Genomic DNA, 72,089 nt, shown 5'->3' on the forward strand with positions numbered 1-72,089 from the left:
TGATTCATTTAATGCTTGAATCTGACTTCTTAAAGCATCAACTTCCTCAAAATGTAATTGTTGACTTGAGGTTGAAATAAACATTCTACCCACAGATCCAAGACCAAATACCCTTCCCTTTTTCTTACCAACTGAGTCAATCCATATATCCTAATCAGATGGATTTTCGTGAATGGATTGTTCACCATCATTAGCATTCTCCATATTGCTTTGAGATGTTAACTCACTTTTTCTTTGTTCAAATTTGTCCTGCAAATGAAAAGTACTTAATGAAAACAAAGAGATTAAGAACTCAATAAAAACAATTTGTTCATTGGATAAGCAAAAATTGGCTTTAGGCTTCATACATTTTCCATTAGGATTTGTTTTCAACAATAACTCCTTCCTATGACAATACATTGCCAAGTCCAATCGTGCATTTTCATTGTCTTTAGTTTTCTCTTTGTTGTCCAAAATAGTGTGGATCACATTTTCAAATACATTCTTTTCTATATGCATAACATCTAAATTGTGTCTCAAAAGATTGTTTTTCCAATATGGAAAATCCCAAAATATGCTTCTCTTTGTCCAATTATGGGAATGTCCATGGCCAATAACATTGCATATCCTCACTTCAGTTGACTTAGCAATGCTAGAAACCATCTCATATACTTGTTCACCATTTAACCTCTGAGGAGGATAATCATTCTCAATTCTATTTTTGTAAAAGGCTTCCTTATTTCTCCTAAAAACATGATTACAAGGTAAAAATTGACGATGACAATCAAACCAAGTCATTTTTCTTCCATTCTTGAGTGAGAAAGCTTTCAATTTATTCGTACATATTGGACATGCAAATTTTCCAGCAGTACTCCATCTAGACAACATTCCATAGGCAAGAAAATCATTTATTGTCCACATCAAGGCAACTTTTAATCGAAAATTTTGCTTTTTAGATGCATCATATCTTATGACACCATCATTCCATAATTGTAACAATTCATCAACGAACGGTTGCAAATACACATCAATTTTAGCTTTTGGATTGTGTGGGCCTAGAATGATCAAAGTCAAGAATATATAAGGAGTCATCATACATAGTTCCGGGGGGAGTGTCAACACCCAATTTCGTCCGGATAAATGCATTTGTTTTGTTAATATATATATATATATATATATATATATATATATATATATAATAAAATAAAAAAATATGTTTTTGATTGATGGTAGATTTTTTTAACTTTAATTCTACCATGGAAAAAAAGAGAATGGAGAATCTAATTTGTTCATAATTATCACACCCTTTTCATGGACCTAAATGTTTTATACATATTTTCACCCCCAATGTTTGTTATTTACACTCCTCACATAACATGTTAGAAAATGACATTTTATAATCTCTATTTTTAGAGGAGGGTATAATATTAGAAACAATATTCTTCATAATAATTAGAATAAATATCTTGAATTTATACTTATGAGATGTGTCTCATTGTTTTTTCAGTCAAAGAAGAAATTATTTTAATAATTAGAAGCAAATATTCCCGATCATAATGTTTTTTAGAGAATGGTAAGATTTTAATAATTAGAAGAAAATATTCCTGGTAATAATTAGAGTCAATTATACGAATAATATGTTATGATTTGATCAAAATATTCATGTACCGGAAAATATATGATTCTATTAATTACAAACAATATTTTGTTAATAATTATAATCAATGCCTTGGATATTATGCAACGATTTAATTTCTATAATATGTTTCATCGAGACCAATTCCTTCCTCATATCTTTTATTATAATTAAAGACTAGGATTTCAGTGGTATCCCAAGGTGTCTATATAAGCACAAAACCTCTCCAATGCAAGACACAAAAAAAAAAATTCGAAAAACCTCTCTTTTTTGTTATTACCAGAGCACACACACAAAAGGGGTCCCTTTACTATCCTTTCAGTCAATTTTTGCTCTATATGGGACAACCCTGAAAGGTAAATTCTCTTTGCTCCTAATGTTATTCATGTACTGCTTAGACTCTCTTATAATATCAAATATATGATCGATTAACTTATTGTCTGGCTAAATGTGTTTGGGGTTCAAACGCTAGGTGATTTTTGGGTTTGGGTTCGTCATTGATATGCTTAACCCTTCTCTATCCTTTTATTTTGGATGCCATTATCTTGGTAATTAGAAAGGTTTTTCGTAGGCTTTAATTCTCTTATAAAAAAAATAATAAATAATAAAAAATAAAAAATAATGTTATTTCTTTTATATAAGTATTGAATACTATGCCAAGTCTCCGACTTGCTTAATAATCAAAACACTCCTTCATAGGTTTTTAATTCTTTTTTAAACAAAAAAAATTAATAATAATAAAAAATATATAATTTTTTTTAATATAATGTCAAGTTTGTGATTTGTTTGATAACTCAATATTTTATCATGTAGAATCTCAGGTTCTCTTGATATTAATGAAATATATATATATATATATATATATATATATATATATATAATTTAAAAAAAAATAATAATATCAAACAACAAATATTTGTATAAAAAACTACATTATCCCTGATTTTCCAGATGGAAATACGTAGGAGCGATGTACAATCCTCGTCAGGCCAAAAAAATAAAAAACAATTTTGTTTTTAATCTTTATTATTTTTGTATGTTTTTTTTATTTTGTTTGATTTTTTGGGAAACAACGAATATTTTAAACATTAAATTCTATCTTGCACACTTAACTAAAGAGGGTATCGTCTTAAGACGGGCGTTGTGGGGTGTTAATACCTTCCCCATACGTAACTGACTTCCGAACCCAAATTTGGTTTCAACGACCATTCTTTTTTAAGATTTTTCTGTAGTTTTCCATAATAAATTATGGTGGTGACTCCTCTGTACCTTTTAAATTATTTTCGTCACCCCGTCGCGATCTTGGTTGCGACAGATTTATAATTAAAATTAAAAAAAAAACTACCATCAATTAAAAACATATTTTTTATTTTATATCCAATTTCGTCTCGGGGCCCTCGGATGTAATGCTCGCGATCTCGGATTTGTGTCAAAATTAAAAACACTTTTTTAATTTTTATTAAGGGCCAGTAATATTTTTCGGGACTAATTGCATTGCGAGCGGTCGTAAACGATGTTGTTTTGATTGTACCAGCAGAGACTTTGAACAGCAGAGAAACCGAGCTCGGGAACTTCCTATAAAATCACATAGTCGTTTCATTTACCATGTCTCGTCTCATTTCTATTGTTATGCATTCTCTCGTTCTGCACTGTCTCGTTCTGCACTTTCGCCTTCTTCACTCTTTCGTTCTTCACTTTTCTCTGAGGATGAATAAGATAAAAGATCTCGAACGATCGGCCAAACTAATCCTCGCTGGATACTTGTTGGGCAATAGAGTTGTGCTAATGCTAGTGCTAGTGTCCGTACGTAGTATGTCGACGTTGACATTAAGCTTCAATCCAAGGAGGCTCCATTGATGACGAAACCTCCACTGGTGGCAGAAGTCTCTCCACCGATGATGGCGATGGAAGGCTCTTCTCGTACTCCTCCGCTCGAGAAAAAGGAAGTCAATAACAAGAAGAAATGGCGATATTGATTTTTGGATTGTAGTTTTGTTTCAGTTTTGATGTCAGTTTTGGTGTACATAGACTTGAAACGGTTATACTTTTGAAACTCTTATTGTTTCATGTCAAAATTAGGTGTGCAATATTGTTTTGACACTGTGATTGTTCTGACACTATGATTGTTTCGTGTACTTAAATTTTTATGATATAATGAAAATAGAAGGGTTTACTATTGAATAAAAAAAGTTGTCAACACCCAAATTCGTCCAGGTGAATGCATTTATTTTGTTAAGAAAATAATAATAAATAAATAAGTAAATAAAAAATAAAATAAAATATGTTAGGTTTTTAACTTTAATTCTAAAATGAAAAAAAAAGAAGAAAAAAACGAAAAAAAGAAGAAGGAAGAATCTAATTTGTTTTTAATTATCACACCTTCTTCATTTCATGAGCTCAAATGTTTTATACATATTTTCACCCCAATGTTTGCTATTTACACTCTTCACATGACATGTCAGAAAATGACATTTTATAATTTCTGTTTTTAGAGAAGGATATAATATTAAGAGCAATATTTTTGGGTTTGGGTTTGACATTGATATGCTCAATCCTTCTCTCTACTTTTATTTGGAATGTCATTAACTTGGTAATTAAAAAGGTTTTTTTTTCGTAGGCTTTAATTCTCTCTAAAAGAAAATAATAAATAAATAATTATATTATTTCTTTGATATAAGTATTGCATACCATGTCAAGTCTCAGACTTGCTTGGTAATCAAAACACTCCTCATAGACTTTTAATTCTTTTTTCTTAAAAAAATCTAATACTAATAAAAAATAAAAAATAAAAAATTATTTTTAATATCATGTCAAGTATGGGATTTGTTTGATAACTAAATATTTTATCATGTAGAATCTCGGGTTCTCTTGATATTAATGAAATATATATATATATATATATATATATATATATATATATATATATATCTAAAATTAAAAAAAAAATATCAAACAACAAATATTTGTATAAAAAACTACGTTATCCCTGATTTTCCAAATGGAAATACGTAGGAGCGATGTACAATCCTCGTCGGGCAAAAAAAAAACAATTTTGTTTTTAATCTTTATTATTTTTGTATGTGTTTTTTATTTGGTTTGATTTTTTGAGAAACAACGAATATTTTAAACATTAAATTCTATCTTGCACACTTAACTAAAGAGGGTATCGTCTTAAGATGGGCGTTGTGGGGTGTTAATACCTTCCCCATAAATAACTGACTTCTGAACCCAAATTTGGTTTCAACGACCATTCTTTTTTAAGATTTTTCTATAGTTTTCCATAATAAACTATGGTGGCGATGCATCTATTTTTTTAAATTATTTTCGTCGTCTCACCATGTTTTCGGTTGTGACAAAGAATAGTCTTTGAAACCAAATTTGGGTTCGAGAGTCGATTACGTGTGGGGAAGGTTTTAGCACCCCACAACGCCCGTTTTAGGACAGTCTCTCTTTAATTAAGTGTGCAAGATAGAATTTGATGTTTTAAAATATTTTTTGTTCCCCAAAAATCAAACAAAATGAAAACACATACAAAATAATAAAGATTAAAAACAAAACTATTTTTTATTTTTCGGACCCGACGAGGATTATACCTCGCTCCTACGTATTTCCATTGGAAAATTAGGGATAACGTAGTTCTTTATAAGAAATGTTGTTTGATATTATTATTATTTTCTGAATTTTAGATTTATATATATATATATATAAATATATATATATATATATATATATATATATATATATATATATTATTAATGTCAACAGAATCCGAGATTCCACATGATAAAAGATTTAGTTATCAAGCAAATCCAAGACTTGACATGATATTAAAGAAAAATTATAATTTTTATTTTTTATTATAATTTTTTTTAAAAGAATTAAAAGCTTATGAATGAGTGTTCAATACTTATATAAAAGAAATAATAATTTTTATTTTTATTTATTTATTATTTTTTTTAAAGAGAATTAAAGCTTATGAAAAAAAAACTTTCTAATTACCAAGATAATTGCATCCCAAATGAATGGGAAGAGAAAGGTTTAGCATATCAATGACGAACTCAAACCCAAAATCACCTAACGTTCAAACCCAAAACACATTTAATCATACAACCAACAGGTCAATCGATCATACATTTGATATGATATTATAAAAGAGTCTGAGCAGTAGATGAATAACATTAGGAGCAAAGAGAATTTACCTTTTAAGGTCACGAATAGAGCAAAACTGACTTAAAGGATAGTAACGTGACCCCCTTTTTACGTGTGTGTGCTCTGGTAATAAAAAAGAATAGAGGTTTTTCAAATTTTTTTCTTTGTCTTGCATTGGAGAAGTTTTGTGCTTATATAGGCACCTTGGGGTACCATTGAAATCCTAGTCTTTAATTATAATAAAATATATGAGGAAGGAATTGGTCATGATGAAACATATTATAGAACTTAAATCAGCGCATAATATACAATGTATTGATTATAATTATTAACAAAATATTACCTGTAATTACTATAATCATATATTTTTAGGTACATGAAGATCCTAATCAAATCATAACATATTATTAATATAATTGATTCTAATCATTGCCAAGAATATTTTCTTCTAATTATTAAAATTGCACCCTTCTCTACAAAATATTATTATCGGGAATATTTGATTTTAATTATTAAATAATACCTTCTCTGAATGAGACACATCCCATAAGCACAAATTCAAGATATTTATTCGAATTATTATGAAGAAAAAAGCTCCTAATATTATACCCTTCTCTAAAAAATAGAGATTATAAAATGTCATTTTCTAACATGTCATGTATGGAGTGTAAATAGCAAACAGTGGGGTGAAAGTATGTACAAAACATTTGGGTTCATGAAAAGATGTGATAACAAATTAGATTCTTCCTTTTTTTTTCATGGTATAATTAAAATTAAAAAAAAACTACCATCAATTAAAAACATATTTTTTGTTTTATTTTATTTTATTTTATATATATATATATGTTATTATTATTATTATTATTTTAACAAAACAAATGCATTTACCCGGACGAAATTGAGTATTGACAGTTGCCCTTCTTTACTTAGATTTGACTAGATAATAAGAAAGTGAAATTTTCATATTATCATAGTAAAAGATAAGTAAATATAAAATCCTAATTTGTTCGGGTTTCAAATATGAAATATAAAAGAACAAAAGAGAAAAATAGTCAAACATACTTAAAGATAGACATGACCACTCCCAAAGATAGGGTAATATATCTGAAAGAGAGGAACTCAATGACCATTACCATGTAGAGGGTCCCGATGTGATATAAGAAATCAATGACCATTGTCTCGCAGAGGGTCTTGATTTAAAGAGATTGATGACCATTTCCTCGCAAAAGGTCTCAATGTACCAAAAGAAAATCTGAACTCGACCATTGCCTCGTGGAAGACCGATATATCAAAAGAAAACCTAAACTCGACCATTGCCTCGTAGAGGGCCAATATGCCAAAAGAAAACCTAAACTTGACCATTGCCTCACAACGGACCGATATACCAAAAGAAAACCTGAACTCGACCATTGCCTCGTAGAGGACCGATGTACCAAAAGAAAACCTGAACTCGACCATTGCCTCGTAGAGGACCGATGTACCAAAAGAAAACCTAAACTCGACCATTGCCTCGCAGAGGGCCGATATACCAAAAAAAAACCTGAACTCGACCATTGCCTCGTACATGGCCGATATACCAAAAGAAAACCTGAACTTGACCATTGTCTTGCAGAGGGCCGATGTACCAAAAGAAAACCTGAACTCAACCATTGCCTTGCAGAGGACCGATGTACCAAAAGAAAACTTGAACTCGACCATTGCCTCGTAGAGAGCCGATATACCAAAAGAAAACTTGAACTCAACCATTGCCTCGTAGAGGGCCGATATACCAAAAGAAAACATGAACTCGACCATTGCCTCGTAGAGGGCCGATATACCAAAAGAAAACCTGAACCCGACCATTGCCTCGCAGAGGGCCGATGTACCAAAAGAAAACATGAACTCGACCATTGCCTCGCAGAGGGCCGATATTGAAATGAAAGTTTGTAACCATTCGATAAAGAAGGTCCTAATATGAAATTTATATGTGAAAGTCAAATTGAATTTTGTGAATGCATGAAAGAAAGAGATTCATATTTGTTCTTGACAAATCATGTGATAAGTGTATAATATGAAACCCAAAAAGTTGCCCAGGTTATATACATGAAGCAAAATAGATGACTCAGATGAATTGGTGTGGGAACCTTGTTTAACGTAAAATAAAAGTGTAAAAAACGATGGCAGTGTGTGAAAACTTTGACTAACATAGAAACAATGTGTAGAAACATTGGCAAGGTGTGGAAAGCTTGACTGACTTAGAAACAAGGTGTAGAAACCTTGACTAACGTAGCTACAAGATGTGGGAACCTTGGCAAGGTGTGGAAACCTTGACTTACATAGAAACAAGGTGTGGGAACTTTGGCAAGGTGTGGAAACCTCGACTTATATAGAAACAAGGTGTAGGAACCTTGGCAAGGTGTGGAAACCTAGACTCACATAGAAACAAGGTGTGGAAACTTTGGCAAGCTGTGGAAACCTTGACTCATATAAAAACAAGGGGTAGAAACCTTGGTAAGGTGTAGAAACCTTGACTTACATAGAAGCAAGGTGTGGAAACCTTGGCAAGGTGTGGAAACCTTGACTGACACAGGAGAACCATGATGATTATAATTAGATATATTATTATTTTTTCATTTTTTTTGAAAAAAAAGATTCGACAACCACTCATATGAATGAAGATGGTTTTGATTCGCAAAAGTGACAAAAAAAATCATTTCATAAAAAAGAACTATGATGCATGATTATTAAGACATATGTTATGGGTTTTTCTTTTTGAGCATTTATATGATTGTGCATGCATGAATATGCTAACATAATATGATATGTGCATGAATATGCTAATATGATATGTGCATAAATATGTTGATATGATATATACATGAATATGCTAATATGATTTATGCATAAATAGGTTGGCATGTATGTGACTTTTTTCCTTTTTTAACCAAATACTATAAAGAACCTAATTTTTCTAACACATGTTTGAATAGTTTTTGTTTGACAATTGATGTCATGTGTATGAATGCATGCAGATGCTAACACCTTGTATGAATTTTCTTTTTTATGAATGCATGAGTATGTTGATGCTTATTATGACTTCTTTTTTAACATTTACATTATATGTGCATAAAAATGCTGACACATGTATTATTTTTTTTAACATTGATTATGATGTGTGATATTGCTGTTATGTTTATTTCGAGCATGCATGGTGAATGATAATGTTGGCATGACTTATGGATTTTCTTTTTGAACACTTACAGTATTAGTGTATGATGCACATGTTATGATTTTTTTTTTACATGAACAAAGTTGAAACTTTGATGTATGAATTAATGTATGAATGCATGATGAAAGTATGTATGAGTTAATTTTTTCTTTTCACAAAAATGAGTGATGTATGTATGATTAGCTATGAATCTATGCATGAAGCATTGATGAAGGCATGACCACCTCCTTAGAAGCTCCATCAAGAAGGATCACTAGAAGCATGTCTAGAGGGGAGTCTTCTATTCCATCACCTTTATCTTTGTTTTGCATTACTTTAGTTTGAATTCCCTAAGTTGGTTTCTAGTTGATTTATTTTGGTTGACTTGTTGACTTTGATCCAAAGTTGACCTTTGACCAAGATTAGATTAACTTAAACCAACATGCTAATCCTTGTTTGTCTTGTTTTGTAGGTAATTAAGAGAAAGTAGAGCATGGCTAGGTGGCACTTGGTGATTGGAGCACTTGGATGAAGTGGAAGAGAGAGGAAAGCAAAAAGCATAAAGCAAAAGCAAAAGTAGACATGTACCTTGTCTCCTTTTGCCTTTGTGGTTTATGCCTTAGAAGGTCACTTGGTCTCCTTCCTCTTTTGGCCTAGAATCCTCATGGGAATGCCTCCACCAATCATCTCCCTTCACTTGGCCAAGACTCACTCTCACATTAGGTTTAGGGTTTGCTAGTTAATCCTTTTTCATGTTTTTGTATTTGCTAAATGACCCCTATGAACTCCTATTTAAAGGGTGCTACTTGTCTTGTAAAAGGGTTGATCATTTTGTTTCTAAACTATTGTGTTTCAACCATTAAATTTTCGTGAGCTCTCCTTCCTAGAAGTGAACTCATCTTTGCCTTATCTTGCTTGCAAGTGGCGGCACCATCACTCATCTCTAGGGCTTGGTTGGCTTAGATCCCCCCTATGAGTGGCGTGCTTCTTCCATGCTTCATCTTCTATGCTTTCCATTTTTATTGTTTCTTCTTTCATTTTGCTCTTTAGTGTTGTTATTGCCGTGTGTGTTTAAACTTGAATTCAACTCTCTTCTTCCTTTCATGAGCTTGAGAAATGAACCTTCACATCTAGATAGCATGCTATCTTAATGTCCAGTGGAAATTTTCAAAACGCTTTCTTAAACAACTTCACCATATTCATAACTCTAAAAGGAAACAAGATAATCCTTCATCAAGCATGCCCTCATGTATTTTTTTTCACCTTTTACATTGTATGAAACTTATTTCAATTGATCCCCGATTTGTTGTTATTTTTAGATTCCTTGCATGGACATCATATTTTTCCTTCACTCAAATTTGGTTGTCGACAAGCAAAAGACATAAACTCTTCAAAGCCACTTAAAAACTCATTTGTGTATGCCTCTCAACCAGGAAGAAGCCTGTTATACATCCATTCTCGATCTGTAGACATTTCCATTCTTAGCTTGACAAAAGTCTATATGTGATGAGTGATTTTTTGGTAGTGTATAGAGCCTAAGCATGTCTAAAGAAAAAATATGAAATTGAGAACTACAAGCTAACATCAAATGTAACAAGATATTTGAAAGCACATCCAAGGAGCAGTTAAATATAAAATTAATAGATTTGACAAGACATTTGGCAAGTTAATAAATTTTAAGAAAGAAAAACTCGTTTAACTAGCAAGAAAAACACTATGTTGTTATTTGCATCAACAAACTGCTGAATTAGCATCACTACTTAAATCATTAGAAGCTTTATTTTAATTTATGTAATAGTGGATTGGAACATTTAAGTGTCTGCACTACAGTAGAGTGGGACATGGTAGACTTACAATAATATTCGAAGAAAACAACCAACCTATGAGAATTCCAAGAGGTTTCCAGCCAAGCAGTAACTGCCAATATTTATATATGCTACCATTGTTGCTTGACGCCCAAATCCTATTGTAAACCCTGAAAATCAATAGATACAAGCAAAAGTCACAGTGTCAAGCAACTCTAACTATACCGAAGAGGAGAAAAATAGATAGAAAATAACCCTAAAGTACTATAAACTAAACATACAATTCAGAGAAACAGAGACCTTTGTCTGGTGCTCCAGTGATAACAGGACACACAAATATTTTGTGCTTTGTTCAAAAGAAACTAGATCCACATAGCATCCTGTTTAGCACCAGAAAATAGAATAGAAGTTTACTTTGCTGACTCATAAGAATAGAAATTATGATCGATACCTTAAGCCTATCGTTGATGGCGAGGTGAATGTTGACCTGAGACTCTTCGGCAGCAGCGGAGTTGCCAGATTCGGTACAATTCAATAAATAGGAATCAAAGAAGCTGCAAGTCAAAATGTCAAATGACAAGAAAGAAAGAAAAAAAATGATAGCTATAGAGTTTAATTAGCAAGATTAATTTGGAAGAAACAATTGAGATGACAATTACTAAACTGAAATCAGGACAAGAGTAAATATTAACAAGTGTCTAATAAAGCAGCTAAGGAAAAAAATGACACTCGTTATAACTTAACTTTTCAACCTTATATTACATAGTTTAAATATTATTAGATTGTTTCAGTTTCACCAATTGTTCACGTCTTTCAGTTTCAGTTTCAGTTTATGACTCAAAAGGCGTGTTCTTTGATGACTCGTCGTAGCGATAACTCCTAGTGAGCCCGAACGACTCGTCCCCGCACTCCATGAGCGTGTGAAACTCGTCCTCGAGGCGAAACATAGAGTGTTGGAACATCCGATGAGAGATTTAGATTAGAAATATTTCAAATGAAAATGAAAATGGAAAGGATTGTGTGCGAGAGGGTTAAAAATTGTAAACCAAAAATGTAAACCGACCATTCCACCGGGAGAGGGAAACTGAAATTAGAAGTTTATAAAACCCTAACCTAAACAAGATAGGGAGGTCGTCGCTGCCACCGGTGCTAGAGGCATATATGGCGATGAAGGTGGAAAATTGGTGGTTGGAGACTAGGGATGTCAAAAAAATCCGTACCCACGGGTATCCGCAGATAAAACCCGCAAAGGGTAGGAAATGTATATTAAAAATGGATACCCGCTACCCGTGGGTACGGGTATTTTTGATACCCGCATGTTAACGGGGCGGGTACGGGTATCATAGTATTCGTACCCGTGGATATCCGTACCCGCTAAACTTTAATTCACAAAAATACCCTCATATATATATATATATATATATATATATATATATATATATATAAGTAAAAAACATTTTGAGTCATCATTTAGTAATGGTGGTCGGATTCTTGTCCCACATCAGAGTATATTACTTCCAAATACTGTGGAGGCATTGATGTGTCTCCAAGACTGATTATGGACCAACATGGAAGGTAATGAAATTACCACTTTTACTTAAATATTTTAATTAAGTAATTGTTAGATATTTTTAATGAACTTCTTATGTTTTAAGGCTCTTCCAAATTAAAATTGGACAACATGAAACTTTATACAATGTTGCAAGATGTGGACATTGATGAAGTTAGTAATTTCTTTAATATTTCATTCAAAAATAAACTACAATATAACTTGTTAGTGATTTTTTATTTGTTTGTTTTTTAGGAATCAATTGGAGAAAATAAGCTTGTTGATCCAAGCACTAATTATAGTTAAATATTTGTTTTTTTTATATTTTTATAAATATTTGTGGGTACTCGTGGATACTCGTGGATATGAACACAATAGGCGGGTACCCGCATAATGGATACCCGACAGATATGGATACGGGTACGGGGGCGAATATTTATTCAACGGGTAGGGTACGAGGGAACTACTACCCGTACCCTACCCGCCTCGTTGACATCCCCATTGGAGACGATGTTGTTGAAGATGTTGTGACAAGGAAACGACAATGGCTAGTATGCGGTGGTCAAGCCAGAGGAGATTGTGAAATTGCGAACCACGAAAATGGCAATGCGAGAAATTTTGAGTGGAAGAACAATATCCTACAAATTATGAGGAGGAAAATAGCGTATATCAATTCTTAAAAGGAAAATGGAACCCTTGAATAAGAAAGAATAAAATAGAATGATTTCGAATAGATAAATTACACAAAAAATTTGATTTTAATTGAGAGAAGAAAAATTAAATAATAAGAATAGAAAACGATTATAGCTGTTTTTTTTTTTAATTCGACAACATTTTCAAAATAATTTACTAAAATAAATTTGTTGATTATTTTTACAAGAAAATTTACATAATTTATAAAGAATAAAAAAATCAAATAAAAAATAAAATTATAGTAAAATTGGGAAGAACTTCATGCCAAAACAATTGGTAAAAATATTGACAAATGTTTTTTTTACAAATTATGATTCATAAATAAATTTACAAATAATCAATAAATTTGTGGTAAATTTAGCAGGAATTTTATGCTTAAAAAAATTGGTAAAAAAGTTGACAAAAATTTCTTACAAATAAATTTGCAAGTGTTTTCTTTAATAAAAAACCTAAAAGAAGTGGTAGGAAATACAAATTTTTCTAACAATAATGTTGCTGCAGAATCTTTTTTGTAAGAAAAAATATATCATAAACATACACGTAAGTAATTGGCAAGTAATTACAATATATTTTTTTCGGATAATTTTCATAAGAAAATTTGCATGTAGTTCATGCGAAAAAAATTTTTGTCATAAAATCTGTAAATATTTTCATGCTAATTATATTCTGTATGAAAAGTCAAATGAATTTCCTGCCAAAAAGTTTTCTAAACAAAATATGCATCAATTTCCTACCAAAAAAAATTTATAAAAAAAATATGCAAGTATAGAGCGTTTTTCTAGTAGTGTATATAACAACTTAAAACACTTCTTACAAACCAAAATGGGCATACAAACTTAGGAATGTTTGTAAGTGTTAGAATCCATTATAAACATCAGTATTTGTTTTTGTAGTGCATTTCTAAAATCTTCATAAAAGAGTATCAATCTCAATTTTTTGTAAAAAGTTTTGCAATCACACAAATTATACAAAACGCTTTCTGAGATCAAAATATAATCATCAAGTGCTCTCAAACATTTAAAGAATTCCAAAAGGTTGTGTTGTATTGTGACAAGAGTTCAAAGTGTTTCTAATATGGTAACTATTTTTTATTTGTGTTTTCTGGAATTGTTTCTAGGTTATTGGTTGTCTTATAAACTACTGATTGTTTAATCAATGTGTTTGGGTTGTTAGTTATAGTTTTGATAAGGTTAGACATCTTGAATAGCTAAAGAGTGGAGAAGTCCAAAATCCTCTTGAGATGAGTCAAGAGTGGATAGAACAAAGATCCTTTTCGATATTCAGTGTAAGAGTGAGACTAATATCCTCTAAAGTCTTGTAATTGTTGTATTGTTTTGTAGAAATCCTTGTGTTGATATTGAAACAAGTTTTTCTTAAGAAAAAATTGAGGGTGGATGTAGGATCACTAGTTATCTGATATAAATTTATGTGTGTTTTCCTCTATTTCTATCTTTGTTTATTGCTCTTATAATTCTTATATTAATTAGATTTCAAGAAAAATGCATTTTGGGTTTTTGAAATCAAAGAAAATTTTTTGAAATGGTTAACCTTATTTTAGAAAAGTTTCAAAACCAATCCCCCATCTTGGTTTAACAAAGCCTACCTCTTTTTCTAATAATATGCCTCATAGTTGGTTTTTGAAAGTTATTTATGTCAACACTCAATTTCGTCCAGACAAATAAATTTGTTCTAAAAAAAAATGTTATAATCAATGATAGAAAAAAAAAAGAGAAAAGGAAATAAAAAGGAAAAAAATGTGTAATAATTATTATTTAGATTTTCAAACTTTAGATTTTAGTAAATAATAATAATAATAATAATAATAAAAGAACAGAGAGTCCATCTTATTTTTATTCTTTCACAACTTTTTTCATAAGCACAAAGACCCAAAACTTTTATACATATCTTCACCCCACTCTTTGATTTTTACACCCCATAGGACATGTCGCGAAAAGATATTTTTGAAATCTTTGTTTTTACAGAAATGTAAGATTTTAATAATTAGAAGCAAATATTCCCGATAATAATATTTGTAGAGAAGGGTACAATTTTAATAATTAGAAACAAATATTCTTGGTAATTGTAACATCCCATTTAATAGAGAATAAATCCTATAAACGAAACATCACATATAATATAATATGAAAGAGCAACATCAAGAAGTATATATGTACCAACCATTACAGTTATCCATGAATATACTAGAAGAAAAGACTAGGCACACCACGATGCCATGAACAAAGTTAAAAGTTCAACAGTTGCCCAAAAGCTTGCTCATAGAGCAAGAGATTACAAAACAACAAAGTTTCTTCAAAACGTGAGCTCAACAATGAGCCCAAATTCCACTCAGGATCAACTAAGTTGCAACGTTCCCATCGTCACTATGATCACCAGGGGTTCCCACATCTGCTTACAGCAAGGAATTGGTGATCATTGTAAAAAGGAAAAACCATACAAGAAGACATACATAAGTAGAGAGGGTAAGCTAGAATAAAAAGATCTTTATCATACAATTAAGCATGCAATTTAAAACCAAGAACACGTCCAATCATGTGATAACAAACAACAAGACTCTAAGACTCAATTTATCTGGATACATATAATCAGTCGAATTCACTGGATGCTTGCACTTGTGGTGGCCTCTACTACTCTACAGAGCCATTGCCAATGAGTTTCACCCTACCACGCACAAGGTTAGCCTTTAAAAATCTAAGGCCATTATCCTATCAAAGACTAGTGCCTCCTACTACTCTCACCACTTGAGTCAGTCTACTCTACGTGAGACTAATTGACCCCTTAGAATTTCAGAATGCAATCTTTACTTGAATCATTACCTAATTATATACACTACGACACCACCAAGAAATCTCACCAAGAGTTTCATGGAATTACATCAAATATCATACCACAACCATGTCTCTCCAACCAACCACAAATTTATCAAGCATAATAGTCTCATGCCAATATCCAACCAACCAACCAACAATTCATGTTTTCCATTTCATACTCTACATAAAAAAATCTCATTCTCATTTAATCTCATACAACATACATGGCATCATACTTCATGCGTTTGTGGTAAAACACGCTATCAGACAAGCAAGCAACCACATCAGGGAACAAATCAAAACTACAACACGAAACGTGCCCCAGTCACACTCAGGCTAGAAGTCATCGCTCAGGCGAGCCCTTTTCGTCTAGGCGAGAGCTCGAGTAGTGGAACAGTGGCTTCTACAATGAGATTACTCATCGCTCAAAACGAAGGCTTGTCGCCTGAGCGACAGTTCAGGCAGAAACCTGGGCAGGCTTCTGCTAGTCTCGCCTAGGCGAGACATGCTCGCTTGGGCGAGAATATCAGTTCTCACCTCTGTTCACGCATGCAACAACCAAGCACTCGAAACCAAACAACATTTACCATTATTCCAGGCAACCACAACAACACACAAGAATCATAAACGCGGAACAAAGCTAAAAATAGGCAGATATAAAGAAAACACAAAAACCCTAGCTTCCCTTACCTTGATAAGAGCTATCCAAAAGCAACAGGGCCCCAAGGAAGAGCGCTACAGCTCCAGGAACAAATCAAGGAGTTGAAAAACGCATACAAGAACAAAGATAGGGTTATAAGGATAAACCATGTACCGTACAGACGCACACATGATGAAAAAGGAAGAAAAAGGATGTTCGACTTACTTGGAGAAGGCTTCCGATTGGCCCGAAGGGGAAACTGACTCAAACCCTAGCATAGCTCTGTGAGAGGGAGGAGGGGAACAATTTTCTGGAAAAACAACAGAATGAGGGGAGTTAGGGCTAGAAGTGGGGTTTTGGGGCACCTTATGGGCTGGCCTTAGGTCCAACAGAATAGGTTAGGCCCCTAAACATTAGGACATAAAAAGTGGGCCTTATAGTAATAATTAGAATCAATTATATGAATATTATGTTATGACTTGATTTACTTGCATCAGGGTGTTCATGTACCAAACAATATATAATTCTAATAATTACAAGCAATATTTTTTTAAATTTATAATCAATATCATGTATATTATGCGACGATTTAATTTCTATAATATGTTTCATCGGAACCAATTCCTTTCTCATATATTTCATTATAATTGAAAACTATGATTTTAGTGGTATACAAGGTATTTATATAAACACAAAATCTCTCCGAGGCAAGACGCACAAAAAAATCTCTACACTTTCTTTCTTTTTTATTACTATTGGTTGGCTTTCCTCGTTGGGGATATTGCTATAATCCCACACCTCTCACACGAGGGGCAAGTCCCAGCCGCCTTCACCCCGGTTGCTAAGGACCATCGCACTTCATCACGACTTCACTGGTGATTCCATTCTTGCTTCCAGATACGCCCGATTCTTGTTTGGATCACTTGTCTCCTGTTTTGGAACACTGGTTTCATTAGAATAGGTTTAGGGATTTATATTTTGTTGATGATTTGGACTGTGATGTATTATCCACCAGTGGAATTATGTCCAACCTCCAAGCTATGAAAACCTCTGAAGCTGCCTCCCAATGACGAAATATTTCCACATATCATACTCTCCATAGCTCATTGGAAAATGAGAGAAGAAAAATGTGGTTGTGTTACCACCCTCTGTTTGATCCCCTATTGTACCTCCATTAAATTGAGCTCCAAAAGGTGAAGAAGAACTTTTGGGGAGGACATAAAACTTTGCACGATGACGATGATGACAACCACGTTACCTAATAGAAAAATAATAAACAGACCTTAAAAATATTATATAAAAATATATTTAATGTGAATTGGAGTGTGAATTTTACATGATTACGAGGTGTTTTTACAATGAGAACGAAGAAAGTAAGTAATGTGATACAATACACATTTAAAATAATCTATTTATCTATATGTTGTTAAGCTGACAGAGATTTTTCGATACTAAAATTGTATTTTTTTTTGTCTATAGCTTAATATAGTATTATATTCTTAAGAAACACTACTATTAAATAATTAAAATAAATAGATAAATTATATTACATCCAATTCAATGCAATGAAATTAAGTTAAATTTGAATATAAAATGTATTTTACAAAATACAATAAATATAATATACAATAAACATTAAACATTAAAAAATAATAAATAAAAAATAAATAAATAACGGGTACTGAAGATTGAAACAAATTGCGATCTTTTGGAGTAAAAAAAACATATAACAAAAATAGGAAATAAAGATGAATTAATACATCCTTTTGGAGATGGGTGGTTGTAAACTCTCCTCTTATATTTCTTCCCCATACCATTGAGAATACCTCGTTAACAAGCAAAGAGGAGAAGAAAGAAGTTCAAGGACTTTGGGAAATGAATTGGAATTATTAAAATCAGGTCAAGAAGCATGATTTTAAAATGACGACACAAATTCTAGGAAATGAAATTAATTAAACCAAACAACCGTTTTTCCAAGATATTTTATTATATATACAATATATAAGAATCTAACAATAATAATATATCAAGACAATAATATTTGACATAATTAGATATGACAAATAAATCCGTCTATATGGGTATTGTCCGAACACATCCCTGTTTTGACGGAAAATTCCCGCATTGACTGAGTATGGGTATGGGTACGAGGAATCCCCAACTTTTTCAATCGAGTATGAATATGTACATATTTGCCTTGTCTCCGTCCTATACCCGCCATAATACTCGTCTCCGCCATATCCCCTTCCTCGTTCAAATTATTAAAATATTCATAGTCAATTTAGTAAAATTATATATATATATATATATATATATATATATATTACTACACACTTTTTGTTTTTTTAATTCTCCTAATTGTTTGTTTTTCATGAAATTATTTTGCATCTCCAATATATTTTTTATATTATCATAGCATTTATCCAATTATGTTGAATTGATGTATGTCAATTAAATATTTTTTATGTCTCACATTTGAATACTTCTAATATTTTTTAATATTTTTATTTATTGTATATTTTTCTTTCACATGAAAATGTTAAACACTTTCAATTTAAGTGTTTAATATTAATAGCATAAACCTTTCATTTACTAGGTAATATAAAAAATTTATCTTCTTTACTTTATTATTATTAATTTTTGTTTCATTTGAAATTTTTTTTTGTTTTGCTAAAATAAATTTCGTTATTTCTCAGCCATTGACTATATTGATTTTGAAAAATTTTCTTAGATCTCTAAGGTATTTTTCATTTTATCATACCTGTAATTATATATTTGTGTTCCTTTATGCGATTTTATTCAATAATCTCTCAAATTATTTCTAAGACACATATTTGAAACTTTTTTATTTTTATTTGTTGTTTATTTTCATCATGTAGAATATGTAATGTCCCATTTAAATAAATAAACTTACTTCAATGACACGTCACACAACAAGACAAAGTACGAGGTCTAAAGTAACCAGAAACACAGTACATATCAAATAATACATGGGCCATAGCCCTAGCAAAAGACATAAAAAGAAAAGCCCAAGTCCATTCGATTAAGCAGCGGAACCATCACCTCCCTGTTGGCCACGGGTGTTCCTCGCATCTGCTCACATCAACAAGTTGATGATCATCGCAAAAGAGAGAACCACACAACAGAACACACAACAAAACAGAATGGTAAGCTAGAGCCAAAAGTAGTTTTATCATGCATTCAGATATACCATCACAATCCAATATACATACATCATCCAAGCATGTTGTGACCTTTCAATCAATACACTAAGACTCGACTCGACTCATCCGGATTACATATAATCTGGTCGGATTCAGCGGACGCTTGCACTTGTGATGGATACCTCTGCTCACCCCCGAGCTATGTGTTACAAGTGTTATAATGAATCAGTTCCTCACACACAAGGTTAGTCCTTAATGAATTTCAGGCCTCCTGCTACTCTCACCACAAGAGTCAGTCCGCTCTATGTGAGACTAACTGACTCCTTAGAGTGTCAGGATGCAATCCTTACCTTAAATCCTTACCAAATTATATAGATGAGGCACCACCATGGACACCCACTAACAGGGGCCATGTAATTACGTCCCGACCATTGAAGCGCGACCTTGAAACTCTACCTAGAGATTTCAAGGAATTACACACTGACCATGGACCAATCATAATCAAACAAGTAATATTTAACATGCACAGGTATATATATATATATATATATATATATATATATATATATATATATATATCATGTCAACCTTTACAATTCATCCTCACTTGTATTCCATATTGAATCCATTCCACTCATCCTTCACAAGTCACAAATGTAGAAGTGTATTTCCTACCGACACCATGCCACATTCATTAATCCACCCTCACTCATGTCTCATGTCAAAGCTATACCAAACTCATCATTTTAATCCCATGAATCACCCCATACAAACATCATGCTCACCTCATGTTAAAACTCATGAATCATAATTCCATCTTATTCATACAAGGTCACTCAATTCATACAGTTCATACTCAAGGTAAAGCATACCAAGCCAAACATACAATTAAGGGCCCAAAAATATGAAAGGAACAGTTATATAGAGAAGTCTCGTGCCAGTCTCGTCCAAGCCACAGGGTCTCGCTTAGGCGAGACTGTCATCAGGGAAACCCTGCGAGACTCGCGGATTCTCGCTTAAGCGAGCCACTGCTCGCCTGGGCGAGAATACCTCTCACCCAAAAAAAGAAAAGCTTCCACGCCTGAGCTACGCATACAGCAACACACCTCAAACCCCCACGCGTCCTCGCTTAGGCGAGCCTCTCTTGCCTGAGCGAGATGATGTCTCGCTCAAACAAAAGCTCTCCACTTGAGTGAGACCTCGAGCGCGAGTTTGGACCTGTTTCTGCAAGTCTCGCCTAGGCGAGGCCGGGTCGCTTGGGCGAGAACGTCGGGTCTCGCCACTATTCATCCTGCACAGCCATCCAAACACACTCAAAATAGCATTATACATCCATTCAATATTTCACAAAGGTACCACAATCGTAAGAATCATAAAAACAGTGACAAAAAGTGCAAGAAATAGACTTTAACAAAGATCCCTAGCTTCCCTTACCTAGAATGAGCTAGAATCAGATCTCGACACCGAACAGCGGAACACCACGGCTCTAGAAAGAGATTACATCACTGTAAAAGTGAAGCGGACAGAGTTAAACGGGTTTATCAGTACGAACCTTAGTTGGACTTACGAAGAGTACGTTGAAGGAAGAAGAGCATGGCTAAGATCAACTTACATGGACAGAAGAAAGCTGTTTGCACTTGGAACGAACGGGATCCAAAACCCTAGCAGAGGAAAACGACAGCCGCTCTAAGGGTGTGAGGGTTCTATTTTTCGAAAGTGAGCACAAAGTTTAGGTTTAGGGCAGATTAGGTCTAATCTTTCCCCCTTTAGGCCAACCCTTAAGCTCATAAGATTGGGGCAGCCCTTAAAATAAAAGGCCGAAAATAAATGGCCTTACAGAATACTATTTTGATATATTTTATATAATTATTTTTTTATTTCTAAATCATTATCAAAGTGTAATTTTGTCACTATAATTGTATAAAAAAAATTATTTACTATAATATAAAATTTTAATATAATTGCTATGAATATGTTAACCTTTACTCTTTGTATGATCTTGATTAAGTGATGTATTATAATTTTTATTAATGTATAAAAAAGAAATTCATTAGAATTTAAAAAATTAAAGTAAACAAACATTTAAAATATATTTGAATTTGAATATTTGTTTTCCTTTTATATCTTTTTAAATATTTTTAAATTTTATCAACTAGGTTTCATTAATATTTGCAAATTTAATAAATCCGTTGGTTCTCATGAAATTTTATTTGGTATCATAATTTGAAATGTATACAATTATAATTTCTTTCTAAATATTTGATATCAAAGAAACAAACCTCACCTTAATATTAAATATTTGATAATATTATGTTTATTTAGCTTAATTTTATATTATTTTATAAAAAATAATTAATTAATACTGAAACAATAAGAAAGTGGGTATGAATATATACACGTTACCCAGTAGGGATGAGACAAAAGTTTGATACCCGTTGGGTTTGAGTTTGGAGATGAGGATGAGTTTTTTTTACGGAAATGGATAAGGGATTGCGAAACCCGTCTCCACCTCGTTCCGTTGTCATCCCTAAACATGATTGTAAAACCTTGTTTCTCTTTCCAGTGCCTTTATTTTTAAAATCCTTTTGATTTCTGGTGCAAGTTTAAAAATTGTATTTTTTTTTACATTTAAATTTATATTTAATGAAATCTAAAAAGAAATATGTTATCAAATTCCTTTTCAATGGTCTGCTTGGGTTAGGGAGATGATTTGAAAAAGAGTGAGCGAGTGAATTTGAGAGAATAGGATTATGGCGTTGTTTGAATTAAAAGAAATATGATATGATTTATGATTAAGATTTGTGTACGATGGAATGAGTATAATAAATAAAAAAATATTTTAATAGATAAAATTATACTATATTATACTATTACCATTTTACTCTTAAAAATACATTATATTAATGTAAATATAATAATAATTTTTTAGGAGAATGATTCTCCTCCATTAATATTTTTCAGTTCTTCATAAATGAAACCCTAGAACCAAAACATAAATCAGCACAGTACCAGACGAAAACTGCTCCAAATATGACCCTCACCACCAACAAGAACCTCACCAACGCACCACCAACATACATGTACAGTATATATGCATAAAGAATCCCGAGCTTCCTAGCACGACCACAACATCTTTCCTCACCACGAACTAGCCACCAAAACACCACAACCACCAAATCCCTACCACAATCCATCAATAAAACTGGGCATTTCGGTAAAAACATCATCTATGAACAACATTTACCCTTCAATCATCTCATCATACAAAACATCTTTTCTCTCCTCTATTCTGCTAATCACTGCCTTCAAAAACACCTGCAGATCGTTTAAAACAAACATACAACCTATTTGCAATTCCATCCGCGTGAATAGTACGTACCTAGAAATAAACATAACATAAAATAACAAAGCCAGATTTATGTTTCGAGTGATATTAATTCAAAAGTCATTTGTGTTTCTAAAGAAAAATTCTTAAAAGACTTATTTTCTTTTATTTTGAATGGATTGACATTAATTCAAAAGTCATTTTGTTTCTAAAGTAAAATTCTTAAAAGACTTATTTTCCTTTATTTTGAATGAATTTGAAATATAGTTTGTATTGTTTATTTTAAAGATTTGAATGTTAGGATAAAAAAAAATATAAAGATAAAATTTATAGAAATCTTTGAAAAATTGAATATATATAATAGAATAAAAGAAATATTTTAATAGATTAAAATTTAAAATTAACATTTTACTCCTATAATAATAATAATTATTATTATTAATTATAATAATAATAATAGTTATTAATAATAGTTATTATTATTATTATTATATAATGAATATGTTAAATTTAGGTTTAAATACATTTTTTGTCCTTCTGTACAAGTGGTACCGTACGGTATACGCGTAACACACCCCAATGCAACGTAATACAAATAATGGCACATGTACAGTATTCCGTTAATAATCTAAACAAGGACAAAATAAAACATTATATCAAAATGAAGATCATCCGCAACAAACACTACGAATATGAAGAAAAAAAATGTATTTAAGCTTTAAATTTAAAAGTAGAAGTGGGCTCACTATTTCTTTTTTAACTGTGCAAGTGATAATTACCAAGAAAATATTATGGATAGTTAGGAATTTCCCACCATTCCCTTCTAATCTTGTCAATTAAGGGAATATGAAAATTTGGATATCTACCGCAATTCCATTGTCACTGATAAACGCCTATCTGCAGAAGTGAACATGTACAATCCTTGCAAATTCATCCGTGTCTACAGTAAATGTGTAGAAGTATATAACACTTCAAATTTTTTAATTATTATATATCAATATATTATTCTACTTTTAATTTATATTGTTTCTTAGTCATGATGCCTGGTTTCAGATATCGGATAATGATTATATTTTGAGTGATTGTACTTAATGACGGACGGGCAAATGTATTTGTTGGAGAAATTCATAGAATTTTATTTTATTTTTCTTAATAATGTACATGTGTAAATGCTGATTATTCCCATAATTTAAATTTAAAATAAAATACAATAGATCAGTTTCAAGACACTCTGTTTCTGAAAGAGGCAGACTCCTTTTTCATGCAGCTTCAATGGCAAAGTTCACTGGAAAAGACACCCCGAAATATCCTGTAATATATACACACAGAAATCGATTGTGAAATTGAGACCCAAATGCATACTCTGCCCCAATAACCACAATCGCGCAAACCATGGAAATCAACTTAGGTAGAAAACCAAAACACCCCGAAATTCAGCAGGAAACCCTAAAACGGCAGCAATAAGAGGAGACAATGTGCGCTAAAACGAACTACCGAACGTGCGACGGGATGGATTCGTGCAGCACAAATCAGTAATCTTCAGGTCACAAACGGAGCTCTCTACCACAACCTAGGTATGCTTCTATGCTTTTGAAGAGAACGTGAAACAAAAGAATGTGAGAGTAAGAGGACATAACTTCTATGCTTCTTTCAAATGAAACTAAACCGTCTCTCCCTCCCTCCCCGAATACATGTGTCTTAACAAACAAAAACAAAAATAAAAGAGAAAAGCCACTTCAGCTGCCACGTAACAAAAAGTAAAATAAAAATAATCAAAATATCATTTTCCAGAAAAAAGTAAACCCGAAACCAGAACTACATTACATAAATTGAAAACCCTTTTTTTTTTTAAAACGGAAGACGCTCCTCCCTCGAATAGAACAGAGCTGAGAGAAAGAGCGCCACAATGGCGGGTTTCTCCCTCGAATCTTCTTCAACTCAATCTTCGTCTTCCTTTTCCTTCACAAACCCTATCTCCGCTGCCTCTTCAATTTTCGGTGCCGCTAGCTCTGTCTCACCCTTGTTCTACTCTTCCTCCTCTGCAACGACACCGTTCGAGGCTTCTTCCTCATCTACATTGACGACGTCGTTTGGGGCACCTTCCTCTTCGACATCCACTCTGTTTGGGGCTGCGTCCTCCGCTGCGACGCCTCTGTTTGGTGGAACGACCTCTGCATCAACGACACCGTTTGGTGTAACGCCCTCAGCTTCGACTTCGTTATTTGGTGTAATACTCTCAGCGTCGACTCCGGCGTTTGGGGGAACTGCCTCAGCGTTGACCCCGCGTTTGGTGGAACGCCCTCATCTTTCATTCCGGCATTTGGTGTGGCACCCTCAGCGTCGACTACTGCGTTTGGAGGAGCATCATCAGCTTCCACGACGCCGTTTGGAGGAGCGTCATCCTCATCAACGACCTTGTTTGGTTCAGTCTCCTCAGCTTCAACGACTCCATTTGGTGTAGCGTCCTCTGCTTCAACGACGGCAGTAGCGTCTTCAACATCGACGACGCCGTTTGGTGCAGCATCTTCAGTCTCAACGACGTCGTTTGGAGCAGCATCTAGAGTGTCAACGACGTCGTTTGGAGCAGCATCTAGAGTGTCAACGACGTCGTTTGGAGCGTCGACTGCTTCGGCATCGCCTTTTGGAGCGTCCTCTGCATCGCTGTTCGGAGCAACAACTTCTGCTGCAACGACGCCGTTTGGAGCGTTGGCAGTTTCTTCAGCTTCCTCAACCTCTGCAAGCGGCTCTCCTTTGTTCTCGGGTATGTTTGCCACTGGACCCTCTTCGACCTCGACCTCAACGACGATCCCAGCGTTTGCAAAGCCGTCTGCTTCAGCTACTATTACAACGGTGTCATCTAGCTCTTCGGGACTCTCCTTCGCTTCTCAACCCTCTTTTGGGTTCCCCAATGATGCTTCAACTACGGCTTCTTCTTCAGCTTCTTCGGCGGCTTCTGGCGCATCGGCTTCAAAACCAACGGGTTCTTTTTCGTTTACCACATCTTCTGCGCCACTGTTCTCGACTGTGACGACCACCACTGCTTCTACTGTGGCTACTGGCAGCACGACCCTTTCATCTTCTGTGCCTGCCTTTGGTGCTACTATTGCATCTTCTGCAACCGCAAGTACTTTGGCGGTTCCTGCTGCTTCTACTGGTGCGGCACCTTCTGCCAGTACAGGATCATCTTTTACAGGATTTGGCGTAGGGAGCACGGCATCCGATGTTTCTCTTGGGACTGGGTTTCCCTTTGCGAATAAGTCGACCTCAGTTTCTACCGCTACTACTGTATTTGGTGAGTTGTGCAGTTTGAATCATTTTAGAAATATCTGTGTAAATCATGTTTGCTGCTATCTTTGAAGTGTATGAACTGTTTTTGTTGTATCTTTGAAGTGTATGAACTGTTTTTGTTGTTAAATTGGAGATTCATTGGTGATTTACGTCTATGATGATATTTTCTTTTGAATCAATTTGATGCATGGATGGAATGTAGATTTTTTTCAGCATAAAAAAATGCTCGGGTAGAAGATTTTTGTCCTGAAATAAGTTTGAAATAATTTTCAGTTGTCTTCTACTTTCTTTGTTGTTGGTTTTTCCTTGTATTCTGCATTACTTTTCTCTGATTTTGTGACTGTGTGGTGTTATGAACACCGTGAAGCGGATAGTTCTCATTGAATATGCACATATGGTAGTAACTTTATCATTCACATAGTGAGAGCTTTATTGGCCAATCTTAATATCAATATAAGTAGGTTTGAAACTAGTTAGCATCAAAAACACACATTGCCACTTTTTATCCCCGCTACACCAAGTATACTGCGAAATGTATATTACCACAATCCATTCTTGATTTCTCTTCTAATAGAGGTTTAATGATAGTATTTTTTGTTGCCCTATGTCCAACTCATAAAACCCTAGATTTTATGGTGTTCTTACTGAGGTTGAGATGGTCTACCTTCGCATATTTATGGTACTGTTGGAATGTCCTATAACTTCAGAGGGAAAGGATCTTGTCACTAAATTGGTCGAGGGTGGTGTGCCTATAAAATACACTTTGACGCTCAAGTCTGTACAATGTCGAGTAATAAGTTATTAAGAATGTTCAATACCTATAAAATGTCAATCTATTTATAGAGTCTTAATGGGCTTTTCCTTGGCCAAAATCATAGTGATGTTTTTGACATGCGAAATTACATTCTTGGGAGGGATCATTGTGAAACGTCCTACATCAAATTGTGTTTTCGGGAAGGATAAAAAACGAAGCTTCCTTAGTAGAGATGTCTAATCAATATAAAACACAAGTTCGTAGCAAAGAAATTTTAGCTCATAGGGTAGATTTAGGCTAGCTGTTAGATAATTGTCATTATTGTAACAATCAACAACACTTGCATTGTTGTTGCTACCAGTCTCACCGTCATTCTTATTGTGAACGTCATATCGTCGTGTTATTGACATCACTGTTGTAGTTACCATCGTCACCATTAGTTGCTACCTTATTATTATTGTTGTTGTAATTGCTTCTACCATTGACATCGTCATTATTGTCATCACCATCACTACCATCATCTCCACCACTTCTACCACCACCACCACCATCACAACATATTGTTATTTGTTCTTTAACATGGGGCACATCACCGATAGCTAAACGTTGTTCCTACTCAACTTTATCCTAATAGGCCGCTTTGTAGGCATTCTAGGTTATCTGTCATATGCTTCGGCTGAAAACTTCTCCCCAAGCGTTCCTACACTACTATAGTACTTGTCCTAAAGAGTCGATGAGTTGGTTGTCCTTATTTGGCCAGCCCAAGGCTTGCTTATTTGTTCCTTATACTTCCACTTTTAAGAACTTTAACAATGGTGTTTTTTTTTTGAAGTTGTAAAAAATCTGTCAGGGTGTTGGTATTTCTTTGACAATGATAAGCCCAAGTTTCCCTTTTATTGGACCCAACATCCTTTTTGTTACGATGAGTGGTCGAGGTTTATAATGACGACTAAAGACAATAGGATATTGAGTCTTTTGAATGAGCTTCCACGGAGGCTCCCCGCTAGAAAGATTGTGGTTGTACTATTATCTACTCATCCTTGCACGGATATCTATGGTATGTGTTTAATCTTCATATAGAATTGGATCGACAATAGACTTGGCTGAATTTTGCTATTGTTTACGCAGGGGTTATGTCGACAATTGAGAACAATCCAAGGCAAAAAAGTCGTTACCATACTCTTAGAGAGCAACTTCTTGCTAAGGGAAGAGGGGAAGGGACTTCAAACCCCACTGAGGAGGCAGAAGTGGACTACAAACTCAACTTGTTGCCCGTTGCTGAAAGGAAGAAAAGGCATGCAACTGGATCTTCTCGCTATTCTTGTCCGAAGCTAGCTCGATTAGATGCTGACAAGTCTTATGCTCAATTGATGAGTATAGATCTGAAGATGTATGAAGGCATAAGTGTCAACCTTACAGATGCTGAAGCTGTAGCTATCACCTCGGCCTCTCACGAGGTTCTTCTTAATGCCTTTGTTGAACATCAGTCTCGAGCCTTAGTGATTGGGAGGCACCTCGGCTCAGAGCCCTGTAAAGGTGGTTCTAGTGCTGATTTTGAGAAGCTAAAGGCTGAAAATGCAGAGTTGAGAAAAAGCATGAAGGGCTTGACCGAGGAAAAGAATACCTGGTCATCTCAGGTTACGGGCTTGTGTAAGCAGATAATCAATTCGCAAGTCGAGAAGAACTCGTGGAAGACAAGATGCTTAGATTCCGAGGACAAAGAGAAGAAGGCCACTGATGCCCTTGCCGAGATGACCTTATCTCGTGATAACGAGAGAATGGCTTGGTTGGCTATAGACAAGGAACTATGGGATTTGAAAGCGAGCGTGGTCAAGGAGCATGAAGAAGGATTCCGCAAGGCTCTTCCTCAGGTCGCTTTGTTGTTTGATATCTCAACAGATGATGAGCGCTTTGACGTCAACAAAGATGTCTATCAGAAATCGTTGGTTCCTATAGAAGATATTCGTCTAGTTGAGGAGTTTGTTGAGAATAGCCCAACTACCCTTTCTGTGGAGGCTTCGGGGGGAGAAGAAACCTAAACTATACTTAGCAATTTTTCCCTTTTGCCTTCTGTTTTGATGTGTCCTTCAAACTTTTTAGAAGGATTTTTGCAATTGTTGGCTATGCCGTTTTAATGAATAGAATGCTCACTTTAATTTTAATTTTGTTCTACGTGTTCATTTTTTTTTTTCAACTTTATGTGGGATAGTGGTATGAGGACTTTCATAGTTAATCAACTTTGACTGAGGTGGGGTTTTGATAACTAATCAACCTATACTGAGGTGGTTCTTATGGGGAATATTAATAACTTAATCAACCTTGACTGAGGTAGTTCTTGGGAGGGATTTTCATAACTTAATCGACCTTGACCGAGGTAGTTCTCAGTAGGGATTTTTATAACTTAATTGATCTTAATTAGCCTGGATGTCAGATGTCATGTATGTTGGCCCAGGTGTCCTCCTTTTCGGCCTCCTGTACATTTACCTTAAAGCTTAATTCTTTTAAGTTGAAGATGAATAACTTCTTAATGATTTTAACAATGCTTTATAAGTTTTTGACAAATTCAGACGTAAGTAGTGTAAAATTTGGAGTGTCCTGTTGCTGATCTTTTCTATGAAATAGGGGCTCATCTTTGTATTTTATTTTTCATCTTTTTCGATTTCACTTTTTAAAATTATCATTCCTCATTCTTGTAAATTGCAATCACATTTTAGTAAATTGTTTTTGTTCAAAATATTTTTCAATTTGTAGGGGTGAGCACTACAACCTCTACAACAGCAATTTTGGGTTCCAGCACCAGTGCAACTCAAACATCATTTGCTGTTGTTGTGGCTTCTACTACTGGGTATGCATACATTTTGTAGGCTTGTAATTGAAGTATTTCCTTTTTTTTTTACCTTTAGTAAATGCTGTTAAAAGTATGCATTTTCTCTTGGTTCACCATTCCTTCTATCTCTCGTTTTTCTGTTTTAAGTTAGGCTTAAATAGTCATTTGGTCCTAGTTTTGGTCGATTTTTTTCACTTTAGTTCTACTTTTGAAATTGTTTTCAATTTGGTCTTACTTTTCGTTATATTTTTTCAATCAACTCCTTTTTGTTAACTCCGTCTAAATCATTAACGGATGTGAACAGTAACTGTCACGTGTCATTTCGTGATTTTATTTATTTATTTATTTATTTTTAATTTTTTTTAATTTTTTTTAATTTATTTTCAATTTTTTTTTTAATTTTTTTAAAAATTTTTTTATTTAAAAAAATATACACGTGTCAAGCTCATATTATGCCACGTGTCATTTTTTTAATTTTTTTAATTAAAAAAAACCACGTGTCAAGCTAATATCATGCCACGTGTTAGAATCAGATTTTTATACTCAACTTGGTCTTAATATTCGTTATTTGTTTTCAATTTGGTCCTAATTTTTTTTTTTTAATTTAGTACTTTTTTCCTCTCCAAAGACAAAATATAATTTGTATATAAATGTTATATGAATATTCTTATTAAAATACATATTTTTATTAAATATTTTTAATTTAAAATTAGAGTTGGTTTAAAATTAAATATTTTTAACCTCTTAAAATTTTAAATTAATGGTGTTATTGCTTTTTTTCGTTTTAATTTTAAACTAACTCTAATTCTAAATTAAAAATATTTAACAAAAATATGAATTTTAATATATACAAATTAAATTTTGTCTCAATTTGGAGAGGAACAAAAATGTTAAATTTAAAAAAAAAATAGAACCAAATTGAAAACAATTAACGAATATTGGGACAAAATTGAATATAAAAAACTGATTCTGACACGTGGCATGATATTAGCTGTACACGTGGATTTTTTTTAAATTAAAAAAATTAAATTTAAAAAAAAAATTTTAAAAATTAAAAAATCACAAAAATGACACATGGCATGATATGGGCTTGACACGTGTACATTTTTTTAAAATAAAAAAAATTAAAAAATCAAAAAAATCACAAAATGACACGTGGCGGTTACTGTATACATTTGTTAACTATTTTAACGGTGTTAGCAAAAAGGACCAAATTGAAAAAAATTTACCAATATTAGGACCAAATTGAAAACAATTTCAAAAGTAGGACCAAAGTGAAAAAAGTCGATCAAAACTAGGACCAAATGACTATTTAAGCCTTTAAGTTATGGATCTTCAACATGTTATAGTGATATTTCATTAATGCTTTCATTTAATTTACTTGGTTGTGTTTTGAATAAGCGCTTTAATGGGTTAAAGGAGGAAGGTGTTCATAAATTACTTTTGACCTTTATTCCTAAGTGTAAATTAGTTAGGAATATTAAGGACTTTAAAAAATAAATTATGGAATAATGTTTAAATTATGAATGTTATATCTATCCAGATTTGTAGGATTAAGTTAAGGGGAATAAATTTGAATAAGATTAGATTTATTTTTTAGAAATATCTCTATTGTTTTTGTTTCCTTATTTGTGATTATTGGTATCAATTCAAGAAGAGAATATTTTTCTACATGTAAGACTTTATGACATTTGAACAAGCCTTTCAGTCAAGATTAAGGGGTAAGAGTGTCTTAGACTTCCTTCTAGTGCTAATGTTTCAACCACTAGTCCGTTGACAATCAACGTCACCACATCTGAGATATTTATATGCTTTGATGCTCAGTAGTTCTATCACAGTTTGTCTTAGAAAGATATCTCGGTAGATTAAAGGAGTGTTGGAAGTCTCATATCACATCGACTAGAGATAATGTCATTTTAGAATATATAAGTTCGTGCAAACCTCACTATACAAGCCAATTTTGTTGGGTTGAGTTATGTTTATAGTTCAGTTCTTAACAAGGAGGAAGGTATTTATAAAATATTCTTGACCTCAACTTTTAAATAATGTGGAAACTTATGGTGTGTCAGCACAGTTTTTAGTTTGAATGTTCTTGTTTCTTCTCCCACATTTTTCAGTAGTAGGATTGTGGGAGTACTGCATTATCATGTATTATATGATGCCCCCTGTTCCTGTAGAGAACAAACAAGGTAAGTTAGGCACAAGCGTCACCTCACCCATGTAGTCCGCTATCTCCTCAGTTGGCCTCTTCCCGGTTGGTACATGTCGGCTTGGACCCAGGAGGGGTTACCTGCAGAAGGGACTCCGAAGCTCAAGTAAGTCAAAGCTCTCAGAAGGTCAAATCAGTGATTAATGGAGTAATGAATGCGTACCTTTAATTACTGGGGTCCACATGTATTTATAGAGCATTAATTATGTTTTGTTATGCCATGGGTCGGGCCTTGGCTTGGGCTTTAGTTTGGGCTGTAAGTGGGCCTGGGCCCTAACCCAGGCCCTTAGGAGGATCCATTGAACACTAGGGGGCTTGGATTTTATTAAGTATATCGGAGTAGTCGACCTAGGCCGACTACTTTTGTTGGTCATGTGCCGTCTTGTGCAGGTTGTCCCTTTAGACGTTCAGGTTATCAGTTTAGGCTGGTAAGGCTCAGGCCGACTCAGCCTAGGTTGACTACTTGACTACTTTGGCATATATATATCGTTTTATTACTATTTGGTCGAGTTGGCTAGGTGTGGTACACCAGTCCCCCAACCTTGGCCGATATAGGTGTCGGTCAAGGGTGATATGTGTTGGTATGTTATCGGGATCGGTTGGGTGTGGTACACCAGTCCCCCAGCCTTTAAGTGTGATGAACAGTGTTAAGGCTAAAGGTGATGAAAGATTGATGGTAGGTGAAGGGGTGTCAGGGGTCAAATCAGGAGGGTTTTGGCATCGTCGTTTTTAAGAGTTATGTCTTTTGTAATGATTGTGTCGATTGGTATGAGTTGTTGTTTTGGTCGGAAGGGGTTTTTGCTGTTTGGAATTCTGGACTATAAATATGGATTTCAAAACAAGTAAGGGTTTACTGATTCATTTGCGAGAATTTCCTATTCAGAGATCTTGTGTGCGTTTTCTTGTCCGACTAGTTCCCAATTCCAGCCGACATCTTTCCAGAAACATGAGAAAAGGTATGTCTAGTAGTGATAGCGTGTCGTTGTCTACGTCTAGTAGTGAGAGTGTAGAGTCGGGGAAGATTAGAGGTAGGCAAGTTGACGAGGAGTGCACCAGTTCTAGAGGTATGGTAAGTGGAATCCCTATGAAAACGGTGAGGGAGGTCCGAGAAGATCCCCCAGAGGAGTCGGCCGAGAGTAACTGGCCGGCCAAGGGCGGTTACGGGTGGGTAGCTGCTGATGTCCGTAATCAATCATCCTTATTCCGGTGGTCTCGCCTGCTGAACTCTTGGCTAAATTGTACGCCTGTCATCGCAAAGGGTGTAAACGGGAGTATCGTTTCCCTAGAGAAGGTTAACACCATCGACCGTGTGTGTCATAGGCAAGAGGGGGCAACAGAGAAGTTCTTCTACATGTACATGTGTCACTTTTCTCAGCTACATGTGCGACTGCCGTTAGATGATTTTACTATGGGTGTGTTGTGCACGTTGGACGTGGCACCGACGCAGTTACACCCGAATAGTTGGGCTTACATGCAAGCCTTCCGCATTTTGTGCCAATCTCTATATTTGGAGCCTTCGCCTTATGCTTTTTTGTACTTCTATGATATTAGACCCCGCCAACCGACAACTTGGCTGTCTTTGATAAGTCGTCAAAGCATCAGCAGATTGGACGCATTTTCTCAGTCCTTCAAGCATTTTAAGGACGGATACTTCAAAGTTGTGGTGAAGGAAGAGGGCAAGCCCTATTTCTTGAATGCAGATAGGAGTACAAAGTTCTCATTTAGCTGGATGGGCACCCCTTCTCGGTACAAGGATATGGGGATCGATGAGTTGTCGGCGGGGGATAAGGAGGTCGTGGAGACCTTGATGAAGTTTGTTGATAAGTTGCCCACTAAGGGCCTAGTTAGAGTTTATAATTTGGTGCATCCGATTATAGATATTGAAGGTATCTGTTTGTTACTTAAACTGTGTTAATGATTCTAAGTTGTTTTAAACGGTGTTTAAGATGTTATTGTAGGGCACATGGCGCAATCGGGGAAGAAGAATTTGGCGCTCTTTCAGTCGTTGAGGAAGGAGATGGTCGCTAAAGCTAAGGCAGTTGGGAAGACTGATGTTCCCAACCAGCAAGAGTATGTGGTGGAAGTACACGTGCATGGCAGAACGAAGAGGAAGGCCGAGTTGCCGCCTCGCCCCGGCAAGGGGAAAAATGTGAAGAAAGTGAGGGCGGTCCTGCTCGGGTACGTTACATTGATGACAGGAGTCTGGCTTGATTGAGTTGCCGAAGATATCTGTCAGGAAAGATATCGCGATCAACCTCCCAGATACCATTATAAATTCTATTGATGGTATGGAGGCGGATCATATCGTGAGGACTATGGTGGAGTTTGGGAGCAAAGCCTTGATATTAAGCCGCCGTGTGGGGTCTTTATATCAGCAAGAGGTGAAGGAGGGAGGTCGGGAAAAGGTAGAAGAGTTGCAGGGAAAAGTTGAGAAGTTTGAGGAAGCGAGGGCTGCGTGGAAGAAAGAGAGGGAGGGTTGGGAGGAAGAGAGAAAGAGGCTGGCAACGTGGAGGGTTCGCTGTTTGGATTCAGAAGGAAAATTGAACAAGAGAATAGGGGAGTTGCAGGAAGACTATGATGAACAGAAGGACAAGTATGAAGGTGTTGTAGGTGAGCTTGACGACCTGAAGAATTGTATTATACAAGAGCACATCAACGGCTTTGAGAAGGGACTACGTCAAGCAGCCTTTTTCCATCAGGAGGTTGATATTACGGACTCAAAGTTTGATGTGAATAAGGACATTATTGACAGGAAGCTTGTCCAGGAAGATGGAAGCAGTCCGGATGAGGAGGCAGAGGAGAAGGCGGCTGAAGAGGAGAAGAAAGCGAGTGATGCCGAGGAGGTGGCCCCTGATGCAGCAGAATAGGACCTCGATTTTTATTGATTTGAAAATATTATTTGAGCCTATGTTTGTAATAGGTGGTACATTACGTTACATTGGTACACTTTTGCATTTATGTTTAATGCGATTAATGTTCTGTATGTTATTGTGTATGATGGATTTTGATGATTTGTGCTGTATGTGTGGCGCGTTCGATTGCATATTAAGGGTGTTTGACCTAGGCCGCTTACTCGTGTTAAGGGTAGGGAACTTAAATGAATTAAACACGAGTTAAGGGTGATCGACCCAGGCCGCTTACTTGTGGTAAGGGTGGGGAACTTAAACGAATTAAACACAAGTTAAGGGTGTTCGACCCATGTCGCTTACTTGTGGTAAGGGTGGGGAACTTAAACGAATTAACCACGAGCTAAGGGTGTTTGACCTAGGCCGCCTACTTGTGGTAAGGGTGAGGAACTTAAACGAATTAACCACGAGCTAAGGGTGTTCGACCCAGGCGCCTACTTGTGGTAAGGGTGGGGAACTTAAATGAATTAACCACAAGCAAAGGGTGTTCGACCCAGACATCTTACTTGTGGTAAGGGTGAGGAACTTAAACGAATTAAACACGAGTTAAGGGTGTTCGACCCAGGCCACTTACTTGTGGTAAGGGTAGGTAACTTAAACGAATTAAACACAAGTTAAGGGTGTTCGACCCAGGCCGCTTACTTGTGGTAAGGGTGGGGAACTTAAACGAATTAACCACGAGCTAAGGGTGTTCGACCTAGGCCACCTACTTGTGGTAAGGGTAGGGAACTTAAACGAATTAACCACGAGCTAAGGGTGTTAGACCCAGGCCGTCTACTTGTGGTAAGGGTGGGGAACTTAAACGAATTAATCACGAGCTAAAGGTTTTCGACCCAGGCCGCTTACTTGTGGTAAGGGTGCGGAACTTAAACGTTTATGAAAGTGAAAATAGAGGAAAGTCGTACAGTTGAGAACCCTTCGTTCCGGGCGATAAGCTCCTCCTCTTGGATCTTCGCGTATGCGATATGGGCCGTCCCAATTGACGGAGAACTTGCCATCCTTCTTTCTAGCACTGCTGGCCATTCTCCATACTAAGTCCCCGATTGCGAATGATCGTGGACATAGGTTTGCGTTATACTTTCTGGCAGCTCTTCGTTTGGCAGTTAAGTTTCGTATCTGGGCTTTTTCTCTGAGTTCGGCTAGGAGGTCGAGATGGGTGGCCATGTTTTGGTGGTTATGGGTTGGGTCGTACAGTTCTCGGTGCAGGGATGGTTCGCCAATTTTGACCGGTATCATGGCGTCTTCACCCTAAACTAGGCTGAATGGGGATTCATTTGTTGATGATTGAGGGGTGCACCTGTAAGCCCATAGCACTTCTACTAACTCTTCAGGCCATCGGCCTTTTGCGCTATCTAATCTCTTGCGCAATTCCATCAGGATAACTTTGTTGGCCGCCTCTGCTTGTCCATTTGTTTATGGGTGCTTTACAGAACTTGTGATGTGTTTGATGCCTAGACCAGTGTAGAACTTGGCTAATTCCTTATCTATGAATTGTCGACCATAGTGTGCGGAACACCATATCTACATATAATATCTTTCCAAACGAACTGCTGAACTTGCTGGGCTGTAATGGTGGTTAGCAGTTTGGCTTCTATCCATTTTGTGAAATAGTCAACGGCTACAATTAGGAATTTTACTTGCCCCTTGCTGGGGAGAAGGGCTCGAGGATATCAATTCCCCATTTAGCAAAGGGCCATGGGGATAGTATGGAATGGAGTTGTTCCTGTTTCTGGTGGATAAGGTTGCCATGTTTTTGACATGGTTTGCACTTTTTGATGTAGTCCTGGTAGTCTGCTTCTATAGTTGGCCAGAAGTAGTCGGCTCTGAGGATTCTAGTAGCCATAGTGCGTGCGTCGAAATGGTAGATGGTAATATTGTAGGAGGATGAGGTCTTTAATCTGGAACTCGTCATTTTGGTGCTCTACAGTAAGCTTGGAGTCGGCTTTGCATGTTAACGTCTTGACACCAACTTCGCGGGCAAGAGAAAGGCCGACGAGGATGGCTTCGTATTCGGCTTGGTTGTTTGATGTTTTGAAGGCAAAATGAAGGGATTTTTCAATGAGGATGTCGTTAGGCCGTTCTAACACGATGCTTGCACCAACACCTTTTGGATTCGAGGAACCATCTACATGAAGCGTCCACTGGTCCTCTGTGGGTACGTGCTGGAGGTCATTGACAAAATCCAGGAGGCATTGGGCCTTAATGGGGCCATGCGGTTCGTAGCGAATGTTGAATTCCGACAGTTCGACGGCCTAGGATGACATTCGTTCGGTTAAATCTGGTTTTTGCAATATCTTTTGGATTGGGTAGTCGGTTTTGACGGTGATGCTGTGGTTTTGGAAGTATGGGCGTAGACGGCGAGCTGCATGGACCAAGGATAGAGCCAACTTCTCCACCATTTGATATCGAGTTTCAGGATCTTGTAGTGTTCTGCTAACAAAATAGACAGGATGTTGCGTGCCCTCTATTTCTTGGACGAGCGCGGCACTGACGGTGTGGTCGATGGCTGTGATGTATACGAGGAGGGGTTGGCTAGTGTCCGACTTGTGGAAGATAGGTGGTGAGGTTAGGGTGGTTTTCAGTTTTTGAAAGATTTGTTTACAATCGTCAATCCACGTGAATCGGGTGGATTTCTTTAGGAGTTCAACTATGAGTTGGATTTGTTAAGCCAGTTTGGGTAGGAAGCGGGAAATGGTTGTGAGGCGGCCTATGAGGCGTTGGACCTCTTTGATGGTGGTGGGATTGCGCATCTCGATAATTGCCTTGCATTTTTCGGGATTGGCCTCTATGCCCGTTGGGTCAACATAAACCCAAGAAATTTACCATGGTCGACGCCGAATACATACTTGTCAAGGTTAAGGCGAAGGTTGTATCGGTGTAGCGCGGAGAAGACCACCGAGAGGTCCTCGGCATGTTGGTGGTGGCTCGGAGACTTGACAACCATGTCGTCAACATATACTTCGACACATTGTCCCATTAGATGACTGAAAACCTTGTCCAATAACCGTTGGTAGGTTGCTCCAGCGTTCTTAAAACCAAAAGGCATAACTCTATAGAAGTAGTTGGCATCGTCCGTAATGAAGGCGGTCTTGTTCATGTCAAATGCGGCCATGGGGATTTGGTTGTACCCAGAATATGCATCCAAAACGCTAACCACTTTATTCCCGGCCGCGCCGTCAACAAGTCGATCGATATTGGGTAAGGGGTAGGCATCGCAAGGGCAGGACTTGTTCAAATCCGTGTAGTCTACACACATCAGCCATTTGCCATTGGCTTTCTTCACCAAGACTACGTTAGAAAGCCAAGTGGTGTATTGAGCTTCTTCTATGAATCCTGCATTTAGTAACTTGTTGGCCTCAACCTTAGCCGCTAGTCGGCGTTCTTCACCAAGTTTGCGTTTCTTCTGAGAGATGTAGCGGGCTTCTTTGTAGATAGATAGTTTATGGGATGCTACTAGAGGGTCCACCCCAGGTAGGTCAGCGGCTGACCAGGTGAAAAGATCCGTGTTGCTGATGAGGATGGGTGTGATGATGGCACGCTCGTCAGAGTTCAAACCGGTGCCTAGGTTGATGGAGTGGCCGTTGGGAAGCTCTAGAGGGGAGATCTCCTCAACTGGTTCGAGAAGAACATCCCGGCCTACTCTGGGGTCTAGATCTTCGCCTGATAGGGCGATGCCAAAGCTAGGTGGTCGCTCAATGTGGTTGGTTTGTTGAATTGGGAGTTGTGGACGCAGGCTAGCCATGTAGCATTCGCGTGCCAGGCGCTGGTCGCAGTGGACAGTGAGGATGTCACCGTATGGAGAAGGGTACTTCATGGCCAAGTGGGGGGTGGAGACAACAGCGCCAAGGGTGTTAAGGGAAGGACGACCCATGAGGACATTGTAGGATGTTGGCGCGTCAATGATAAGGAAGCGGATTGGGATGGTTTTGATTTTGGTTCCCTCACGAAACACGATGTAGAGGTCGAAGTAACCGCAGGTGGATACCTGTTCGCCAGAAAAGCCATAGATTGGTTCGTCATACGGGACCATAGCAGTGTCCGGGAGTTAGAGTTTTTGGTAGGTGGCCCAGTAGGGAATGTCAATGTAGCTGCCCTGGTCGACAAGGACTTTCTTGATGGCGTAGTTTTCGATTTCAACGGTGATGACCATGTGGTCATCTTGTTGATGGTCGAGGCCATGAAAGTCGTCATCTGTGAAGATGATGGGAGGCATACAGCGTCTGTGGTGAGAATGGGTGATATGATTGATGGATTGGATATGGCGGAGGTGTTTCTTTCTGGCAGAAGAGTGGATCCTCCACTAGCGAAGCCACCAGAGATGGTGTTGATAGTGCCACGTAGGGGAGGATCTGTGGGATGGTATCGGTACGGGCCGGTTGGGGTTCCTGGTTAGCAGGTTGGGTTGGGTGTCTGTCGTGCGAGGGTCGTGCGCAGGGCATCTATGGTCGGATCGAGAGGGGTGGCGGGATCGAGAGGGATGGTCATCCCTGCGGATGAAAAGGCGAAAGTGGCCAGCACGAACCAGTTCTTCTATTTTATCCTGGAGTGCTTTGCAGTCTTCTGTGGTGTGGCCATGATTGCGGTGGTATCGGCAATATTTGGTCATATCGGCATTAGGAGGAGTGGTGGTCTTGCATGGTGGAGGGATGAGGTCAGTTTGTAGGGTCTCATCAAGGATGCGAAATCGGGTTACGGTAAGAGGGGCATATCTGGTGAAGCGGGGTTGGCGGGGCTCGCGTGGACGGGTATCAGGGCGGGGAGGTTGTGGGCTAGGGTTGGCGGGGGTGGCTGCATAGTCATTGCAAAATTTGGTATTGAGGGTCTGCATTTCCTCCATGCGGACATAGTCAGCTGCACGCAATTTAAGTTCGTGCATAGAGGCAGGTGGATGGAGGTAGACGTTGTTGGCGAAAGGGGCCGGGTTGTAGGGTAAGTGCCATGCACTGGAGGATCATCTCTTGGTTGAGGTGTGGGGTTCGAAGAGCTGCCTTACTGAAGCGATCTATGAACGTTTTGAGTGGTTTGCCTTGTTATTGTCTGATGCCCAGAAGGGAGATTGTGGTAGTTTAGTGTGGACGGCTGCCAGCGAAATGGGTGGAGAACATATGGGATAAAACGTCGAAGCTGTCGATGGAGTAAGGTGGAAGGGTTGTGAACCGTTCTAGAGCAAAGCCCTCGAGGGTGGTGGGGAAGGCTTTGCAGAAGACTGCATCATGGGACGTGTACAGGGCGACATGAGTGATGTATACTTTGAGGTGTTCATCAGGGTCGGTTTCGCCGGTGTAGCGGTCCAGCGTGAAGGGTTCCCACTGGGAGGAAGGGGGGTGTTGGCAATAAAGTCGGTGAAGGGGTGACGACGTCTAGGCTGGTTGGGAGGGAGCAGATGAGGGGGGATGGGATGGTTGATCATAGCGGGGAAGGTGGAGGTAAGGTTGTGAGGGGGGATGTTGATTGTTTGCAGGTATTAGGAGTTGTAGGGTGGTACGTGTGTAGTGTGTAGGGTGGTGGGTACGTGTAGGGGATCTGGGTGGTGGGGAGGGTAACAGCAGGGGTTGGGGCTACAATATGCCCTGGTTGAGTGGATGGGAAGTGAGTGGGATGGGTGGAGGGAATGGGTGTTTGTTGGGTGGTGGTGAAGGTGTGAGGGGTGGGATTGTATTCGCTTTCCTCTTCTGTGGACTGGAAGGCTGGGGACCTTGCAGCCTCAGACGCCTCCTTGGCTTTTCCCTTCAGGATGGGATCAGCTTAGATCTTTCGCCTAAGGCGAGAGTTCTCTTGCCGCAGCGCCTCCATCTCGTCAATGCTGCATTTCTTCATATCTGCTAGTTCTTGTTGCATCTTCGCTTGGCCGTCCAGAATGGCGGCTAGGTCAGGGGTGATGCTAGCAGGTCCTGAGGGACCAACATCTGCCTGCTTGTTCACTCCAGCTCTGCTCCAGGTGGAAACCATCTTCGGAGAAAAATGGGTACTAAAGTGTTCGTCTCGTGCCCCATGGTGGGCGCCAATTGTTCCTGCAGAGAACAAACAAGGTAAGTTCCCCACCCTTACCACAAGTAAGAAGTCTGGGTTGAACACCCTTAGCTCGTGATTAATTCGTTTAAGTTCCCCACCCTTACCACAAGTAGGCGGCCTAGGTCGAACACCCTTAGCTCGTGGTTAATTCGTTTAAGTTCCCCACCCTTACCACAAGTAGGCGGCCTGGGTCGAACACCCTTAGCTCGTGGTTAATTCGTTTAAGTCCCCACCCTTACCACAAGTAAGCGGCCTGGGTCGAACACCCTTAACTTGTGTTTAATTCGTTTAAGTTCCTCACCCTTACCACAAGTAAGCGGCCTGGGTCGAACACCCTTAACTCGTGTTTAATTCGTTTAAGTTCCCCACCCTTAACACGAGTAAGCGGCCTGGGTCGAACACCCTTAATATGCAATCGAACGCGCCACACATACACCACAAATCATCAAAATCCATCATACACAATAACATACAGAACATTAATCGCATTAAACATAAATGCAAAAGTGTACCAATGTAACGTAATGTACCAACTATTACAAACATAGGCTCAAATAATATTTTCAAATCAATAAAAATCGAGGTCCTATTCTGCTGCATCAGGGGCCACCTCCTCGGCATCACTCGCTTTCTTCTCCTCTTCAGCCGCCTTCTCCTCTGCCTCCTCATCCGGACTGCTTCCATCTTCCTGGACAAGCTTCCCGTCAATAACGTCCTTGTTCACATCAAACTTTGAGTCCGTAATGTCAACCTCCTTATGGAAAAAGGCTGCTTGACGTAGTCCCTTCTCAAAGTCGTTGATGTGCTCTTGTATAATACAATTCTTCAGGTCGTCAAGCTCACCTACAACACCTTCATACTTGTCCTTCAGTTCATCATAGTCTTCCTCCAACTCCCCTATTCTCTTGTTCAATTTTCCTTCTGAATCCAAACAGCGAACCTTCCACGTTGCCAGACTCTTTCTCTCTTCCTCCCAACCCTCCCTCTCCTTCTTCCGTGCAGCCCTCTCTTCATCAAACTTGTCGACTTTTCCTTGCAACTCTTCTTCCTTTTCCCGACCTCCCTCCTTCACCTCCCGCCGATATAAAGACCCCACACGACGGCTTAATATCAAGGCTTTGCTCCCAAACTCCACCATAGTCCTCATGATATGATCCACCTCCAAACCATCAATAGAATTTATAATAGTATCTGAGAGGTTGATCGTGATATCTTTCCTGACAGATATCTCCAGCAACTCAATCAAGCCAGACTCCGGCCCCTTCACCCCACTAGTCGACCCCGCCCCGAGCAGGGCCGCCCTCACTTTCTTCACATATTTCCCCTTGTCGGGGCGAGGCGGCAACTCGGCCTTCCTCTTCGTTCCGCCATGCATGTGTACTTCCACCACAGACTCTTATAGGTTGGGAGCATCAGTCATCCCAGCTGCCTTAGCTTTAACAGCCATCTCCTTCCTCAATGACTAAAAGAGCGCCAAATTCTTCTTCCCCGATTGCGCCATGTGCCCTACAATAACATATTAAACACCGTTTAAAACAACTTAGAATCATTAACACAGTTTAAGTAACAAACAGATACCTTCAATATCTATAATTGGATGCACCGAATTATAAACTCTAACTAGGCTCTTAGTGGGCAACTTATCAACAAACTTCATCAAGGTCTTCGCCACCTCCTTATCTCCCGCCGACAACTCATCGATCCTCATATCCTTGTACCGAGAAGGGGTGCCCGTCCAGCTATATGGGAACTTTGTACTCCCATCTACGTTCAAGAAATAGGGCTTGCCCTCTTCCTTCACCATAACTTTGAAGTATTCGTCCTTAAAATGCTTGAAGGACTGGGAAAATGTGTCCAATCTACTGATGCTTGAACGACTTATCAAAGACAGCCAACTTGTCGGTTGGTGGGGTCTAATATCATAGAAGTACAAAAAAGCATAAGGCGAAGGCTCCAAATATAGAGATTGGCACAAAATGCGTAAGGCTTGCATGTAAGCCCAACTATTCGGGTGCAATTGCGTAGGTGCCACGTCCAGCTCGCGCAACACGCCCATAGTAAAATCATCTAACGGCAGCCGCACATGTAGCTGAGAAAAGTGACACATGTACATGTAGAAGAACTTCTTCGTTGCCCCCTCTTGCCCGTGACACACACGGTCGATGGCGTTAACCCTCTCTAGGGAAACGATACTCCCGCTTACACCCTTTGCGATGACAGGCGTACAATTCAGCCAAGAGTTCAGCAGGCGAGACCACCGGAATAAGGATGATTGATTACGGACATTAGCAGCTACCCACCCGTAACCGCCCTTGGCCGGCCAGTTACTCTCGGCCGACTCCTCTGGAGGATCTTCTCGGACCTCCCTCACCGTTTCCATAGGGATTCCACTTACCATACCTCTAGAACTGGTGCACTCCTCGTCAACTTGCCTACCTCTACTCTTCCCCGACTCTACACTCTCACTACTAGACGTAGACAACGACACGCTATCACTACTAGACATACCTTTTCTCGTGTTTCTGGAAAGATGTTGGTTGGAATTGGGAACTAGTCGGACAAGAAAACGCACACAAGATCTCTGAATAGAAAATTCTCGCAAATGAACCAATAAACCCTTACTTGTTTTGAAATCTATATTTATAGGCCAGAATTCCAAACGACAAAACCCCTTCCCGCCAAAACAACAACTCATACCAATCGACACAATCATTACAAGAGACATAACTCTTAAAAACGACGGTGCCAAAACCCCCCCTGATTTGACCCCTGACACTCCTTCACCTACCATCAACCTCTCATCACCTTTAGCCTCAACACTATTCATCACACTTAAAGGCTAGGGGACTGGTGTACCACACCCAGCCGATCCCGATAACATACCAACACATATCACCCTTGACCGACACCTATATCGGCCAAGGTTGGGGGACTGGTGTACCACACCTAGCCAACTCGACCAAATAGTAATAAAACGATACATATATGCCAAAGTAGTCAAGTAGTCAACCTAGGCTGAGTCGGCCTGAGCCTTACCAGCCTAAACCGATAACCTGAACGTCTAGAGGGACAACCTGCACAAGACGGCACATGACCAACAAAAGTAGTCGGCCTAGGTCGGCTACTCCGATATACTTAATAAAATCCAAGCCCCCTAGTTTTCAATGAATCCTCCTAAGGGCCTGGGTTAGGGCCCTGACCCACTTACAACCCAAACTAAAGCCCAAGCCAGGGCCCGGCCCATGGCATAACAAAACATAATTAATGCTCTATAAATACACGTGAACCCCAGTAATTAAAGGTACGCATTCATTACTCCATTAATCACTGATTTGACCTTCTGAGCTTTGACTTACTTGAGCTTCGGAGTCCCTTCTGCAGGTAACCCCTCCTGGGTCCAAGCTGACATGTACCAACCGAGAAGAGGTCAACTGAGGAGATAGCGGACTACATGGGTGAGGTGACGCTTGTGCCTAACTTACCTTGTTTGTTCTCTGCAGGAACACCCCCTTTGTGCTTCTTATAACTATTTGCTATTATGCTATTCGAAGGACTAATTAGAGTCATTTCACTTTGCATTGTACATAGTTTCCTGCTTAATGTATGTTAAATTATTTTGGTTACTGCAATTTATATATATTCCTAAGTTATGGATGCATAAATAGTTATTAAACATAGGAAGGTGGTTTTGATATTTCCTTTTCTGCTTGTCCTAAAGAACTACTTCAACTGTCAGCACTTTAGTTACTGTTGGACCAAAATTGCCATCTGAAATCACTGGGAAGACTGTTGAGGAGGTACATGATGTGTCTGGTTTTCTTTTATCAATTCCTGTTAGGAATCCAAGTGTGATTCTAAGTCCCACATTGGCTAGAAATGAGAAAGTGGAGCATTATATAAGAATAAAGACCCATAAACCCATTGCCTTAAGGTTTTGGGTTGAGAGTGGTGTCAGTGCCTTATATGGTTGGGCTCAGGTCTCATTGGTGTATTGTATCTTCCCAGTGAAATCCCCTCTGTAAACCTAACAATTCCCTACATCATATTTTTTAAGTTAATCATGGTTATCATTGACAAATGCATTTGGCTTATTTAGTTGAGTTTACGTCCTTGATTAGGATTTGAGCTACCCTTTCGTTGAACTATATACTAAAGAAAGGAGTATTTCTACAAATGAATACATGGGATACTTTAATATATGCAATAGACTTGGGAATAATGCCAAGATGATAGACCTATTTAGAATTGGGTTTAATTTCCCATTTTTTTTTCTATTAAAATATTGTATATTCAAATCCGTAGCTTTGTGTTCAAAATATATGTTCTGATAAAAATGTTGCTGAGAAACTGAGATGAAATTTTCTGAATGTGCTCAAGTATACCTACCTCTCAAAAGATTGATTTATTTATAACAAAAAATAAAAATAAAATAATGAATAACAACTGCTAGTTTCAAGAGAACAATTAAAACATAACAATTTCCTAAGTTACATTAAACTATGCTCTGTTTCCCAAGCTGGGTTCCAGCTTCCATATTATTGTTTCAAAATTTGGTTTGCACAATCCTCTAGTGAGAATATATGCAAGGTAACCTTGTGTAGAGTTATGTTATTTTATTTCTCTCTTACAGTCTAACACTTTCCTAATCATCTAACCTCCTGTAGATTATCAAGGAGTGGAATGCTGAGTTGCAAGAGCGAACTGGAAAATTTAGAAAACAAACAAATGCAATAGCTGAATGGGATCGCAGGATTTTGAACAATCGTGATGTTCTATTGAGGCTTCAGGTTTCTACATGCAAGCAGCTACTGATAAACTTTTTAATTATTTTTTACATGCCAACAGGTTAACTTTTGGCAATTACCACTCTAACTTATTTATAATGTTATAATTTAGATTGAAGTGGCAAAGGTAGTCGGGGTACAATCAAATTTGGAGCGGCAATTGGAGTTGATAGAGACTCATCAACAGGAGGTATTTTTAAAACCAGTTTATTTCTATCTTATTTTTGTAAGTTTTTGGAGGTAATTAATTTTGTTATGGCTGGAAGTTAATAAAATCTTGTACTTGTTTCTATCAATAGTGATCTTTGTCTTTTTACCTAACTAATTGTACTTTGTTCTGATGGTAAAATTCTATTCCATTATTAGAGTTAGAATGTTGCTTCTATGGCAACTTTACAGTGTTTCTTCTTCTTAGCGTATGGGTGTTCAAAGCTACTATCAATCAGAATCTTAATCAGTTCTTTCGAAAATGATTTTCCCTAATTCGGTCTAAATGAAACACATCCAGCATATTCCTCAACGTTAGCACACACCCAACATAAGCACACTTTTAAAAGCCACATGGCCACTGTTGGGAAACTAAGAATTCAAACGCAATCAAATAATGCATTTAGGCTTGCACAGACTAAAAAAACAGCAGTGGTTACTAAATTCAACTGCACTACTATTTTCAAATTAAATAAAACCAGGCCTGTTCTCTAGTAAAACAATATCATTAATTTATAATCTTAAGAAAAAAAATGAAAATAAATCTTTGGGGATATAGCTCAAATTTAAAATTGATAGATTTAGAAATTCAGGAGTGTAGTTCTATTTCTTGAATTTGGGGTACTCAATCTCAAAAGCTAGTTCATGAGGCTCATTGAATCACTATTTAGTTTGTACAATCAATTTATGATCCTAAAACTATTCAAGGCTGTCAAAGTTGTAGATCCTACCATTGGATAGACTAGTGTGAAAAAAACATAAAATGTGAACTCTTAACACTAAGATGGAAGAACCTACTCGTTATGTAAAATTATATTTGAAAACATATATGTGTAACATAACACAAATACAGCGTGATAACTATAAAATCTCGATCTCATGGAACATATATATATACACAGACGCATATACTCATTGCCACCAAAATCTTCATATATACGCATTCAACAGTTCCCAAAACATTTTCCAATATCTTCTGTATTGTGATAAAAGCTTTTATGTCATTCCTGTATTAGGTTGATAAGGCTTTACAGAGTATGGAGGAAGAAGCTGAACGTACTTACAAGGATGAACGTGGTTTGCTTCTTGACGATGAAGCTGCATCGACAAGAGATGCAATGTGAGTTTCGGATCATCATTATTTGTTGACTGATTATTATCTGGATGGATCTGCAGATTGTTTGATTTTATATATTCTATATTTTAAGCTTTTTAAACCTATGTTTGCCTTATTGAATCCAATGTCCATTTTAATATTGTCTTATGTGAAGTGATTTTGCTTCACCTCAAACATTGGATCTAATATTGAAGTTCTTATTGGTAGATCATCTGTAATTTCATTGCACATGCTCTGTGTTGTTGGTGGTTTAGAATGGACAGAGATTTGCACCTCCATAAAATCCATACTAAATAACAATTCACATGAAATTAAGTTTTCCACTGTATACGTTTTCATCTGATTTAGGGTTATATTTCAACTCCTTTCCCTCCTTATCTTCATTGATGATGCTTTCTGTCATTTTTTGTTTCTAATACCTTCATTTGCAGGTATGAGCAATCTGAATTAATTGAAAGGGAACTTGAGCAGATGACTGAACAAATCAAATCGGTTATTCAATCCCTTAATTCAAACCAGGTACTGGATGTTAGCTGTTCTTTCATTCTGATAAGAGAGCAAGAAATCTTGCTTACAATAGTGTTTTGTTCAGGGTGGAGAACTTGATACCCTTGTGGAATGACTCCATTAGATGCAAGTTCGAATTTTAAATAATCAACTAACTTCTCTGATGTGGATTGATGAAAAGGTTTGTATTTTCCTTTGTGCTGTTTATTTGGTACACTAAAAAGATTAGTTTGCTTCAATGTCTAGATTGTTTACTTTCTATCTGGTCTAGATGTATTTTTCTCTGTTTTATTATTTTTAAACATTATGCGCCAAATAAAGATGTTTTTTTTGCTTTCTCTGTAATCCTAGTTGTTAGAAATATGGAACCATCAATTATCAAGAACATGTTTTAGAATGCATTAGAGTTTCCTAGTCTCCTAGATTTGTTGAATTTGCCTCATTTTGAGGAAATTGAAAAATGGATTTTCGAAGTTATTGTGGTTCTCTGGAAATCGTCTCTTTCTGCAGGAGGTTTTTCCCATGAGATGGGAGGGATATGAAGAAGTCTGCATAGTGCATACTTGTTTCATTTTGTTTTTTGCTTTCTCTTTCAAATTCTGACTTTGATGAATCCGCTTCAGGCAGAAGAGTTTTCTTCCCGTATTCATAAGCTAGCTAACCAAGGTTCTGCTTCAAATCGTGAACCGACGGGTCCAGGAATCTGGATGTCTTGATAGTTCAAATTGTACAATTTTTGTATGATTTTTCTTCCAAAAAATTCGGGATGAACTGTTTCAGAATGGTAATTGCCAACTTGTCTATTGGATTTCCAAATACAACTTCTATACTTTGTTAGTAAATGGTCTGTTATGAAGTATTGAGAAGCTTTAGCGGTAAAGAATGATATACTCATTTTAAAGCAGCAACTTTAACCGAGAATGGTTTAGACTTGTTACAAATTATTTTAGGCACTACTGCTACGAAACTTGAGAAGATGGAAATAAAGCAGCAGATGATAGAATAGGGTATTGAAGCATGTCTCCACTTTAAGTTTTAAAAAAATACCTACTAACATTCTTAAAATCCCTATTAAAATTGTATTTAAGACTAAGATGAAAAAGATAAAATTTTCAGATTTATTTATATTGTTTGGAGGGGGAAAAATTAGAAAAATGGGAATGAGTTTAAAATAGATGTAAATAAGTTTGCAACTTTTTTTTGAAATAATTTAAAAATTCGTTTGTGCAAGTTAAATTAGGTTTCATGTTTTAGAAATTGTTTAAGCCTTGGGATGTTAAATTTTGATAGTGATAACTAAACTGGTTTATTTAAAAAATATTAGTTTATGTATAAGCTAATTTAGAAGAGTTTTCATTTTTTTTTTTAATTGGGTAGAAAGTAAGCTTGTTTTAATTTATAGAAAAATTTCTTTCTATTTTTCTTTTCTTTTTTGGAATGATTTGAATAATTTATTGGATTTCAACTTGATTGATAACTTTTTCTCTCTCTATCAATATCAAAAAAATAAGAGAATGAAATGGAAAAATAATTGCATTTTATCATTTTGAGTAAATCAATTAGAAATAACTTTTTTTAATTTCTACGTTATCTTTATACTTTATAGGATTAAATAGTTATTTGCTCTTAGTTTTGGTTAAGTTTTTTCAATTTGGTCCTACTTTTAAAGTTGTTTCAATTTGGTCATACTTTTCTTAAATTTCATTCAATTAGATCATTTTCTGTAACTTCGTCTAAATAGTTAATAGAATAGTGGCCAGCGTGGTTTGTTTCTGTGACGTGGAGCATTGTTGAATGACGTGACCGTTATTTTACTGTGTTGGCCTTTTAATTTTAATTAGAGAGTTTTAGGGTTTATAATTTGTCGAATTGGGTTTAGGAATTCATTCAGATTTGGGAATTTCTTTCAATTGAGGATTTTAGAGGTTGTGCATTCACTTCCATCAAAGATTGCCTTTCGTTCTGTGAAGATTTTGTCGTGCAGGGTTTGCATCTTCATCGCGGAGGTCAGTTTTTATGATTTAGGGTTTGTTTAATTTTTGCTGATTATTGTTTGTGATTAGTGTTAATGATTAGGGTTTTTTGTCGGTTTTGTTTTTTCATTCGGTGGATTATTTTAATTTGTAGTTGTTGTTGTCTTTGGTGCATTGTTTGGTGAATTTCATGACCCACCATTTTAAATTGTTTGTGTTGTCGCTTTCTGTGGTGGGTTTCATTGTTGTTTGTCGGTTTTAGATTGAGTCTTTGTTTCCCATTTAAAGATTGTTTATAATTTGCAGGCTTTTTATGTTTATTGGTTTTTCCAATGTCTAATGAAAGATTTGAGGTCGTGATCCACCACCGTGGTTACTTTGCCAGCGATGAGTGGTGTAAATATGTTTGTGGGGAAACTACTCATTGGTCATACGACCTTGACCGATGGAGTTATTTCGAAATATTAGGGCCTCTTAGGGAAATGGGATATCATAGTGTAAAGGGTTTGTGTTATTATGTTGAGATGTTGTTGCACCCCTTGCATGATGATAGGGGTGCACTTAATATGGTTAATATCGCAAGGCATTATGGCAAAGTGCACATGTTTGTTATGCATGGAGTTGATGAAGCCCAAGTAGAGGATAATATAGTGGAATCTGAAGGAGGTGTTGTGAGACCTTTAGAGAGTGGTGAAAACAGCCATGTTGTTGATGGAACAAAAGTTGAGATAGATGGTGAATTTGAAGTAGTAGGTACTGAGATTGTAATAAGGTCTGATGTGGATGAAGTTGTAATGAACAAAGACACTGAAATTGGATTGGAGGAAGGTGAAGTGGGTGAAAGTTTAAGAAGTTCCGATCCTGAAATTATAGCTGAGGATGTGGGTGAAGGTATTGGAAATTTGGAAATAGAAGTAGTAGTTGAGGATGTGGGTGAAGGACTTAAAAATTTGGAAACAAAAGTAGGAGTTGAGGATGTGGGTGCAGGTATTGGAAATTCAGAAGCTGAAGATGGAGTTGAGGGTGTGGGTGTAGGTGTTGGAAATCCACAAGCTTAGATTGGGCTGGAGGATATAGCTGAAGGTGATGATGAAAGGGAGACAGATATTGATATTGATGTTGAAAATTGGATTGATTCTGATGCATATTCTTTAAGAGATAATGATGGGTATGAATGGGGTTGTGGTAATGGAGGGGCTAAAGGCATAGTTGATGTAGAAATAAATGTTGATTATGGTGAAGAAAAATCTGTTGAAGGTTTGGTGTCAGTTGAAGTTGGTCCAAGTGAACACAACCATGATAGTGATTATAATAATGAAAGGGTTCATGATGATAATGACCATGCTAACACTAGAGATAAAGGACGGTCTAATAATGGTTGGGAGTCAGAAGAGTTGTTTAGTTTTGAGGGCAGTGACAGTGAGACAGAGAACGATGGGATTAGCAGCTGTGGTTTTTTTGGGACATTTAAGAAACCCAAATCTATGGCTGATTACAAGTGGGAAGTAGGAACAACTTTTGTGGATAAGGCACAGTTTGTAGATGGTGTAAGAACGTATATTGTTCATGCTGGGAGGAACTTGAAATTTGAGAAAAATGACAAAGAAAGAGTGAGGGTGAGATGTTTAGGGGTGCAAGGCAAGTGTGATTGGTCTCTTTATTGTGGATTTCTGGTTTCATGTAAAACATGGCAGTTGAGAAAAGTGCAAGATTGTCATAGGTGCAGTAGAGAATTTAGTATCAATTTGATGAATTCGAAATGGTTGAGTCAAACCTTAGACAACACATTAGTAGAAAATCCTAATTTGAAATTGGTGGATATACATAATAAAGCTGCAAGGAAATGGAATACAAAGGTCACTGTTTCTATGGCTATAAGGCAAAGCAATTGGCAACAAAGGTGGTTGAAGGATCTTTTAAAGATCAGTACATAATAATTTATGATTATGCTCATGAGTTGATTAGATCAAACCCCAGGTTCATAGTGAAAGTTAAAGTAGAAGATGCTAATGATGAGAAGATTTTCGTGCGCATTTACACTTGTCTGAAGGCATGCAAGGACAATTTTGTAAGCTGTCGACCCATCATAGGGCTTGATGGATGTTTTTTGAAAGGCCAATATGGGGGTGATCTATTAACTCCAGTAGGTCGTGATGCAAATGACTAGATGCTTCCTATAGCCTATGCAATAGTTGAAGTTGAGAACAAAGACACATGGAGCTAGTTCTTTGAGTTGTTGGTAGAAGACCTAGGAGGTGCTGATATATGTAGGTTTTGCACATTTATGTCCGATCAACAAAAGGTAATTTATGTTCATTCTTTTATGTGAATTCTACTTATAATTCTTTAATATTAATACTAACACACTTGTACATACACAAGGATTGCTTCCTGCCATATAAGAGCTATTGTCTGGTGTTGAGCAAAGATTTTGTATGTGCCATCTATACAATATTAAAGAAGTGAACAAGGAGGCCTTTAAATACCTAATAGCAATTTCACCAAGGTTAGTCATCGATATTGTTACATAAAATCACAGATTATGTTAACAACTAAAAATATTTGTGTCTCCAGATATTGGTCAAGGTCTAAGTTTACCATGCAAACCAAGTGTGACACGTTGGTCAACATGAGTGAAGCCTTCAACAATGTTATTGCTCATGCAAGGACTAAGCCAATCATCACAATGTTGGAAGAGATTCGACTATATATTATGAAGAGATGGTCCAAAAATAGATCCAAGGTGAAGAAGTACGAGGGTGAAATCTATCCTAAGATACGAACCAGATTAGTCGGTATAAAAAGTATCACTTTCTTATACCGATTATAAAATTGATATAGAAAATAAAAAAAAATTATACCTGTCACTTTTATATCAATTCTAAAATTAATATAATTTTTTTTAATCGATATAAAAGATTTTTTAAATTCTCTAAGTGTCTTCTTGTTATCTTTTTACAGCGATACGTAGTTACAAATCTTTAAGAAATGCTAAATTCTCTGTCTTCTTGTTATCTTTTTAAATTGTCTATTTTACTTGACATTTGATACTTGCACGTTTCGTGCATGGATTATTAATTCTTAAAATAATAATGTCTTAACATTAAGGTTTTGGGATAGAATCTCTGGATTCCACCCCTACATATTTTCTTTTTCTACGGTGTCCTTCCATTGGTGGTGTGTTCATTTCTACAATCTATAAATTATCATCTTTTCTCCAATATTTTCGTATTAGGCTACCATTCTTCATGCCCTATATTACATAAATAGTTAGACTTGACGATAGAGTGTTATAAGAAGAAAGAAGCAAGAAGAATAGTTTTAATTTGGAAGATGAAACTCTTATTTGTTATCCTAGGAATGTGTGTTGTTGCTTCTTCACCTTGTGTGTGGGGTAGAATGGAACTTCATGCAGGTCCAAGATTCAATGTTATTGACTATGGTGCCATGGGAAATGCTGAAACCGATGATTCCCAAGTATGTTTCTCGCTCTTCCTTTTCTTCTACACTCCTAAATAAACTTAAAAGGAGTATATATAATGTGGTGTTGTGTATGTTTGTTTAAAAGGATAATTTAACTTTTTTTCAAGAAAAATAAATTATAAGTTAAAAATTCACTCACTAATTTATATTATAATAATATCATAATTTTATCTATAGAAATTAAATATTAGTTAATTACTTAGTTGTACATTATTCATATCACTACTTTTTTTTTTGGTACCAAGTATTCTCTTTCTTTTTTCTTTTTTTTTATCTCAATTACAACTACCACTAGTTAATTTTCAGGACTAGCTTTCACTTGTATCATTTTATATAAACGTTGATATTCTTTTTATTCATTATATGACTTAATTAATTTTGGTTAGATAGAAAGGTTATACTATTAGACTGGCAACACTATGCCAACTCACAAGTTTCGTCTACTAAGGTATAATTTTCTAAAAACTTAATTATGTTATTAGTCTTAATAAAATTTAACATAAATCAAGTTTTAGTTTCTTAAAATTTGTAAAAGTTAATTTTAATCTCTAATATTTTTGAAAAAAATTATTTAATCCAAACACACTAGTTATTGAGAGGTTTAAAATGATTTTAAAATTACTTTTAACCTTTTCAAACATTAAAACATTTTTCAATATGGGCTCCTTTTTGGAATTATTTGATATCTCGTTATGGTTTATTTATGTTTTAAATTTCTAGCGTTTAATTGATGTTTAAGGACATTTTGAAGATAATTATTTTTAATGAATAGAAAGTGTCTTTCACTTGGTATTCAAAAGACAAGCACCCGAAAACGTGTATTTCCAAATGAATTTGTAACCTGGCTTTACACATTCACTTGTTATTTATGATTAGTATTATATTATTTTAATTAAACCACAATGATTAAAATATATTCGACTAATTAATGTAAAACAAATTGGAGTTACCATTTACTTAATTAGAGCCAAAGCCTTTTACAAAACTTTTGAAGTTAATTTCTTTTGTATATGATTTCTTATTTGAACTTTTGATTCATGGAAAAAGTGGTACTTTTTTTTACTAAAGTAATAACTTCTCTTATTTGATATAATTTAAAACTATTTTGTTTGTTAAATTTAAAGGCTTTTCTGAAAGCATGGAAAGACGCATGCAATGCAAGTTATGGCATTCCAACACTTCTGATACCCAAAGAGAAAACTTTCATGTTGCAACCTCTATTGTTCAGTGGTCCCTGCAACCCTCCAATCGTTCACATTAAGGTTAATAAACCTTTCTTATTTTATAATCTTTTTAGTTTAAATATGTTTTTATTCCTAAAATTATTGTAAACAGTTGTGTATTTTTCTTTAAACTAAATTATAAAATATTTAATCCATGTATTTTAGAAAAGATATGAAAAATATTTTCTCAAATAAAGTGAAAAAATATTATAATTTATTATGAAACTTCGTTTTACACCAATTTCGTAAAGTATAAAGATTAAATTAGTTTAGTTTAAAAACTAAACACAAAACATATTTAATCTTAATATTTTCAACACAACTAAAGAAAAAAAATTCGTACTTTAAATTTTAAATAAAATATTAAAAAGATAAGAAGAGTGTTCAGACTTTTAATTGTTTGCTTATATAATGTAAAATAAAACTAGTATTTGAATCCATAATACTTCATATAAATGTCTATTTTTAATTGTATGACTAAAAATCATATAAAATAAATATTTTTCTGTCCATAAATATATATTGTAATTGTTCCAATTTTCATTTAAAAATATTTAAAATTTGATGATGAATAATGTGAGACAATATTTACTTAGTTATTGATATTTTTTATGAAATTAATTTATAAGTAAATTTTAAATTAAAACAAATAAGAAAAGTTGTCAAGGAAATCATGATATGCAGATATGGATAGAATAAAATAAAACAACTTGAGAATGTGAAGAAAAAAAAATGTTGCTAAAATCGAAATAAATCTGAAATTTAAATTTCCATCCTTACCCTATATCTAAATGCAATAGTTATCAAATTCTTGTCTCATCTCCATTTCTACTCCGAAATGGGTATATACTCATTCATATCCGTTTTCTTAATGTTTGAATATGAATTAAATAATTTTTATAAAATAATAAAAGTTATAGTAAATGATACATAATATTATTAAATATTCAATATTAAATTGAGGGTATTCTTATTTTTTCAATATTAAATATTTAAAAAGAAATTATATATATATATATATATATATATATATATATTTCAAATTAAAATACCAAATAAAATTTCATGACAACCAAAATTTTTATTAAATTTGAAAATGTTAATGTTACCTAGTTGATAAATTTAAAAATATTTTTTAAAAAATATAATGGAAAAAATATTTAAGTAAAAAAATACTTTTAAATGTATGTATACTTCAACTTTTTAAATTCTAATAAATTTTCTTTTTATACATTAATAAAAATTATAATACATTATCAAAATCACACAAAGAACAATGATTAAACTAATAATAATTAAAATTTAACATAGATTTTTCATCTTTTTAACTTCAATATATGTTGGATGGTGATAAAAAAGATCCATGACAATTAAATTAAATTATTATATTATAATAAATAAAATTTATTTACATAATTATAGTGATAAAATTACATGTATGATAATGAGTTAGAAGAAAGATATAATTATATAAAAATATAAAAACAATATTCTACACAATAAAAATATTAAGAAATGATCAAATTTAAACAATTTGACAGAGCGTTGAAAAAAATTGCACAATAAAATATAAATGTATATAGCTAAGAAAATAATAAGATGAAAAAGACCTTAGAGATCTAACAAAACTTTTTAGATATCAACCTAGTCGGGAATGGTTGAAAGATAATAAAAATTATTTTAATGAAATAAAATATTTTAAATGAAACAAAAATTAATAATAATATAATAAAGAAGATAAGTTTTTTATATTAGTTAGTAAATCAAAGATTTATGCTCTTGATCACTTAAATTGTCAATGTTAAACATTTTTATGTGAAAAGAAAATATACAATAAATAAAAATATTATAAAAGAGTAGAAATATTCAAATGTAAAAAATAAAAAATATTTAATGACATACATCATTTGAACATACTTGCACAAATGTTGTGACTAGAAGAATATATATATATATATATATATATATATATATATATATATATATATATATATATATATATAAGGTTGCTTAATAGAGTATTTTAATAATTTAAACGGAGACGAGGATAAAATAGAGATGAGTACTATAGGACGAGTATGCGGAATGGGACGGGGACGAGAATGAGACGAATATGTAAATTCTGATACTCATTTTCATACCCAGTTTAAAAAGTCAGGTATTTCCCGTATCCATAGCTATCCTCCATTAATGTAGGAATTCTCCATAAAAAATGAAAGGGGATTCATACAATACCCACATGGTCAAATTTATTTGTCATTTCAACACACATACAAGCAAGTATAGTGATAAAGGAAATATCATAAAAAAAGTGTTGATATCACTCATAGTACAAATGTAAAGACAGTGAAATTTAAATGTATGTGGTTAAGATACATATATAAGTTGTTTAACATAAATAAAGAAAGTCCTAAATTATATGTTAAAATTGTAACTATAAGGTGATGGTGATTTTGAAATTGGAAACCATTTAACTTCATACCTTATTTTGATGACAATGAATATATGTGTAGTGTGTCACTTATCTTTTTGTTGGTAGCTTAAGGGAAACATTATTGCCCCAAAGAACATTAAGGGTTGGAAATTAGGAAAAGGTACTAGGAAGGCATGGATTGGTTTCAAGCGTATAAATGGTCTTGTTATTCGTGGAGGAGGACAAATTGATGCCCAAGGTGCTCCATGGTGGAATGCCTATTTCAATTCTGAAATCAACAGACCAACTGTAAGTTCCACAACAATTCAAAACTCACTATTTTATTATTATTCACACTTTTCAATTCAAGTTTCATTCAAATTGGGCTATAATTAATATTGGCTTAATAACTTTTTTTTATCTTTAAATTTATAGCAGTATTTTTTTTTTTTACATTTATCATTAACTAAATGTGGTTTTTATATTTTTTTTAAGAAAGTCAAAGTATGTGATTTTAGTAGCAAAAACGATATTGATACTTATCTAACCGAAAAAATGGCGAAGCTCAGCATGAGGGGCTATGACTCCCCAATTTTTTTTTTCTTTTTCAAACATGTAAAAAACATATAAATAAAATTTTTTTAAATTATAGTAATTTTATACATTTTATGATGACCTCCAAAATTTTAGTACACCTATTTTCACATCCTCAAATAATGTTTGTTCAAATTGCCATTGATATTGATTTTCTTTTTTTAAATATAGAAAAAAACACTAAGTGCAAAATAAATAGAGTAAACATGATCATTTCTCCAATAGAGATAAAAAAATGTTGTTAAGCCAAATGCTATATATAGTGACTTGACATGCAATTTGAATTCATGATAGATTTTTTGTGATGTTTCCTGTTGTGCTTCCAAAATATAGTGATATATACTGATTTTAACATTTTAAAATATATGAAAAACATTTTTAATATATTAAAATCAATGTATTTTAAAAGTAGCTTTTTTTCAAAGAATATAATTTTCTTGATGTGATATGATCTATATGCATGCAGGCTCTACATTTTAGTGAATGCAACAATCTATTCCTCAATGGATTGACTCATATCAACAGTCCCAAAAATCATATAAGCATAAACAGATGCAATGGATCCTTCATCTCCAAACTTCATTTTATTGCACCAGATCAAAGTCCCAACACTGATGGGATTGATATCTCTTCTTCATCCAACATTCTCATCAAGAATTCAAAGATCGAAACTGGTAAAAGTGCTCATCTTCTATTCCATATTTATTGTTTCTCAGAAATCTGAATTCATAACGAGACTTTCTAAGGTTTTATTGGGATAATATTTTCTTATAAGTACTTTTACAATAATTTAAGAAAAAAATAATAATTTATCTATAACTTAATTTGTAGAGGTTAAAATGTTAATCTTTTAACTTATGCAGACACTTATTTCATTTTTCTATCTTTCTTTTTCAGAAATCTTTCTATAATTCGTAGGGTTTTCTCTAAAGCTACTCAAATGTTAATCCTCTTTCAAATTCAAAAAACAAAAATAAAAAAGTAAACTATTGATTTAGCTGATAAGAAATGATTTTTCTCAATTCAAATTTGAACTCAAAAAAATCCCATATAAGAAAAACTGAGTAACACATGTTTATTTCTTCTTTAGCGATTAGCCCTTTACGATTTTGAAGCTTTAAAGCAAATACAACTATTAACCGTTAGTAGCACTGCTCATCTCATGTTCTTTCCATGGTTTTTTAGATGAGAAATTCTATCATACAACTAAATCAAGCAACCTTTTCTAGAATTAAATGAATAAGCAGAAAACAAAAAGTGAGACATATGAAGAATGATAGAATAGAAAGAACTATATTATTTGATTAATGAGATTTTATATAGTTTTATTGTTTATTAAAGGGGATGATTGCATTGCCATTAACCATGGATCAACCTTCATCAGCATAATTGGTGTTTATTGTGGACCAGGCCATGGCATCAGGTAATAAATTGAAGTAAATTTCTAGATTCACATTAATTCAAGTTATTATATTAGGTCAATATTATGAGACTAATTGGGATGGATGCATGTAGTATTGGGAGCTTAGGAAAAAATGGAGCTCATCATACAGTAGAAGAGATATATGTACGAAATTGCACCTTCAATAGGACCACAAATGGAGCTAGAATCAAGACATGGATAGTAAGAATTCAAGGGATAATTGAAATTCATATTTATTCTAAAAGAATTAAGTAAATTAAAAATGAGTTATTAAATAGTTTGATGTGTTGTGTTCCTTAAATCAGGGTGGACAAGGATACGCAAGAAAGATCAGATTTAAGGATATTATAGTTGTGGAAGCTACAAACCCTGTAATTATTGATCAACAATACAACCCATATGATAGTGCAGAAGCAGTGAGGGTGAGTGATGTTAGTTATGACAATGTGAGGGGAACCTCAAGTTCTCCACATGCAATCAAACTTCATTGTGACAAAAACATAGGTTGCACCAACATTGTGTTGAAGGGGATTAACATAACCACCATTGCTGGAAACAAAACTTATGCATCATGCCAGAATGTAAAAGGGGTGTGCTCTTTCTGTAATCCCCATGTGCCATGTCTTTCTCACTCCTGAATCATCAAATTTATCTCATCACTTCTTCCTTTTATGTTTCACTGTTTTATTTTTCTTTCTCTTTGTACTCAATTGTTGATGGAATAAACACATCAGAAAAAAACAGCGTCACTTTTAATTAATTGGTTGTTGCTTCTTCCTACTACACCTATCTTTTTACTTTCTGCACTTCTCATTAAATTACAAAACTCAAACCCTAGATACTCTATTTCTTGCTTTTCCTATTCGCTGAACCAGACTCTTCGCTGCATTTCAATAGAGAATACAGAAAATTAAAGTTTAATATTTTTCCTTTACTTTTATAATTTTCTACAAATGAATCATATTTAATATCTACATGATAAAAATAAACATATTTTGTTTTTTATTAGAATGTACAAATATTAAAAACCTTTCTCTTTCCGTTTTACCAGAGATTGATATATTACGGTCATTATCTTCTATAATTATTATTTTAAAATTATTTTTTTTTCTATCAATTTACATCCTATTCATATTATCAATATATTAAAATTAGATTCTATAGATTTTCATGGAACAAATCATACAGATTATTTCAGTTAAAATAAATATAATTATCATCAAAGTGTTAGCGCATCAATAAATAAATAAATCAATTTGTCAAATTTATTTTATTTATGAAATTGTACAAAAATCTTATATTATTTCTAACAGTAATTCTCAATTAAATGTATATATTCTTTTACAAATTATGTTTAAAAAAAATAGACAACTTTCTTATTTAAGTGGTTAACGTGACTATTAAACAAAATATAGAAAAGTTTCTGTTATGTTTATTAAATTTTTTTGGGATGAATAATTTATTTATTATCCAAAATGAGAAAAAAAATAGAATAAATTTGGACTTTTTGGATTTTGGTTCCGTATCGGAAAAGATGTTAGGTTGAAGAAAAAGAAAATGTCATTTAATCCATTAACTTGTGGTGGATTGGTGGTTCAAATTTTATGAACTCATTGATAAGTGAGTTAGATTAGTTTAGTTTACAAAGAGACCAACCTGTGGTGGGTTGGATCGAGTGACCCATTTTGACAGTTCTACATTCAATGATACAACTATGATAAAAAACATAATTTTCTCTTTTATAGTTTGATTTATTTATTATTTCCTACTTACATAACAAAAACAATTATTCAACAAAGATTTTCAAATAATACAATTGAACAAAAAAAATATGTATGAATGCCTTTGTAAGAAAGGTTGTTCATTGTTCTCTTATTTGTTGGATGTCATTTTAAGAGAATGGAGCCTAAAATATTTGACTCACATTATTGTAAAATAATCATAAAAGTAAAATACACTTTACCAAATGTTGAGATGTGTTACCTCTATTAGTTAGTAATACTCAAAAATTATGACCATCATACAATACAATACATAATGTAGTAGTCACATTCAAATGAACCAACTTGTCTATATTAAAATGAGAAACAAGTAAAAAATTTATTTACATTCGAATTTTAAATAAAACAATTGTGGTATGCATTAAAAGTTGTCTGACCTTAATTTACATGAATTACAATGACCTTGTTATGCTCCTTCCACTTACGATATTTGTGTCTGCCACAACTCTAATTACAACAAGATCATATGTTAGTCGAATGTAATGAAAAATGTTAAAGATATACTTGTAATAAGTTTTTTTATTTCTTGACTATGTTTTCTTTGAAGCGAACAAAATACACTTTGTAATACCTTATTTTCTATATACATAATATAGAAATAATATAGAAAGTAATATTAATTATTGTTTATGATTGACTTAAATATATAGTTTGCATCCTGCAAGAGAACATTTGAGTGTTTTCTATTAACTCCAAAAATATTTTTCATAATTGCATATAAATCCCAATTTCTTTTTAAATTACAAATGTTGACCTTATTTGTTTTCTAACAATTGTTAATTGGTCCTTAAATTTTTTAATATTTGTAACTTAGTCTTTGAATATTTTAAATAATTATAATTTAGTCTTTCACCAATTTTTAATAATTACAATTAGTCTCCTAATTAACTAATTATGTTGGTTTTTGCAAATGCTTTAAAATTTTAATGAAAACTTTTCATTCAATATACAACTATAATAATGATTAGTGTTCCTTATTTGATTTGCGGTATGAATTTAAACTAAAATTTCTAATAATTTTTAGATTTTGTCAATAATTCCATGGCAAAATCCATTTCTAATAAGATTTATAGAAAAATTTCCAAAATTTTAGAAAAAATAGAATCAAGATAAACAGTCAATAATCCATAGATTTAGGTTTTATAATGTATTAAAAATAATTTGAAATGTTTTTTTATTGAAATACATTATTTTGGGTTTATCAAGGGGTTAAAAGAATAAGAGGGCTTCTCGCTGCATCCCCGACCTTTCTCATGTACCCCCAATAATTACCTTTTTAATCCTAATTAATTTTTACCTGCCTGGGTGGTTGAAAGCAATGAAAAGTGAATTTATTGCGCTACTGGTGCTCTTCTTTTTATCTCTACAAAGCCTGCACCCCCAAAATATTTCTTCGTTCCGTTTCGTTAATTTCTTTTAGTATTTTTTTTATTGTAGATATCGACATCCGCTTCAGAAAAATATGAAACGGATGTCGACATCTGTTTCGATAATTTTTTTGCTTTTTGTATTATTGCAGATGTCAACATCCATTTCAGAAAAATGTGAAACGAATGTCGACATCCGTTTCATTAGTTTTTTTGGTTTTTACTTGTATTGCGGATGTGGACATCCGTTTCCGAAAAATGTGAAACGGATGTCAATATCTGTTTTGATAATTTCTATGTCGGGGTTGGACGGCTCAAACTTGGAGATGGCGTATTTGTTCTCGTTGAGGAAGACGGTGCGCCCATGGTGGTTGAGTGCAGCCCAAAAGAGAGACTCGTGGGTAAGACCGAAGATGAGGAAGTTGGGCGCGATGTGAGGGGGAGGGCGGGAGAGTGGAGAGGGAGGCGACAAAGGTTGAGGCGACAGTGGAGGAGATGGTTGTGGTGATGAGGATGCAGGTGAAGAGTAGTGTGAAGAAGAGGAGGAAGAAGAAAAAAAGAGAGAGGTGGTGGAAAGAGAAGAGTGTTGTGGCGTTGGTTGGTAGAGGGGTTTGTCACAAAGAGGTGGCAACAGAGAGACCAGCCCAGACTGTGCCAAAATATGCAGGTTGAAGCATGAAGTGAAACCCTCCAGAAAAGTTCAAGTCGTGTACTACCTCTCCCGAAATGGCCATTTGGAGCACCCCCATTTCATGGAGGTCACCCTTTTGCCTAATCAACCTCTCCATTTAAAAGGTACACGCATGCATCAACACAAAAAAGAAAACTTCCTCGTTAACCTTTTTTTCTTATACTCCTAAATCATTCTTTGTTTTCTTGCTCTACCATAAGTTGACGGTTCAGAGAGGTTCAATGTGAGCAAAAAACAGGGAATCCATCAACAGGGAAAGGGAAATTACAACTATAGTTACGATTCAAGGAGCAAGGCGTTGGGTGTGTGCAACAAGACACTGCAAAAGGAGCGTGAGGAGTACGAAGAGGGAGAGAAACGAAGGTCGACATCCGTTTCGTATTTTCCTGAAACGGATGTTGACATCCGTAATGTCCAAGAATTCAAACTCGAAGTTTCTATTATGTCTCTGACCTGTTATACATCCCGCAGTCTTTGTATCTTCGGATTACTACTACTTGAATGTGATTATGATCTTTATGAGATGTCTCAGGTTGATGGCCTTATCCATCTCATCGAAGGGTCGAACACCGGCCACTCAACCTTGGAAACCCTGGTTAGTTTCTACTGCAATACCTGTATTTGAGTGTTGTTAGTTGCTTAGTTGGGAAAGTATATTTACTTTCTCTGACCCTAGTAACTTATCAGAGTATATTTACATTTTAGGTGAATTTATAATGATTGAACTTGTCGAGACTATGAAAAAGGTCAGTTTCAAGACTTTTTTCTTTATCAACATCATTCATTTCTCCTTTTTTCATCAAGTTCAAGCTGAGTGGTAAAATGCCGCTTGGAATCCTTGGTTACCAATCTAGTGAACCCATCTGGCTATTTTCTAAAGTAGAACAACATGTTCATCGTACCAAATCAATACATCATCATCTATATTTATGTGCAATGTTTGAATGAAAACATTTGGTAGAAGTTTTCATCTAATGCTTTGTGAGTGGTTGCAACTTATCAATCTTGATGTTGAGATCAAGATGGTGGAGAACACTCTTGATGATCCGAGACAAAGAAAACCAGACATAACAAAAGCAAAGGAATTGTTGGGATGGGAGCCAAAGGTGAAGTTGAAGGATGGTCTTCCACTTATGGAAGAGAATTTCTGTTTGAGACTTGGAGTTGACAAGATGGATCTGTGGATTAAATTGTTTAAAAGATGAATCTACTCATCTATTGCACACACCATTTCAGCATTCGTAAAATTAAATCAAATATAGATAAATTGTTGTATTTTATATAATTTTATTATATAAAATTATTATTCTCTATTTTATTATTATTGTGGATTAACATTAATTAATAAATTATATTATTTGTAAATATCAATTACATTGCACAATTGTTATTAATTTATGGATAATATATATTGGGTTTCTAATGAATTATCCGTGATGGGTTCGATTGTTCAACGAACGGTCTGTGATAGACTTAAGTATTCAGAAACTTGTTGAGAGGTCCCTGATCTCTGCTGGTAAGGATATAAAATTGATATCCCATTACTATTAAACAACCTAATTCATTTTTATTCTTATTTTTTTGTCTTTATTTTCGTATGCTTCATTTCTATACTTTTTTATTTACTTTATTTCTAAATGTATAGTGGTTGTGGTTTCTAGGGCAAGTCTTTTAGGAAAAAACTTAATATAATTTACATTTTGACGTCGCCTTGTATGTTTGATTTTTAGAAAATTGAAACATATAATAATAAAGTGACAATTTTGAAAATTTTGTTAACTTATAGGTCCTGGTTCCTAAGAAATCGAAGTATAAATATTGTATATGCTTAGGGAAAACAATTATTAAGGCAAAACAACTTGTATTGTTGTCTCTCCAAGTTCGGTATTTTGGTCCATATATTTGAAATTGTTTAATTCCTTTTCTTCCTATTTGTTGTAAGGATAACATATTGTTATATCTAGATTTTGGATGTGATAAATGTAACGTGTTGGTTATTTGTTGGCTATATCTGATTCTATACATGTTTAATATGTACATAGAAAAAAAAGAATTAAAAAAGAAGCGCCTACATTAGACTTCGGTTATGACCAAAACTGAAGCATACAAGAGATATTAGGTTTCATTTCTAGTAATAATTGAAGCCTAATTCCCTTTCTGATTTAAAATATCATTTAATTTAAAGGTATTAGGCTTTGATTCTGACACCAACCATAGACTAATACCATTTTTTTCATTTTCCATTATTTATTTATGCTTTATGCTTTGATTGATAAAAGAACTGAAGCCTAAAATGTGTTTTTTTTTATATTATTTATTTATCATTTCATGCTTTGTGTAAGACCCATGAAATTTAATTAATTAATTAATTAATTAATTAATAAATACGGGTAGTGAAAGCCTTTATGGCATTAATTATTGATTGATATGATGTGGAAAAGTACTAGCTCAAATGGTTAAGAGTACTTAGTTATGATGAGAGGACTTGGGTTCAAGTCTTAAAAATGTATGTCATTTATGTGTTAATTAATTGATTATTATTTTAATAATATGCTTGATTATGATAAGTGATAATATAACCCTATAATTATAGGAATTATCATGAAACATGAATTGGTTGAATGGGTGTGCATTGATTTGACATTGGCATGGTCATGGGTTTAAACCTTGGTAATTTCCAATTAAACTTTCTTTTTGCCAAATTTATTTTTGGTATGAATTTGAAGGGACAGAAGAACCCTAATTGTCTAAGAGAATCTAAGAAGGCTGAGAAAAGAAGTGCAAAACAACCGTTGAATGATCATTATGCCTAGTTTAATGGCAATTTTTGTTTTAGTCATTAAGGCAATTAAAACTAGGCTTGAAAGTGGGGGTAAAGGGAAGTTTAGTGCGAAGAAGAGGACTCTAAGAAGATACTACTCTGTTGCACTGGAAATTGGAAGTCGAGAGTGAATTGGAGGACAATTTCAGAATATTAGAAACAAGTTTGGAAGGAGACAAGGACTGGATTTTTGGTGCGCAAAGGCTTCAATAAATTCCAAGACTTAAGCAAGGAAACCAGGTTAGGGGAGCTGGACTCCGTGTATTTTTTAATTATATTATTGTCTTTCATGATGTATGCATATATGGATGCCTGAATCGTGCCTATTTCGTTGAAGTTTCGTAGTTTTTGGAAAATTTCCAGAAACTGTCGGCAAGCCTTCAAAGCCGCCAAACGACACATATAATTTACACTAGGTTTCTGGGTTTTTCCAGAAACCACCTGGTGGTGAGATATAAACCGCCAAGCGATACCTCTGATCAACCCAAGTTATGGGTTTTTGGCATGAACTACTTGGCGATGATGAACACCCGCTAGGCAACGTGAGCAAATTTGCTCAAATTGGATTTTTTTGGGTTATGGGTTAAGTTTGACAGGGGAAAAACGGTAGCTTTAAACGTTGATTGATCATTGGATGTTTATAGACTTTGAATTACATGAGAGTGGAGGTTAAAATTGATGAAATTGCTATAAACATCTTTTAGGGATGTAAGGGTTGGGGGTTTTGATGAATTGACTGTAATGGTCGTTAATTGCACTAGAGTTGTTGTTGGAGATAGTTAAATTTGAATATTTGTGTCATTGCTATCATTGTCACATGCGAAAAAACTAAGATAGGTCGAGAAAAGCATCGGGGAAATGTAAGAGGGTCTTCACAAGTGCTGGAATTCTGGGAAATTGCCTAGAAATGCATGCACTGCTTGGCAGCACGGGGCTTCCCGTCAGGCGCCAGCACAGAGATAGTGATTTTGCGTGGCTGCGAGGTGCAATCCTGGTTTTGGGATATTCTGACGTCTAATTGTTGGGGAAAATGGATTTTAAGGAAATTGTTAGGAGGATTAAATATGAATTAATGTGAGGGTGGAATTGGGATTGGAAGAATTTGAATTTTAGTCCTATACAGTTTAGTTCCTAAACCAGGATCATGAATGAGGTCGGATGTGAGAAACAAAACGAAGGATTTAGGCATTGGAATTTCCATTAGGTGCCTAATTAGCCAAGATTATAACCAATGTGGCTAAGTGTTGAATAAGGTGACATGTGCTTGAAAAGAATAATTGAGTAATGACAAACCAATTTGGTATTAAGGATTTGGGAAAGGGTATAATACTGGTAAGTGCAATTGATAAGAATGACAGTACGAGCTGGTATACTTGGGACAACCTAAAGCTAATGGAATGCAACCGGGAAGGGATATGATGATTAAGGACAGTGCTGGCCATATTTAGCTAAGTATTTGGGTTATGATAAGTGTTAAGGTAGTGAATGGTGTGTAAGAAACTTAGAAGGCCATGAAAAATCAGTACCATTCGTTGTACTGGTGTAGCGCTTGGCGGCAGAACTAGAGCCGTCAGGCGATAGCTACAAAAACAGTGGGATTGTGGAGCGCGTAGCACTTGGCGGTGAGGGTGGTCCCACCAGGCAATGTTTGCAAGTCAGTGTTCTCTTAGGCGCTTGGCGCCTGGCGGTACGTGTCCCCCACTAGGCAGTCTGGAAGCTAGTTTCGCCTGGCAGCTCTAGAGTAGCGCCAGACGATAACGTAGAGGCAAGACTTGGTTTTGCTTGCTTTGGATGTGCGTGGTCTACAAGACTTTGGTGATATCTCGAAGGTCGGTTTCCTGGTGTTCCTTGAGTTGTGGCTTAAAACGTATCCTTTGAGTTGTGGCTCAGGATAGGAGTTAAGCACATGGCAATTGTAAGACCCGCAAAATTTAATTAATTAAATAAATAATTAATTAATAAATGCAGGTAGTGGGAGCATTTATGACATTAATTATTGATTGATATGACATGGAACAGTACTAGTTCAAATGGTTGAGAATACTTAGTTCTGTGAGAGGACTTGGATTCAAGTCCTATGTATGCCACTTGTTATTTTAATTATGTATTTGTTTTAAGTAAAATGTTGGTTGTGGTGCGTGATATTATATTCTTAAATGAGTAAGAATTATCATGAAACATGAATTGGTTGAATGGTTTTGCATTGATTTGACATTGGCATGGGTATGGGTTTGAACCTTGGTGAATCCAAACTAAATTTTCTTTTGCCAAAACTTCTTTTGGCATGAAGGTGAAAGGGCAAAGAAACCCTGACAGCCAGAAGGTGCTAGAAAATTTCGATTGAATGACAATTAAACTTAATTTTAATGGTATTTTTGTTTTGCACCATTTACCTCTCATTAAGACAACATTTAGTGGCTAATTAAGGGAAAGAGAGAGTGTTTTGTGATTACCATTATTGCATAGTAAGAGGAGAACGAATTCAACTAGAGCATTGTGAGAATTGAGAGTGAGTGGGAGCTGAATTGAAGGGAGGTACTAGACGACATATGGTCAAGGGAGGAGGTAAGGATTCTAGTGTTTTAGCAAGGAAACCAGGTTAGGGATGTTGTCATCGTGTTTAATTGTTAAATTATTGCATGATTTGTGTAATGTATCTATAATTGAACTTGTGTCCTGTGTTTTCCCTGAATTTCGTAAGTTTTTGGAATTTTTTCAGAAATCGCCTAGTAGATTAAGAACAATCACCAGGCAACACATCTTCCCTACACAATTTTGGGTTCCTGAAGAGGAACCACCTAACGGTAAGATCCTAACCGCCAGGCAACGTGTGTCTGATTCACCCAGTTTCTGGGTTTTTGTTTGAACTACCTGGCAGAGATTGTAAGATCTGGAAAAATTTAGAATAAATAGAAATCCTTGGAAGGAATTAATGACTTGATTAAGATTGCTGATTTATTTAAATTAATTATTTTATTGAATTAAGAAATATGGAATAATTATTTGAGTGATTTAAGTTATTAATTTATTTATTAATATTATATTTAATATTGAGTACATTAGTTTATCAACTTATAATGTGCGCTATATTAATAAAAAGTAATTGGCTTGGTGGTCGGTGTGTGTGTGTTGTTGTTGTGCGAAAGTGCAAGGGTTTGATTCCAGTTAGCATTAAAAGGGTTAAACTGTGCTTTTCCCTGTGCTATTTTTACGTTTTGGGTCACGTGGGTTGTTTTAATATTTTAGATTTTTTTTCTCTCTCTGTTGCCATGCTACAAGTTAGTATTTTTTTATTTCCTTTCTTTCTGTTTGTGCTGCCACACGAATATTGCTAAATAATAACGGCGAACCAAGTTTTATTTTGTTTCCGTGGATCTTAACTGAATGTAAGGGATTCAAGGTGAAGTTAGAGTGACCGTTGTAAGGTATATTATATGGGTTAAATAGAGTTTGTTTAGGGTGAAAAAGGGCTGAAGTAAAGGGAGGCAAGGCAAAGAGGATTAAGAGAAAACGTAGGTAAAAAGACCATAGAGGATCAATGGTGTGTGAAGACTAAGAGCTGCAGAGTGGACAACGTGAGAACAAAAGAGTTGTTGAGCCATGTAGGGGAATCTGACTTCATTTTCTGTTTTGTTTGTAGCTTGACCTTGTTCTTGTTGTATGTATTTTGTTTGCTTGATGAATGAAACTTGAAACACACACATGTGTAGCGTAAGGGAAGATTTACTTTGTTTTTTTCTCTTCAAGTTCTCTTCGGTTGAGTGCAGCATTCCATGGTGGTGGCAACGTGTGAGTTCCTATTGTAGTGTTTCACTTTTGGGTTGGTTTTGTTATCACGTGGTTGCATTGCATTAGCAAGGATTCCAAATATACTTGATATTTCCTTCTTCTCTTCCATGGCCTACATGTGTAATTGTTCTTCCCTGCATTCACGTTGAAACCCTAGGGGTTGATATTAGGTTTTCTTGTTTATGTTGCAGTAGTGCACTCACGAACTCCTTTATCCATTAACTTTTTTTAAGCTTGTGCATGAACCACTTTGTTTCTTGGTGGGCAGCGTTTTGGTTTCACTGTTTTAGCATGTCACGCATACGTACTTGCTTGGTAGAAAAACCCATAACATGCATAAAGTTATTCTTTTACGTTGCAGTAAAAGTCTCATAGGTTTGGCAGTGTAATGTGTTCATAATTAGATAGGGGCCATGATATGGTGGGAATGCGTGGATTAGGTGTAGGGGAAGTTAACTTTGCTTTCTGTTTGTTTGAAGCTTAACTCTTTCTCTGTTCTCTTTTGTACGTTTGATGCTTGAATGTTGTGTTTTGTATATCATATGAGATGCTGACGTTACGTGTTTCTGGTTAGATGAGTTACAACTTTTGGGGTTTGGGTTGGAGTACATAAACGCATTGTATCATGGGCTATTTAGTGGACTACATGTTTTCTAGCCTTGCACCAGGTTTCATAAATTTTGGTTACTCAAGTACATGCATCTCGTTCCACTCATTCTTTTTGGTTTCAGTGTTATAGTAGTTCACATGTGTTCATGTATGGTAGAAGACCTTGGTGTGCATAGGGTTTTGTTTATCAAGTTACGGAGAAGACACATGTTTGAGTTTAATGGTCATTATCTCATCACATTGTGGGCTGCATTGTTAAAGCTTTTCTCTATCCATGGGTTGTATATTCACTTGTTTCTTTTTTTTTTTAATAAGTGGTGCAAACCATGCATAACCTAACCTTACCTACTCTTTCTTATTCTTTTGTACTAAATGTGCCAAAACCAACCTAACCGTTGGTTCATTTTAGCTCCTTAGGCCTATATTTTCTTTCTTTGGTTTCTTTCTTTATTGCTCACATTGCTGCCACACTAAATTAATGCACATAAGGGTTATTTTTCTCATTGCAATTTCTTTTTTTTATTTAGTAATATATTATAGTATATCATTTGAAAGGCATTATGGGAATGGTGGGACCATAAGTATTAGCTATTGCTATTGGTTTACTTTATCTTAGTTATATTTAGGTGCAGTTCCACACGTTTCACACTCACCAAGTGTTTTCGAAAATGGGTTCCATGTCTCTGCAGCAAAGTGTTGTTATATTTAGTGCATGAACCAATCGGGTCTTTCTTCCTTAGCCTACTATTCCACCGTTCCAATGCTTTGTCACTTCGGGGAGAGAAAAACTATCCAAACCTAATCTTGTTTTTGTGCATGGAGAGAAAAACTATCCAAACCCAAGAGAAAAACTTTCTTTTCCTCACATTGTTCACTTATCCCGTGTTTGAGCTTATGATAGTTTAGGGATAGTTTTTCTCCTTTTAATTCACATTGGATCTTCTCCAATCTTTCCTCTAGCTTGGTGTGTTAGCCAAATTATGGTTATTGTGTGTTTCCTTTTAATCCAATCATGCATTAGGTTTCCTTCTTTGTGAGAGAATAGAAGAAAAGTCACATAATCACAAGATTCTCGTGGGGCCCAGGGTGAATAAAAGTCATACTATATGGTAGCCTAAAACCATTTTCACGATGCTTCAAATGTGAATTTGTAGGATAGCCTTTGTGTTCTCTTTAGGTTGTCTAGGTTGTGAATATTTCTCTATCTTTGCATCATATGGTCACAGTTGAAAGGAAAAAGCCATTCCATTATTCCCTCTCACATTGTTACGTTTTGGTTGTAGGTGGTGTGTGCATGGATCACGTGGGCATCATAGTAGTATATGAGTGTACTACCAAGGGCTTGTGGTGAATAAAAATATTTTCATTGGTGCAGGGTAGAATTTTTTAGGTTTGCTATGCCATCTTTTCCATTTAATGTTAACATATATTCCCATTGGCACGAGGGGCATAACATGGAAGTGAGAGAGTCTCTGTGGGCCATGGTTCATGTAGTTTTGGTGCAATGTTTTCCTTAGATTTTAAGTGCAACTTTTGGGTGGTGCAGAGACATGAAAATGGTGTAGTTTATTTCTCATGCCATTTGGTTTTCTTTATGTGTGGTTGAGAGCCTTTCACACGTGTTTGCATAGTTTAGGTTAGCTGGTGGTTTTTTCGGTTTTTCTTATTCATGATTAAGGTGAGGTTCACATAAAAACATGTTTTCTTTCATTATAAAATTGGATGTGATCTCATTTGGCTTCACTAGTTTTTCATACTTTTCATTTGGGTCTTTCATCTGGTTTTACAAATTGTCTTATGTTTTAATGTGTTGTTGGCCTTTGATGGGATGAATGTGTGTTTTGGCTTTACTTTGTGCCTTAAATCATGTGATGGTTATCTTATTGAAGGTGGGTTATATAACCATAATTGCAATGTCAATTCTATGTCTTTTGCTTGGTTATATGTAATATTCTTGTTGCATGGTTGTACAAGTAAAATGGTGGCTTCGTGCTTTAGTTGTTTGTTGTTTTGTTGGGGTTGGAAACCACTCGTTGGGTTCGTTGTATGAATGTATTATTTGATAAGTTGATGGGTTTATGTTATGAAACTTTATTTCACATGCATGATGTGATGGTGTGTATTTTGTTGGCAATATGTAATCCTCATGTGTTGCATGTTAGGAGTGTTTTGCCTTGCTTGAAGACTCTTGTTGAAATAAGTGTTGTGTGAGGTTTTTCGTACCTAGAGACCCAGTGAAGACACTTTTGCCTATGTGAAGCAATGGAAAAGGGTCATCTTTGCTTGTGTGAAGCAGTGGTAGAGGATTGGTCCGAGTGTTGTACTCTCTTGCCTATGCAAAGCAGTGGGGGATAGG

The 72,089-nt window shown here is 35.3% G+C and overlaps 2 protein-coding genes and 1 long non-coding RNA gene across 3 annotated transcripts; all 3 read left to right on the forward strand.

The window, feature by feature from the left end:
- Positions 1 to 24,861: 24,861 nt before the first annotated feature.
- EMB2766 (structural constituent of nuclear pore) lies at positions 24,862 to 29,159 on the forward strand. The gene is made up of 3 exons (XM_028071527.2): positions 24,862 to 25,109; positions 25,196 to 26,247; positions 28,126 to 29,159. The coding sequence occupies exons 1-3, from the start codon at positions 24,862 to 24,864 to the stop codon at positions 29,034 to 29,036; spliced, it is 2,211 nt and encodes a 736-aa protein (XP_027927328.2). The 3' UTR covers positions 29,037 to 29,159.
- A 16,694-nt stretch (positions 29,160 to 45,853) lies between these two features.
- LOC114184243 (uncharacterized) lies at positions 45,854 to 47,748 on the forward strand. The gene is made up of 4 exons (XR_003604561.2): positions 45,854 to 45,925; positions 46,959 to 47,062; positions 47,491 to 47,578; positions 47,652 to 47,748. It is a non-coding gene; the product is annotated as an uncharacterized LOC114184243 (long non-coding RNA).
- Positions 47,749 to 52,872: 5,124 nt separating this feature from the next.
- On the forward strand, positions 52,873 to 59,313 carry LOC114184482 (putative polygalacturonase At3g15720). Its single transcript, XM_028071790.2, has 7 exons — positions 52,873 to 53,016; positions 54,147 to 54,284; positions 56,785 to 56,967; positions 57,719 to 57,926; positions 58,594 to 58,675; positions 58,768 to 58,876; positions 58,981 to 59,313. The coding sequence occupies exons 1-7, from the start codon at positions 52,873 to 52,875 to the stop codon at positions 59,311 to 59,313; spliced, it is 1,197 nt and encodes a 398-aa protein (XP_027927591.2).
- The last annotated feature ends 12,776 nt before the right edge of the window (positions 59,314 to 72,089 follow it).

This window comes from Vigna unguiculata, chromosome 5 (genome assembly GCF_037176805.1).
Source record: "Vigna unguiculata cultivar grain cowpea cultivar isolate G323 ecotype 2 chromosome 5, ASM3717680v1, whole genome shotgun sequence".
Classification (NCBI taxonomy): Eukaryota; Viridiplantae; Streptophyta; class Magnoliopsida; order Fabales; family Fabaceae; genus Vigna; species Vigna unguiculata.

Coding starts and splice junctions, on each gene's coding strand:
- LOC114184482 (XM_028071790.2), top strand. CDS start 52,873: ATGAAACTCTTATTTGTTATCCTAGGAATGTGTGTTGTTGCTTCTTCA. Junction 53,017..54,146: donor CTGAAACCGATGATTCCCAA/GTATGTTTCTCG, acceptor TTAAATTTAAAG/GCTTTTCTGAAAGCATGGAA. Junction 54,285..56,784: donor CTCCAATCGTTCACATTAAG/GTTAATAAACCT, acceptor TTTTGTTGGTAG/CTTAAGGGAAACATTATTGC.
- EMB2766 (XM_028071527.2), top strand. CDS start 24,862: ATGGCGGGTTTCTCCCTCGAATCTTCTTCAACTCAATCTTCGTCTTCC. Junction 25,110..25,195: donor TCCTCCGCTGCGACGCCTCT/GTTTGGTGGAAC, acceptor TAATACTCTCAG/CGTCGACTCCGGCGTTTGGG. Junction 26,248..28,125: donor TACCGCTACTACTGTATTTG/GTGAGTTGTGCA, acceptor TTGTTTACGCAG/GGGTTATGTCGACAATTGAG.